Here is a 72,089-nt window from a genome sequence, read left to right as displayed (position 1 = left end):
CGTCTTAACCATGTTTTACTGTTTTTATGACCTCAATCATATGTAAATAATTCATTAATCACTTTCATCCGAGTCTAAAATCGTAATCAATCCATTAATTTACCAATTAACATTAACGATTTGCGATTCGGCTTCACGCCGAGAACTCACCCTTGAACAGACGCAAAGAATCGCCGCGCTCTTCCAGAGGGCGCAGTGATGTCTATTGCGCTGTTCGAGTGGTGAATTCTGTCCCTGAACTCCTTTTCTGCTTTGACCTAGTTTAATTAGCTACGTATTAATCAACTATTATCTGTATTATCACCTTCTGATCTGTCGTGTTTTATTCTTCTATTCTTTTATTCTTTTTTATCAAATCATCCGTTTTAAAGGTATTTTCGACATAAATCGCCTATTCCAATGTAATTATTGTAGTTTATTATTTATTGTATTTTGTATCATTTGTATGTTCTCATATGTAAATGAACCTTAAATCCCAACTTCGACATTAATTGTTTGCTAATTACATGTCAACCGACTTAGTCTAATTCTCACATGTTAGGATTAATCTAATGGATGTTGCATTGCATGCATATAGCCGACGGTATATCGAGTACGAATAACTTCCCTAATCATTAGTAGAGGCCGCTATCGAGGCGGGCGGGATTAGGTGTTCGATCAAAAGAGCTTCCTAATACGTACCCTCACCCCTTACTCCAGATCTCCGTGAGCACCCGTGTTCATTGGCATCCACGAGAGTCATTCTAGACATAGAATGCTAAGGGTAACGATTGCTTAGTGTTCATGTCACTACTTTGTGTCTTGACATGACACGAGGTATTCGAACGGTTCCAATTTCCCATAAAAATTGGTGGCGACTCCATACAAAATGCAAACGCTTGTTTTCGAGCCCCTTCACCAAGCGCCCCGTGGGCGGCCCGCTGTCCACGCTTTGGCGACTCATTGGGGAAATACACTTACGTGTAGCTAAGGGTGAAACTTGAACAAGGTTAGGGAATAAGTTTGTACAAGACAATTGTCGGTTTTCATAACTCGGTCTTCCTAGACCGTTTAATTCGGCCTTCCTAGGCCCAACCCAACCCATTTGACCAATCGTCCCGTCTAAACGGTCCTAATTCTTATTTGGGCCTAAAGATGGATAGCGATTGACGTCATCCATACCATGATGCTTACTCTTGTTTGTATCAAGGGCCTTCACTACTTGAGGAAATGGACTAGGAATCGGCCTTACTCTTGTTTGGCACGAGCCTCTCCACAGACTTCGGGTTTGGTGGTTCGGTATGGCAACCCACCCTTTAAACCAAAACCCTTCTAAACGCACTCAGCATCCCGTTATAATGCTTGTATAAATGTGTAAACCTTACGTGATCACCATTTCAAAACAAATCATGACGAATTTTCAAAAATCAAAACCCAATTTCAATCAAGAATTTGAAATAGGGCCTTTAATTAGCACAAAATCCGGTCAAAACTCGTCCGTTTTGTCGTGTCAAAATTCGGGCCACAAGCCCATTTCAAACCTCACCTCGAGTCCACTCCTACAACTACACTACAGTTGGCTAGGACACACATTTTCAAAGACCTTGTCTTTCTTCAAAACTCACTCAACACAAGTGGCACACACCCACTTCACGAGTCAAGTCTTTTCCTCTTTTAGCAAGTGTGATGGAATGGTCGATCGTGTTTTGATTCGTCGCCGATCTCTTATCCAGTTTCCAAGATGCCTGGGTCAAGTGATGATACAAACCTCCAGCAAATTCAAGAGAGTAATGATCGAATCCTAGCCGCGAAAGCCCAAATGCAAATTACCCAAGAACAAACCTATGACCGCCTTGAGCTTATCGAAGGCCGTATCTTTGATGTAGAGGGAAAGCTACCTCCCCCCAAAGGTGGAGTGCTACAATTTTCCGATGACGAGTCTAAAGATGAGAATCTGTCCTAGGAACAACCGCAATTGAGAAAAGACTCCAATACCTAGAGGAGCAATTGATGTACCTTAAGGGGGATGACATTTACAGGGAGAACAATCGTAAGTATGAAGCCGTCAATTCCAAATTGCCCACTAACTTTAGTATGACGGATATCCCTAAGTTTAAAGGACATGAGAACCCTTTGAACCACATCCGCGCCTTCAAGGACTACATGTCTATCAAAGGCATCAAACCCGAGATGTTCTTAAGGATCTTTCCTTCATCTCTTGACACCATCCCAAAGCAATGGTTCTACACTTTAGATCACAAAAAGGTCGCTACTTGGGAGGACGCCGCCATCGAGTTCTCAAAGCAATATGCGGATAATGCCGAAATCCAAGTCAATATGCGTACTCTAGAGGTTCTTACCCAAAATGACAAGGAAGGATTCACCGACTTCCTAAGTAGGTGGAGGAAGACTAGTACTCAACTAGTTGAACGCCCGGATGAGGCCACTCTTGTGGAGAAGTTCGTGGACAATCTCAAGCCCATATATGCCAACCATTTGAGATATCAAAACATCAAGACTTTTAAAGACTTAACCGTACTAGGGACACGAATTGAAGATGATATCCGCAAAGGACTCTTGTCCAAAACGGTAGGTCGAGGATACCAAGGGTCCACGAGTCGTTCATACGGCTCTACTAGCAAGACCGACGAAGTTAACCTTCTCGAGCCATCCAAGAAAACTAGCCCACCAAGGAAGTTCACAAACCTTGGGGATACATACTCCAACGCTCTAAAAAGGCTAATGAAGCAAGGCAAACTCCAACCCATTGGGCCTACTCCCGAACCCGAAAGGAAGTCCAAATTCTGGGATGAAAATTCCTACTGTGAATACCATAGGGGCAAGGGGCATGACACAGAAAAATGCTACAAGTTGAAACACGTGCTTCAGGATATGATTGAAGATGGTCGACTTCCAATTCCACCAGGAGGTAAGCCCAACAACACTCAGAATCCTCTTGGAGTTCTAGTGATTACAAGTGACGAATCTACCTTAGATTGCTCACAACTCATTTCTCCCACCGAAAATGAAATTCATGCAATTGAGAAAGAAAGACTCTACTCTACCATCTCCCCTACCATCTCCGACTTCATCGCATGGGCAAGGAGTGTAGATAGACAAGTGTGGGAACTAGAAAACATGGTAACGACCTTACGCGATCCCAAGGCAACGCCTAAAGAACGCGTACCATTGACCTTCTCTCAAAATGCCACTATGCAAGAAGTAGTCGCCGTGGTCGACAAGCTAGTCAATCAAAACATACAACTAGAAAGTGACATCATGAGAATGAGGGAACTAGCTGCAATCAATGGAGTTTGGGCCGATGACGATGAAGACGAATATCTCATTGAAAACTCCTTGGTCAAGGAAATAGTCCAAAATGGTGAAGACCAAGATGTGGATCACCTAACTCGTTCGGGTCGCCCATATCAAAGCACCACTCAAAACGGTCCAACCAATGTCATCACACCAAATGACAACGAAGACGACCCCACTGATCATTTGCTCAAGCAATTACGAAAACCAAGGCCGATCTTTCGGTCGGCAACTAGTGGCAAGCTCATTTCCACATCGCCAAGCTTTACTGCAAGCTTTGGCCAAATTGAATGTAGCGCATAACTCTACTCCCGAAGATGTAGTCAACTTGGTCTTCCAAGAATCACCGAAGCTAAGTAATCCTATTACTTTCTCAGACGAAGACTTGCCACCTTTGGGCGCCAGTCACAACCTTGCTCTATACATCACTGTCATCTGTCTAAAGAAAAATGTGCCAATGACCTTGGTAGATGATGGCTCCGCGGTCAACGTCATACCCCTCAAAACGGCATACAAGCTAGGCATGAAAGAGTCGGACTGGACCCCTACAAATCAAGGTGTACGTGCATATGACGGTACACGACGAAAAGTGGTAGGACTTGCTAACTTAACCATAGCAACGGGACCAATCGAACGAAAGGTTAACTTCCAAATAGTGGACATCGAAGCTTCATTCAACATACTTCTGGGAAGGCCTTGGATTCACGCTTCCAAAGCGGTAACATCCACCCTTCACCAAAAGATCAAGATCCCACTAAATGGCAAAGTTGTGACAATCACTTCGTCACCCATCAAGGCCATAATCGAGAAGCAATCAAATAATCAAGTCCTTGCGGATCCCATCTACGAACTTGGGGGCTTCCAAAGTGTAAATGTCATAGAAAGTGAGTTGGCACCCTTGTACTATAATCCCTACTCCAACTTGGTGGTCAACCACATACTCAAAAATCAGGGATACTTCCCTGGAATGCCTTTGAACCCGATTCGGAAGAACACCTTCGCGCCATACAAGAAAGGCAACTCATCGAGAATACCACTTGGACTAGGGTACAAACCCACAACAGAAGAAGTTCTCGAAATGCTTGCCCAAGTCCAAAATCGCAAGTATGTAGGAGTCCAAATGAGGCCATATCTCCCTACCTTGAATGGATACTTCGTTCAAGAAGGAAGTTCAGAACTCTTTCACGGATTTCCCGAACCTTGGCATTACCTTGAGAGGAAGTTAGCCGGAATCGAGATCTTTCACGATTGCTACTTCATTCCTCCAGAAACGGTTCCTACCGTCAAAACCCGTCAAGCACCTTGCTTAGACGAACAAGCTGTGAGCCTCCTGTTTGGAGAGGACCGATTTGTTAAGGCCGCGCAAGATGAGATCATTACTACGATACTTCAAGACGATCGCTTCAACCCCACCGCATTGATCACGAAATCGACACAAAGCAAGCGAAAGGATGGAGAAAATCAATCAAATGGACCAACAATCGGGAAGACTCTTCAAGCTCACCACCGGAGAAGGAGAGATGTTCAAAGAAGAACCGAGAAGACGACGAGTTTAAATCGGAATCGAGTCGGAGTCGGAGTTAGAGTCGAGTCTAGAGAAGTCATTGGAGAGTCTACTCCTGTCGTCATCCCCACTCCCTTCGTTTCTCCTAGCTTATTTTCAAGTAGCCACGAGTAGTTCGGGAAATGCCCCACCATTCGTCCCTTTACCGCCACCGACCATGGATCAGTTGGCTTCTTTGTTTCAACTTTACTCGAATCTTAATATGAATAAATCGGGTTACGCTTACTCTTTGCGTTATCTTGAGTGCAATTCTGTTTATGATGATACGAGGATGACCAAGACCCGGACTTGATGAAATACCTCCCTACGTAGCCAAAGAAATACTACGGGAAGGGGAAGGGGGACCGATGAATGAGGACACCGAACCCATCAATGTAGGAACCGAACTAGAACCCAAAGAACTTAGGATAGGGACTACCTTGAGCTCTACCGAACGGGCCGATTTCATAGACCTCCTAAATGAATTCAAAGACGTTTTCGCTTGGTCCTACAAAGACATGCCAGGGATCGACAGGGATATCGCCGAACATAGGATTCCGATTAAGCCAGGTTTCAAACCTGTGAAACAGAAGCTTCGACGAATGAGAACAGAGTGGGCTCTAAAGATTAAGGAAGAAGTTGACAAACAATTCAAAGCCGGGTTCATCAAGGTTTCCGAGTATTCTGACTGGGTAGCTAACATAGTACCCGTACCCAAAAAGGATGGGAGAATCCGAGTTTGTGTTGACTTTAGGGACTTGAACAAAGCAAGCCCAAAAGATGACTTCCCTCTACCTCACACCGACATATTAGTGGACAATACTGCAGACCACGCATTACTATCCTTCATGGATGGATATGCGGGTTATAACCAAATCAAAATGGCCATGGAAGACATGCATAAGACCGCGTTCGTCACCCAATGGGGAACCTATTGCTATACAGTAATGCCGTTCGGATTGATCAACGCCGGAGCTACATACCAACGCACCGCGACTACACTCCTACATGACATGATGCACAAAGAAGTTGAGGTATATGTAGATGACATGATTGTCAAATCCAAGGAGAGAGAGGGACATATTGCAAACCTTCGCAAGTTCTTCGCAAGGCTACGGAAGTACAACATGAGACTCAATCCTCAGAAATGCACATTTGGGGTAACATCTGGCAAACTCCTAGGATACGTCGTTAGCCAACGAGGCATAGAAATAGATCCCTCCAAAATCAAAGCTCTGATCGAAATGCCACAACCTCAAACAGAAAAGGAAGTCAGGGGATTCCTGGGAAAAGTGCAATACATAAGTCGATTCATATCGAAACTTACGATGATTTGCGAGCCTATCTTCAAGAAACTCAAGAAAACAGACCACACCATGTGGGACGATGATTGTCAAAAGGCGTTCGATCGAATCAAGGAGATATTGGCTAAACCACCGGTGCTCATGCCACCACAACAAGACCAACCTCTTGGTTTATATCTCACGAATCGAAAAACCGCCATGGGTGCCATGTTATCTCAAACCGTAGGAAGTGAAGAAAGAGCTATTTACTACCTAAGTAAGAAATTCTTGGAATACGAGTGCAAATACTCACAACTCGAAAAGACATGCCTCGCTCTTGTGTGGGCAACAAAGAAGCTACGTCACTACATGCTTAGCTACTCCGTCAAGATATTCTCCAAAATGGATCCAGTCAAATACCTCTTCAAGAAACCCGTCCTCAACGGACGCCTGGCAAGATGGACCATGATGCTCTCGGAATTTGACCTCAAATATGTGCCACTGAAAGTAATAAAGGGTCGCGCCGTCGCCGAATTCTTCGCAGAAAATCCCATCAACGACACACAAATCATAGATACTTGGTCATTTCCCGACGAGGATATACTTCAAACAGATGTAGACTCCTGGGACCTATACTTTGATGGAGCATCAAACCTAAGAGGATTTGGGATAGGAGTGTTGCTCATTTCTCCTGAAGGTGAGCATACACCGATTCTTTGTCAAACTCGACTTCGAGGTGACGAACAACGCCGCAGAGTATGAGGCTTGTCTAATTGGACTACAAGCGGCAGTAAGCTTAGGCATCAAAAACCTCCGAGTGCACGGGGATTCGTCACTAATCATCAACCAAGTTACGGGATTCTGGAAAATCCGAAGTGAAAGCCTAGCACCCTATCAGGCTAGGATAGACCAAGTCGCTCAATTCTTTGATCACGTAACCTACTTACACCTACCTCGAGAAGAAAATCAATTTGCAGACGCTCTTGCGAAACTTGCATCTTTGATAAACATGCCAGATTACATGATGGAAATGCCTTTGTGTATCGAACGACGGTCGGAGCCGGCTTATGTCCATCAAATTACCGATGAAGAAGAAATCGCACAGGAACCCTGGTTCCAAGCAATCCTGAACTTCAAGCTTAATGGTACCTATCCACCAGATATGGACAAGAGGGGACAACGAGCTATACGCCTATTGTCTTCACAATACGTTCTCATGCAAGGAGAATTATACAAAAGAACACCTCTTGGTGTAGTCCTACGTTGCCTTGATCATTCACAGGCACGACAAGTAATGGAAGAAGTCCACGACGGAGAATGCGGTCCTCACATGAGTGGACCTATGATGGCAAAGAAAATCACACGTCTAGGGTACTATTGGACCACAATGGAATCTGATTGCATCAAATATGTGAGACATTGCCACAATCACAAATCTTCGGGAACGTACAACATGTCCCTCCTTCGTTGCTCTATACGATGACATCTCCTTGGCCATTCTCCGCATGGGGAATTGACATAATTGGGAAAATAACCCCACCGAACAGAGGTCACTGTTTCATCCTAGTAGCAATTGACTACTTCACCAAGTGGGTAGAAGCGGCTTCCTACACCGCTCTTACGGCAAAAAACGTAGCCAAATTCATACAGAATAACATCATCTGCCGATATGGTTGCCCACATGAAATCATTAGCGATAATGGGTCCCACTTCCAAGCCGAAACCGAACAATTGCTAGCCAAGTACAAGATCAAGCATCATCACTCCTCGCCCAATAGACCACAGACTAACGGCGCGGTAGAAGCGGCTAACAAAAATGTCGTCACAATCCTCAAGAAAATGACTGACAATTATAGAGATTGGCCAAGCAAAATACCCTTCGCTTTGTGGGGGTATCGTACATCAGTTAGGACGCCCACTGGGGCTACTCCTTTCTATTTGACTTACGGCATGGAAGCCGTACAACCAGTCGAGCTAGAAATACCATCCTTGCGTATTCTGCTAGAAAGTCAAATCCCGGAGGCCGATTGGAAAAGGGATAGATATGAAGAACTCATCCTCCTGGATGAACGTAGGCTTCGTGCCTTACATAGTGTCCAAACATATCAAGCACGTATCAAACGAGCTTTCAACAAAAGGGTTAGGCCAAGAAACATCAAAGAAGGAGACTTAGTACTCAAATCGGTTAGAGCTCTTTTACCTGTCGACCCGAGGGGAAAATTCAAACCTAACTGGGCCGGACCATATCTAGTCAAATCAATACTCCCAGGGGGTGCGGTTAGAATCACAGACCTAGACGGGAATGAGTTCTCAAACCCCACAAATCTCGACCAACTGAAACGATACTATGCCTAGAATAGGAACAAAAACGCGCCTCGCGTAAACCTAAGTGTCGCTCTTGTGGCACTAAATAAACGGCCCCTGGCCCATTTGAGTGTCACTATGCTCTTGCATCTTGGCAAACTTGTCATCCTCATATCATCAAACAAACTAAATTCGCACCTCCCGAGTAAGCAAAAGCTCATGCTTATTTTCTATGTTCATTACAAGCTCTTGCTTCGAACAATTATTCTTTTACATTTACTCGAACTACGCGCAAGGGTTTGATTTCGCTTTCTCTAAGTGAATACGTAGGCAATCCTTCACGGGATTCAACCCACCATTATATTTAAAATGTAAATAGAAGGACATTTGCATTGCATATGAAATTCGACAAGAATAATTAAAGAAAATCACAACGGTTTCATAACCATTTAACCTTTTTATTTCATTCAATTTCTAACAATAATAATACGACAAATAATAAAAATAGATCAGGCTAGGATTCTAAAAATCCCTCCTTTCTTATTACAACAATAATAATAATAATTAAATAATAAATAAGACTTGGGCTATTCCTCCATCTTTCCCTTGCCCTTGTCGTTCTTGTCATATTTCTTGTCACGACCTCGAGCCGGGCGCTCTTGCACCACTTCAGACCTAATCACCAACGGTCTTTCTCGAGGCCTGACTCTTCCATTCTTGCCAACCACCATCTCTGCGACAGGAGTAGTCTTCGATTTCTTCGAAGGATGAATGACTTGAAACCCGGCTTCTTCTTCTCCTTCAGTTAGATGCTTCTCCTTCTCTTTCTCTCCCTCGCGCACCTTGTAATCAACGGGCTCGCGCTTCCTCAGTCTTTCGCGCTCTTCCGAAGTTGCAGCCTTTCTCCACCTCAGATAAGAGTCCGACACCCACAAGGCATTGGAGGAGAAGTTCAAGAACCACATGTTTCTTTGGGCCCACTTCATAGCCCACTCTCTTCGGCTCTCTGTAGTAAGCGCCATAGCGATCTGCATGAACGGTGTCAAGCCTAGGGATCATCTGCTTCAACCCAACTTGCCTCATCAATCTCTCAGGAAAGATGCATATCATAAACTCCAATCCAGGAATGCGCACGGACCTAGTAGGATCCAAAGAAGACACTCCGGTGACAGACTTGAGGTGCCACCACGGAACGACCCACCTGATCAGCGGGCCATCATCAGTCTTCAGCTTGTTCTTCCAATAATCGCAGACCCGGGTGAAGTCCACCATGTACAGCCGTGTCCTCATCGAAATCATGCGGGCATGATAGGAAAGTGCATGAACTGGGGGCTCGAGCAGTCGGAGCCGTTCCATAAGCCAAACCTACCAAAAAACAGGCATTAGACATCAAAAAAAAAAAAAAAAAAAAAAAAAAAAAAAAAAACGAAATAAAAAAGAGAAAGAAAGGTGTCTTTTACCTGCAAAATAACGGGACTTCCCAAGAACGGCAGATCACGGTTGGATTTCCTATTATCCAAACCCAAAATGATCTCCCCTAGGCATAGACAAGCTGGGCTCTGCGCGCTCCATTTGCTCAATAAGACCCAATAGACGGGGATCACCTCGCAGTTCTTCATCAACATGTCCCTGGAAGACATATACATGAAGCAAACAGAAGCCAAATGCTCTCCTCCTAGCAACATAAGAAACAGTAGGGTCGGCCCTGTTGATGAATCGGTCTATAAAGTCCAACATTCTCACGCCTTTCGGGGTAACTAAGCGATCCACCTCAAGTCTAGTAAGTCCAAGCAAATCTCTAAACTTACTCTTATACCCTTGAGCAGTAGAAGGGATGGCAGGTAAATGTTCGGGGTCCCACCCGCCAATAGTAGCAATTTCCTCCGGAAAAGGACAAATATCACCTCCTGGGAACGCAAAAACATGATAATTTGGGTCCCAATAATCAAGGCAAGCATCCAAGAACGGTTTTACAACCTTAATGAGTTTCAAACTCAACAAAGACCCAAGGTTATAAGCACCCATATCATGTTTCTCAATGTTCGAAAACTCATTAGTCCATTCCTTCAAGCGAATCTCCAAAGTATTCATGATGATAATTTTCTCTTGAAAATTTATTGGGAGTTTTTATGTGTGAATCGACGAAGAAGAGACGGAAGAATTATATGATTTAAAGCTTCGTCGACGCTTCTATTTATACTAATTGCTGTTTCCAAAAATACGTCGAACCGACTGCTTGGGAACAGGCGCGGCACTGCTGCGCCTCTTCAAAGGGACGCACTCATGCTGCGCCTCTTCCCAGACCTCACTTCTGTGATTTCCGCGTTTGGATCTTTCCTAATTCTATAAACGAATAATTTCCTATTCCTACGGGATTTTATTTTGGAAAATCCGAGAAATTTACCATGCTTCAGGTTTCCTTAATCCGCGGACGCGCATTTTGAGGCGACATCGACATTTTCCGCCATTTTTCTCACACTTTTATATTTAGTTTTCATTTTAATTCTTTTTTATTTCAACATTTACTTAGTCATTTCATTTTCTTAATTTCTATTTTTTTTTTTCCATTTTCTAACTTATAGATTTCTCTTTTTCTTTTTTTTTCGGGGGTAACCCTCCCTACCGTCCGGTCATTTCCGACAAAATTTTTGCATTTTCACGTCCTTTCGAGTCTCATTTTGCACTAATTAAGGCCTTATGTGAATATAAAATGTATGTGTTGCGTGATTTTCTATGTAATTTCCGGCAGCATGACGGCATAAACCGTCGTCTACCAAACCTGTTCAAAAGCTAACCTGCAGGTACAAACAACACCACCCAGCAGCAAAAGGCACTCAGGCCGTCGTATATACAACAAAAAAAGCAAATGTACAAGCAAACTGGGGGCTTCGCCCCAAACAAGTCCAAATCCAAGTAAACTGGGGGCTTTCGCCCCAAACAAGTCCAAAAATGTTCAAAATCAAGTCTACAAAACCACGCAGACTACTGCTGTGCACCCTCCAGCTCGGCAACCCTCGCCATAAGAGCGGCAATCTCGGCGTCCCGAAACTCGAGCTCCCTCGACAAACGAGCCGTCTCCTCCCGAGACTGGGCCAACTCTCGCTCCAGCTCGCGGTCACCCTGTGGACAACAAGAAATTGGCTCATGTCAATCAATTCAAACAAAACTAAAAAAAACCAAAGATCAAAAGAAGTCAAGTGAGGTTCATACCTGACGACCCCGACCACCGACGAGTGCCTCGATGGCCGTAGCTCGTAGCCGGTTGGCCACCCTCCATAGTGCCACAAACCGGGACGGCGCAACCTGCATTTTCAAAAAGTAATTCTCAGCAAAATTGAACAAATTCAATCAAATGTGTTCTTACACGAAAACTATGCAAAATGGGAACTCACCCTCCGAATCGAATCCGCGGTCATCTAGGCCAAGATCCGTCCGTCACAGCCACGTCAAAGTCACGCAGCTCGGAGATCGTCGTCCTCCCAGTAGCGTCAGTGTACTCAAGGGTCTCGGGGTACTCTGGGGGCTCGATGCCCGCCGCCTCAACCTCCTGCAAAGACAAATGGCCCTCGTTAATCGATGATCTTTCGTCGCAATTCTCGAAAATTAAAATCCAACAAGAAAACAAAAGATACTCACCACTACCGGCCAATACGCCAACCTCCCGTAAAGGAACGCCGAGTAATCCTCGTCAGGGAGAAGAAGGTCGTCGCCACTAGCGCCAGCCAAGTCCGCCTCCCTCTCAGCCTCAGAAGGCTCCCTAAACATCGTCCTAGGAGGATCGACGGGAACCGTCAACGCGCCCGAAAGCACCGACGAGCTAACCGCTCGCCCGGATACCACACAGACCCATCGACGTCCACAACAAAGAGCCGACTCGAGCTCCTAGGTCGAAGGACCTCAGCGACAAAAGGAGGCGCTCCAGCGTACTCCGCCCAAGGTCTGGGCACCCACTGCGATAAAATAAAGACAAAGGTCATTCCTATGATCAATTAAAAACAAAGTATGAGAAGAATAAGTGAATACAAATGGGATACTCACGCTGCTCAGCTGAAGAGCGTTCACATCCCGCCGGTAGACATTGTGAGAAGAACGCTTGCTCTTCGTCCGGCACATGACCCAATCCCTCACCACGGGATAGGCCCTCTCCAACGGCTCCGTCCTCTTGGGCGCGAGGCCCGGAAAGTAAGAGTACACCCACGCCTGCAAAACAGAATAGTCAATGACGATCTTTCGATCTTTGATAAAAGAAAGGAATTTACTTTGGTCTAAAGGAAGGTTCATACCTCCAACAGTAGCCCAGGTCCGACAGCGCCAGGAGAAGTCCCCTTCTCCATCAACTCCGGACGAACCATGGCCCTCATAAAGCGGATGAGGACCGCAAAACCAAAGATGACCCAGTCCCAACGCCCTAGGGAACTCAGGTCAGAAAGAAAGGGGAGAAGCTTCGTCGACAGCCTCTCACCCTTGTCTCCGAGGTAAATCGAAGACAAGAACCACCAAAGCCACAGACGAGCCCTCTGCTCAGCTGTACAAGGAGGAGGAGCCGTCTCCCTCCCATCGATCACCACCGATGCCGGGGTCTTCCCCGCAAAGTAATCTCGAACGTAGGTACTGGGTACCAAACCCGGCACCGCAACAGCCTTCGGCGACAAGTTCCAGCCGATCAACCTCCTCGCCTCGGCCGAATCCGCCCTCATGCCAATCTCCGGCCACACCATCTCCTCAGTCCCGCACGGCAGACCAGAAATCATGCCGTAGTCCTCCAAGGTGACTCCCACCTCACCAAAAGGCAGGTGAAACGTGGAAGTCGTATCCCAAAATCGATCCAAGAAAGCGCGGACCAGGCTAAGGTTGGCCCGCAACTTCCTCTTCACGATATCCCTCCAGACCTGAACCAGGGGACCGAACGCTCCACGCTCGATCATGGCTCTCTCCTCCTCCGACAGCCGCTCGTAATGTTCCATCGCCGTCGTATACCCCGAGAACGACCGGATGTTCCCAGCCTCCTATTATGATTTGAAACAAAGCTATCTTTTGTTTTGAATGAATTTAAAAGAAATTTGAACAGAAATAGAAAAGGATAGGTAATGAGTTAGGGAATTCCTATTTACCAAGCTCTTCACCGTCCTGTAGGACAAGTGACCCTCTGCGCCCACCCACACAAGGTGCCTACTCTCCCGGTCTCGGCCCATGCGGGAGCACCTCTCGGTGACGACCTCCTCGTCCGAGGTGGGCCCGTCTCGGAATCTCCTCCTCCTCAGCAGCCTCCTCCTCGGGAACCTCGTCCGCAGCAGCCATCACCGCAGCGGTGAAGGCCTGCTCCAAAGCCTCCTCAACAACAGCGGCGTCTATATCCATGGGATCTCTCCCAGAAGTAGAAGCATCGTCACCTGCAAACGTTAAAGCAAATTCAGGCCGCGTCCCATGACGACAAGCCTTTGTTAAGAAGTTTTCGAGCCTTCAAGGCCCCGGAATTCCCCATTTCTGGCCATCCTTGGCCATATTCCCACCAATTCAATCACTCATGTGATGAATTGAGTCAAGTCAAGTCCGAGTCAAAGCCTAGTCTCGGGTTCGAGTCGAAAATTCGGCAGCATTTCGCTATAAATGGCGGTTATGCCCTAAAAAAGTGTCCTGAAAAAGTTGTCACAAACCAAAATTCCAAGATGGTAGAAAGTTTACCCATCACCCAAGGATCCCAAATATCAAATTTCATCACAAATGGGCAATCCTAAGGCCATTTTCGAAGCAATTTACGATCTAGCTGTGAAACCGTCTCAAAATTCGCTCAAGGACTCAAAACTCGATGAAAATTCAAAGTAAACACATGGTTATGTTCCTAACATTACCTATTATCCATTTCTAGCATCAATTTGGCAAGACAAATCCATTTGGGGGAAAAGCCCCAAATTTTTGATCAAAAGGGTCGAAAACCCTAATGTTCGCGGCTCAAAATTCGACAAATGTGAAAGATTAATGCAAGATTAAAGCACATACCTCAATTAGTCATATTTTAAGCAAGCTTTTGAATCAAACCTCGACGAAAATGGTGAAGATTTGAGAGAGAATGGAGTGATTTATGTTTCGAATAAAATGAACATAAACCTTCTGACTTTCGCGTTTTTACGCAGAATTGCTGAATTGGGGAAAAGACGCGCAGTCTTTGCGCCTCTTCCAAGAGACGCAGCTCTTGCTGCGCCTCTTCCTTTTGTTCCCTCCTGGCGGATTTTCAAAAATCCGTTATGAGTTCGTTATTCGTGGGCCCATCTTTGGTGCGCCTCTTCCTCGATGACATTTTATCATTTTGGTCCGTTTCGACGATTTTCTTTCGTTCCGGCCCATGTTTTGTCCGGCGCGACAATATTTTGCAGTATCGTCCAAATTCATTTTATCCCGCGCAGCAGCAGATTTTGCATATTGTTCGAATTCTTATCCAAATACAGTAGTATTTTGCGATCGCTCACTCAAGACTTTCTTTCTACGACGATCAAGATGTTCCTAGTCGTCATCCCCCAATGTGATAGTATTTTGCGATCTTCGCTCACTCAAGACTTTCTTTCATGACGATCAAGATGTTCCTAGTCGTCGGTATGTTCTCCAACCCAAAGTTCGCTTGAGGCCAACGCAAGCAGATTCAACCTCCAAATTTCGCCAGAGTTCGTTTGAGACCGACGCAAGCGGATCCCCAGCAGTTTCTACCGACGTCCTGCTGGTTTCAATATCTCTTGTTCCCCGCGAAGTCCGATTAAATCTCAGGTATGGTCTCCTCTTATGGCTGGCGAGCCTCCTTACGTAGTCTAATGGACTTTAAACGACCCTCCCCGATAGTCGACAGACTCTAAAATGTTCCCGACGACAGGTCCTTGGCTCAGACCCCTTGAGCCGCCTCGCGTCGCCATAGTCGTCAGGTTGTAATCTTCGATTGACCTGATGGCTATACTTTGACTTTCGCCTTGTCCAAGCCTCGGTCAAAGTGGGGGCTCAGAGACACCTCGTTTCCGCACCCCTCGCAAACCACCCGGTGATGATTGGGCCGCATGTTTGATTCGCGGAACGATTAGTGACAGTTCGTAAGATTATCGTCAAGTGATTGCTCAAATATTAATGTCAACCTCTTAGTTGTCATCTACGTGCCGATACGGTCGTTTTGGCGATAATTAGAGTACATTCGAGTCCGGGTCAAAAACCGTCTCCATTTTCTGATAACTGTTAAATCCCGAGTCAGAATGTTCTGGAATGTTCCGGATATTTCTATTCCATATTTCTCAAATTTTATCTTTTGGCAAATAATATCCCGTAATATTCATAAGATAATCGAATTATTTCCGTCCTACCATAACTCAAACGCGGAAATCTTTCTTAAGCAGGAGGAAACCTCCCGGGAATAGACGCAAAGCAGTGTTGCGCCTCTTCCAAGAGACGCATGTGGCGCTGCGCGCCTCTTCCCAGGCCCTTCTTTGCATGATTTACGTATCTTTTTCATATCTTTCCGAGATTCACTTCCAAAGAGTCTCCGAAACCCTATTCCTTCACGTGATTAGTATAAATAGGAGCTTTCGTTCCTCATATTTCTCACGCAAGTGTCCGCCCTTCTCTTCTCCCTTTGCATTCTAGACTTCGTTCTTACTAATTGGCGCCTACGTGCTTGGACTTCCGACCACGTAAGCTCGGATCTTTCCGGGTACCAGCCTCTCCGTTGCATGACCGACCAATTTGACCACTACACTCAATCAATCTAATTAATCAATCTTGTTAAATCGTTTTCCTCTTACGAGGGCACTCTTTCCTTGCATTCGCGTCGAGCATCACTAATCGATCTTCTTAGTTCATCTCGTTCCGTCAACATGTAAGTCTGAGGGTGTATTAATCTCTCTTTTATTTATTGTATTTTATTATTGTATAACAATTGTAAGGTTTATGTCGAATACACCATTAAAACCGATTTCTAAAACCGTCTTTAAAGCCTTTTTTGCGGATTTCCAGTAGACAGACGTCGAGAAAAGACGCAGCAACCGCTGTGCCTCTTCGAAGGAGCGCAACACCTGCTGCGCCTCTTCGTGAGGCTGCCGCAGTTCTTGCTTCTTTTCTTCTTCCTCCGTCCTCTGTAATTCGTCTCAAATTTATTTCTTTTGTTTTGTTCGTCTGTTAATTCGTTCACATGATAGTTTAATAATTCATATGTATATTATCCATCATCATTAACATGTTTTAATTCATCATAAAACCGACTCAAATCCCTAATAATCAATATTTGCGGGTTTTCGTCATTAAATTCAATTCGAGTTTTAGAAATTCAATTCGTTCATGTTGGGTTTCTGGGATTCATTGTTGATATATTTTCACCTGTTTGTTCATTAATTCGTCATCATTCATCATGTTTAGTCTAATTCGTTTAGTTAGTTAGTTTAATTAATCATTCATTAACATCGACCCTTCACATAATTAATCTGTCTTGTTTCCGTCTTAACCATGTTTTACTGTTTTATGACCTCAATCATATGTAAATAATTCATTAATCACTTTCATCCGAGTCTAAAATCGTAATCAATCCATTAATTTACCAATTAACATTAACGATTTGCAGTTTCGGCTTCACAGCCAGAACTCACCCTTGGAATGACGCGAAAGAATCGCTGCGCCTCTTCCAGGGCGCGATGTCTCTGCGCTGTTCCAGGGTGAATTCTGTCCCTGAACTCCTTTTCTGCTTTGACCTAGTTTAATTAGCTACGTATTAATCAACTATTATCTGTATTATCACCTTCTGATCTGTCGTGTTTTATTCTTCTATTCTTTTTTATCAAATCATCCGTTTTAAAGGTATTTTCGACATAAATCGCCTATTCCAATGTAATTATTGTAGTTTATTATTTATTGTATTTTGTATCATTTGTATGTTCTCATATGTAAATGAACCTTAAATCCCAACTTCGACATTAATTATTTGCTAATTACATGTCAACCGACTTAGTCTAATTCTCACATGTTAGGATTAATCTAATGGATGTTGCATTGCATGCATATAGCCGACGGTATATCGAGTACGAATAACTTCCCTAATCATTAGTAGAGGCCGCAATCGAGGCGGGCGGGATTAGGTGTTCGATCAAAAGAGCTTCCTAATACGTACCCTCACCCCTTACTCCAGATCTCCGTGAGCACCCGTGTTCATTGGCATCCACGAGAGTCATTCTAGACATAGAATGCTAAGGGTAACGATTGCTTAGTGTTCATGTCACTACTTTGTGTCTTGACATGACACGAGGTATTCGAACGGTTCCAATTTCCCATAAAAATTGGTGGCGACTCCATACAAAATGCAAACGCTTGTTTTCGAGCCCCTTCACCAAGCGCCCCCGTGGGCGGCCCGCTGTCCACAGGCGGCTGATACGACGAGAGGGGTTTTATCACTATACCGCCTCTGGTGGTACGTTCCCGAACTCCACCCGGCGCCTGTCGAGTCCTGTCTCCTGGCAGGTTTGTCCGACCGTGACCTATTATTCTCACGGCGTCTTTCATCGGACCGTGACCCGTTGTTGTCACGGCGTCTCTCATCCGGGTTGTCCTCCCGGTGACTCTTCTTTTCTGAGTGCTCGGCCTCGCTGGGGCCTACCCAGGTCTTGTGATAGTCCTCTACCTTGATGGCCTGGTCGGCCATCTTCCTAGCGGCGTCCAAGTTCAGGCCTCCGCACTTGATGAGCTCGTTTTTCAAGTCTCCCCTTGGGAGGCCTTTCATCAGCGCGAAGGCCGCCAATTCGGGATTAATTTTTCGAATCTGCTGGACCTTTCCATCGAACCTCTTCACATAGCTTCGTAGAGACTCGCCCCCCTCCTGTTTGATAGTTAGGAGGTCTGATGTCTCCACGGCCCTTCTCTTGTTGCAAGAGTACTGAGCTAGAAAGGCGTCTCTTAGGTCGGCGTAGTAGTATACCGAGCCGTCGGGAAGCTCTTTGTACCAACTTTGAGCCATCCCATGCAAAGTTGTTGGGAAGACTCGGCACCAGACCTCATCGGGCTGCTCCCATACCGACATGTAAGACTCGAAAGCCTCAGCGTGGTCGGCTGGATCACTATCTCCTTTGTATGATAGGGGTGGCAACTTGAGCTTAGTTGGCGCCTGGACTTCTAGGACGTAGGCGTTGAGGGGCTGTCTGACCACGTGTCGAACGACACGCGGCGATCGGCTCCTCGCATTCCTAATCCGGCTCCTCTCCTCGTAGCGGGAAGGACTTCTTCTTTGACTCGGACTTCTTCTCCAACTCTGCTGAGTCGGACTCCTCTGGTTCCTTTGGGGTAAGCCTCGTTCGTGTTGCGGGGACGCTGTCCTCCCATGAGTGCGGGAAGGACTTAGGTCTACCACGCCCACTTTGGGCTCCCCGCGACTTGGCCGGGTCGGCTTCTCCAGTGCTCCGTTCAAATTTCTCGAGTCACGTTTTGGGCTCTGGTCTCTGGCGTTTTCCGCCGCTCTTGTCGGCGTGACGGTGAGCAAAGGGCGTATTACTAATTAGGTCCAGGACCATTTTCAGTTTTGCTATGTCAACCACGTGTCCCATGATGGTGACCTGGTTGGGCAATGCGCGTGTCCGGCATTATTGGCATCCCGAACTCCGGTTGGATTACTCACGCCGGTGGAGGGCCGCACGACTCGAGAACTTGTTGAAAGTATCATCGTGGTAGAATGCGGTTTCGTCGGTTACGACTGCGTCTTGTTGTTTTGACATCTTAGCTTTTTGGGTGGGTTTTTGTTGTTTTTTTTTTTTTGTTTGGGAATGAATGTGACTAGCTTCTAGTGTCTTTCCCCACAGACGGCGCCAATTGTTCCGGGTGTAATTCCAGAGCAAGTATAGTTACCACCCGTGGCTTGTTGAATGATGTCTTGAGCTGGATTCTTCTCTGGTCTTAATCGTTCCTCTCGGCCTCTCCTGCAACAATGAACGAACTGAGGGCTTGGCTTTGTGCCAAGCGTACTCACTCCGACGCTCAAGTCAGTAAACTTAAAGGATAAGTTGTTACTTGGCTGAATGTATATTGTAGAGAGATAAGGAAGATATTACCAGATGAATAGTGTATTTAGGTTTAGTTGTGTATTTGATGGATCCCTTCCTCAATGAAGGTTGAGGAGTATTTATAGGCTTTCACCTTTTGTCGCGTAGTGGCCAAGTGGCCAAGTGGCCAAGTGGCTAGCAGGTGGAAAGACTGATCTACCCCTCGGCCGAGGGACCTATGGCAGGCCGGCGGGCCCTGTTGCCTCGCCGCCGAGGGGTCTTGGATGTGAGTACGCGGATATGTGCCCCGGGGCAAAGCGGGTTGCCATGCCGAGACCCAGTGACAGGCCGATGGGCTGCATCGGCTAGGCTGTCTAAGTCGTTGACTTGCTGTGGATATCTTTGACCTTGCTCAATATGTTGACTTGGTCAGCGGTGCAGAATATGCCCCATCAATTCCTAATCCCCTCCTCATTCTAATCTTATTCTTATCATCCACTCACTCATCTCTCTTTCATTCATTCCAAAATCAAAACCACATCTCTCATCCTCTCTTCCTCTCATCAACAAACCTAAAAAAAAAAACCAAAAAAAAACCAAACAAATCTGAGAAATAAAAAAAAAAATGCCGCATCTCCAAACCCGTCGACCACCAGCACCACCACCACCACGTCCCTCTTAACACACCCCCACGTCCCTCTTCACAACCACCGACGACCACCTTCCCGACACCACCTTCCCGACACCACCTTCCCGACACCAACTGCCGCATCTCCTTCCCTCCACTATCACCCACCACTGCTACCACCAGCCCACCTCCCGACGCCACCTTCCCGTCACCAACCATTCGAATACCACCACCCAACATCCATTCGAATACCAAGCCCGTCACCAACCATTCGAATACCAAGCCCGTCACCAACCAACATCCTTCTCCTCCCTTCTTTTCAGATCTGAAACCGCCTCCTCTCCTCATTTCAATTTTTTTTTCTCGTTTTGTATCTTTGTTCTCGTTTCTTTGTATCTTTGTTCTCGTTTTTTTCTTTGTATCTTTTTTTTTTTCTTTTGTTTTCTTGTTTTTTCTTTTTTTTTTCTTTTTTCTTTTCCCTTCCTGTCTTTCTCAGTTCTACGTTGTTTTTTTTTTTTTTTTCTTCTTCTTTTTTTTTCTTTACAAACTTGGGTGTTTGTATTTTGGGTGTGTTTGTTTTTCAGATCTAGTTTTTTTTTTTTTTTTTTAATTCGTCTTGTTATATATTTTTCAGATGGGTAATTTTTTTGCTAGATTTCATTGTTATTATTTCGGTTTTTTTCATTGTTATTATTAAAACCGTTTAGATCTTGTTTATTTCATTGTTATTATTAAAACCTCGTCCACCATTGAAATCTTGTTTATTTCGGGTTTTTTCTTTTTGATTTTTTAGTATAAATTCCGTTTTGTGAACGGTTGTATTTAAGATTTTGGTTGGTTTTTTCATTTATTTTCATCTACTTTTTATTTCGTTTTTTTTTATTATTTTAGATCTAGTATTCTTGATTTTCATTTTGGTTTTTTATTATTTTAATGTTGTGGGTGTTATACTATTATTTTCTGTTACAATTACATTTTTTTTTGGTTAAAATTACACTTTTTTTGGTTAAAATTACCCTTATTTTTGTTATAATTACACTTTTTCCCGTTAAAATTACACTTTTTTCTATTACAATTACACTTTTTCTTGTTGGAATTACACTCAATTCTGTTACAATTACACTTTTTCCTGTTAAAATTACACTTTTTCTTGTTGAAATTACACTTTTTCTTGTTACAATTACACTTTTTCCTGTTAAAATTCCAATTTTTCTTGTTGGAATTACACTTTTTCTTGTTACAATTACACTTTTTCCTGTTAAAATTACACTTTTTCTTGTTGGAATTACATTTTTTTCCTTTGAAATTACACCTTTCTACTTTAAAATTACACTTTTTTCGGTTAAAATTACACTTTTTCCTGTTAAAATTTTACTTATCTCTATTAATGACTAAAGTTACACTCTTGGACTAAAGTTGGACTAACTAATTTGGACTATTTGGACAATTTGGACTAACTAATTTGGACAATTTGGACAATATGGAATAACTAATTTGGACATTTTGGACAATATGGACTAACTAATTTGGACTATTTGGACTATTTGGACGAACTAATGGAGTTTACGACTAAATTTGGACTAAAATTATACAATTTTGGACTAAAAATACATTTTTGGATTGAAAATACACTATTTACGAATAATTTTGAACTAATAATACCCTATTTACAACTAAATTTTGAGTAAAATTACACAATTAGAACTAAAGTTACACAATTCATTTATTTTGAGTCATTTAGATTGTGCAATTCCAATCATTGTCCACTAAAGTGTAACTTAGTAAATTGATAGTGTGTGTATCTTTTATCATTTTATGAGTGTAATTTTAGTCCACAAAAGTGTAATTTTAGTCCAAAAAAGTGTAATTTTAGTCTACAAATGTGTAACTTTAATCAACAAATGTATAAATTTATACTACAAAAGTGTAATTTTAGTCCACGGAAGTGTAATTTTAGTCCATAAAAGTGTAATTTTAATCCAAATGTATAACTATAGTCCAAATTTGTGTATCTTTAGTCCAAATTGTGTAATTTTAGTCCAAATTGTGTAATTTTAGTCCAAATTTGTGTAATTTTAGTCCAAATTTCTGTAATTTCAGGTCAAATTGTTCTAACTTTAGTCCAAAAGCGTAACTTTAGTCATTGAGAAGATAACCTTAGTAGAGATAAATGTAACTTTAATGAAGACAAGTGTAATTTTAAAGGAAAAAAGTGTAATTTTAACAGAAAAAACTGTGATTTTAACCCAAAAAAAGTGTAATTTTAACGGAAAAAAGTGTAATTTTAACGGAAAAAAGTGTAATTTTAACGAAAAAAAGTGTAATTTTAACCGATAAAGTAATTTTAATGGATCCTAAATCACACAATACCAAATGAAAATTTTAAATACGAAATTTGGCAAATATATATAACAAGACGGATATTAACAAAGTGATATCAACAAGAAAAAAGTAATTTAATGAGATTTCATAACTAATAGATTTAGTACTATAATTTTAACCGGAAAAAAAGTGTAATTTTAACACACAAAAATGTAAATTTAACGGAAAAAAGTGTATTTTTAACAAGGAAAAAACTGTGATTTTAACCCAAAAAAAGTGTAATTTTAACGAAAAAAAGTGTAATTTTAACGGAAAAAAGTGTAATTTTAACCGATAAAGTAATTTTAATAGATCCTAAATCACACAATACCAAAAGAAAATTTTAAATACGAAATTTGGCAAATATATAACAAGACGAATATTAACAAAGTGATATCAACAAGAAAAAAGTAAAAAATGAGATTTCATAACTAATAGATTTAGTACTAAAATCAAACTATAATTTGTAAGATTGTCAATTACCGGAAAAAAAAAAAGACCAAAACATCAAAATTGAAAAAAAAAAAAAATGGAAATGAAAAAAAAAAACGGGTCATGAAAATTGATCTATTTTAGTAGATCTAAGATTAAAATAAAAAAAACTCACAAATTTGAAACAATATTATATAACAAGACGATATAAGGAGAAAAAAAAAATAAAAAATAAAAAAAACACCCAAACATCAAGTTTTTTTTTTTTAAAAAAAAAAAAAAAAAAAAATTAAAAAATGACGCCGGGGAGGCGGCGGCGACGGCGGTGGTGGTGGCGGCGGCGGTTGGCGACTGTGGTGGTTTCCGGTGGGTGGTGGTAGGTGGATGGTGAATGAGGAAAAGATGAGTAAATGATTTATTTGGATTTTTTGGGTTTTTTATTTGTTTGGTTTTTTGGGTTTTTTTTTCTTGGTTTTTTTGGAGAGAATATGGAGAAGTGAGATATAGAAAGAGAATGAGGAGATGTGATAATGAGTTGGTGAATGAAAGATGAGGAGGATTAATGTAGTTAATGAGAAAATTAGAGGGAGATGGACAAATTAGAGCATTAACCTTAATTTTTGGGTTCTCATCTAAGCCCTCCATTTCCAAGATCCAAAGGCTCACAATGAGACTTATGGACTCAAATGTAAGAGGTGGACTCATTTGATCTTATTACTATATATATATATATATATATATATATATATATATATATATATATATATATAGAGAGAGAGAGAGAGAGAGAGAGAGAGAGAGGAAGGATCAACTAAGGTCCTTACATATATTAAGTCCATAAGTTCTATTGTGAGCCATTGGATGGAGTGAGATGGATGGCCAAGATCAACCTCCAAAAGTGTGTTTATGTACTAATATCACTCATTCTCTCCTCCTTCACTAATCCTTCTAATTAATCACTAATTCACTATAACTTCTTTTCCTCTCATCCACTTCTCTCATATATCACACAACTCATCTTCTCTCTAAAACCCCAAAAAATAAAAACCCAAAAAATCCAAATAAATAAAAAACCCAAAACCCAAATAAATAAATAAAACCCAAAAAATCCAATTAAATCAAAAAACCCAAAAAATCCAATTAAATCAAAAAACCCAAATAAATCATTCATTCTTCTCTTCCTCATTCACCACCACCCACCACTATCCCACCCGACACCAACTCACCGCCCACCACCGCCGCCACCACACCGCCGCCACCGCACCGCCGCCATTTTTTTTTTTTTTTTTTTTTTTTTTTTTTTTTTTACCTCGTTTTTTTTTTTTTTTTTTTTGGTCTTTATTTTCATGTTTTGAGTTGTTTTTTCCATTCATTTTTTGTTGTTGTCTTTTATTTTCTTTTATTTTGTTACTTCTCCTTTTTTATTCATTTTCTCAAATCTCTTCTTGTTATACTTTTTTTAAAGATTTCGGGTTTTAAATCTTGTTATTTGGTTTATTTTAGATTTCGGGTTTGGTTGGGTTGTTGTTTTTTTGGTTTTATTATTGTTATTTGGTTTTTTGTTTTTGTTATTATGAGTTTTTTTGGTTTTTGTTATTATTTTTTTTTTCATATTTTTCATATTTATTGTTTGATTTTTTTACTATTTACGACTAAAGTTATACATTTTATGACCAAAGTTATACAAAAATGCACCAAAGTTATACAAAAAATGGACTAAAGTTATACAAAAATGAACCAGAGTTATACAAAAATGAACCAGAGTTATACAAAAATGAACCAAAGTTATACAAAAATGGACTAAAATTATACAAAAAATTGGACGAAAGTTATACAAGAATGAACCAAAGTTATACAAAAATGAACCAAAGTTATACAAAAATCGACCAGAGTTATACAAAAAATTGCACTAAAGTTATACAAGAATGAACCAAAGTTATACAAAAAATGGACTAAAGTTATACAAAAATCGACCAGAGTTATACAAAAATGCACCAAAGTTATACAAAAAATGGAATAAAGTTATACAAAAATGAACCAAAGTTATACAAAAATGAACCAGAGTTATACAAAAATGAACCAAAGTTATACAAAAATGAACCAAAGTTATACAAAAATGGACGAAAGTTATACAAAAATGGACTAACTTTTGTATAACTCTGGTGCATTTTTGTATAACTCCTGTCCATTTTTGAATAACTCTCCCATTTTTGTATAACTTTAGTTCATTTTTGTATAACTTTGGTTCATTTTTTGTATAACTTTATTCCAATTTTTTGTATAACTCGGTGCATTTTTGTATAACTCTCAATCAATTTTTGTATAACTTTGGTTCATTTTTGTATAACTTTGGTGCATTTTTGTATAACTTTGGTTCATTTTTGTATAACTTTAGTCCAATTTTTGTATAACTTTAGTCCAATTTTTGTATAACTTTGGTCTATTTTTGTATAACTCTGGTCTATTTTTGTATAACTCTGGTCGATTTTTGTATAACTTTGGTTCATTTTTGTATAACTTTAGTCCAATTTTTTGTATAACGTTAGTCCATTTTTGTATAACTTTAGTCCTTATTTGAATAACTTTTGTCCTTATTTGTATAACTTCAATCATTTTTTGTATAATTGTAGTCCAAAATTGTATAACTCTAGTCCTTAATTGTATAACTCTAGTCCTTATTTGTATAACTTTAGTCCTTATTTGTATAACTTAAGTCCAAATTTGTGTAATTTTAGTCCAAAATTGTATAACTTTAGTCCAAATTTGTATAACTTTAGTTCAAAATTGTATAACTTTAGAACTATAAATTCAAATTTGAAACAACATATAAGAAGATGATATTAAAAAAACCAATAAGTCAAAAAAGTACAATAAAAAAACTTCAATAACAATAATAAAAAATTAACCAATAATTAAAAAAAAAACAAATAACAAAAAAAAACCAAAACCAAACCAAACAAAAAAACCAACAAAACAACCTTGAATGGTTGTATAACTTCAATTTATACAATGTATAACTTTAAATGTTAATAGTGTAACTTTAATGTAAAAAGTGTATAACTTTAGTCATAAAATGTATAACTTTAATGTTGTAAGTGTATAACTTTAGTCGTAAATAGTATAACTTTAATGTTTTAAGTGTATAACCAACAAAAAATTAATAACCAACAAAAATTAAAAACCAAATAACAATAACAAAATAAAGTAAATATGACAAAAACACAAAAAAAAACAAAATAACAAAAACCAAAAAACAAAGAACAAAATAAAGTAAATCTGAAAAATTTAAAAAATGGACAATGAAAATAAAACAAAACCTACACAAAAACCCATACAAAATAAAACAAAACCCATATAAAACAAAACCCATATAAAAAAAAAAACAAAAAAACAAAAAATCAAAAAAACAGAAAAAAAGGAACGATGGATTGAAAAAAAAAAGAGAAAGGAAGAGGAAAACGGGAGGAAGGAAGCACGGGAGGAAGGACCCACCGAGACCAACACCAGCCACCACACGACCCACCGAGACCAACACCAACACCCGCATCCACCGACACAAACACCAACCCCTTTAATTTTTTTTAAAAAAATGAATCTGAAAGGAGGACGGTTGGTGGTCGGCGTGAGCGGCGCGGCGGCGGCAATATGGTGATGGTGGTGACGGGTTGTGTGATGGTGGTGACGGGTTGTTGTTGTCGGTTGTGTGATGGTGGTGACGGGTTGTTGTTGTCGGTTGTGTGATGGTGGTGACGGGTTGTATGATGGTGGTGATGATGGTGGTGACGGGTGGGTTTGTCGGGTAGTCGGTTGGTGATGGTGGTGACGGGTTGTTGTCGGTTTGTCGGGTTGTGTGTGTGGTGGGGGTGGGGGCGGCGGACGAGAGAGGGAGGGAGGGAGGGAGGGAGGGAGGGAGCTGTTTGAATTTGGTTTTTTGTTTGTGTTTTGGTATTTTTTAGTTTGGGTTTTATTTGGGTTTTTTTTTTGTTTGGAGAGAATGAGAGGAAAATGAGAGAGAAAGAAGGATGAGAGAAGTGTGAGAGAGTGAATAATGAGTGAGTGAGTTGGGAGAATTAGAATGGGGATGGAGTTATACAAATTAGGATGGAGTTGTACAAGATTAGTGAGGGAGATTAGTGAGGGAGATTTGTGGCCCTCCATCAAATCTAATCTCATCCCTCCATCCCTTCCATCCTAAGGTCCTTATAAGGACTTAGGACTTATTAGATGTAGTGCCCTTAGGAGAACCCTTCTATATATATATATATATATATATATATATATATATATATATATATATATATATATATATATATATATATATATATATATATATATATATATATATATATATATATATATATATATATACACATGCATAGTAACCGCCTTACTTTGTTAATTCCGACTATAAACAACGATGCCAAGCAACGATCTCTTAGGATAATTACTATATTTCGGTAATGTAATAAACGTGTTTCCTCATTCTCTCGTGATCTCCATTGCTACCTAAAAAATAAAATTATAAAATTAAAATTATGTACCCAAGTATTCCAAAGAAGTAAGAATAACGTAACATGTAAAATCATTGATAAATGAAAATAATCTCAAAAGAAATAGCAGCATGATTTGATTTGTATTGCCATAATGTAAACAAACACATTAAATTATATGATTAAATGAAGTAATAAAGAGAAAAGTAGCCTGATTTGGGAAACCATACTCACCACTATTTATACTATGTAATTGAAAGTTGGCAAATGATAGGTCTCTACAAATCATATTGTTATTGTTATAATAATAGCTTTATGAATCTACCCGACTAAGTATTCTACTTCCCTTAGAACTCTAATAGGAGGGAGAGAGGTTACGTAGTTTTTGTTATTCTAATTTTATCTTTTATTTTTATATTAATTTAAGAAGTTTGAAAAGGTCGAGTCTCTATAATCGCTCGAAAAAAGTTTCTTTTAATAATATAGATAGAAGATAGATTGATTATTCTATTTGGATTGACTTTTCTCAAATTTATTTTCTGATATATTATATTTTATTCTATTCTATTTGGACTGAGTTTCTAATTATTGTGGTCTTGTGATGCTATATAAAGTAACCCTTCCATCCATAAATAATATTCAAGCTATCAATTCATATTCATTCTTATTATAGTTTCTACATAAAATTAAGCTAATATTTAGCTATTTGAGATAAGGAAAGTGGAGATCTTATACGTTATATGAATATGGGAGTTATGTATTGTTCCCATTAAAAACAAGCATCAACCCTTTCTACAATTTGTGTCATCTGTATAGTAATTTAAATCTTGAACTTTGATACTAGTGTGTGTTCCCTAATTAGGATCTTACGCAGACAACGCGATTATACCATGCAGGAAGACATAGACATGAAAAATGATGAACGAAACAAAGCATTGAGAATCAACAAAACAAACAACGACTACTCAATTGACAATCTTAGTGATGATGTATTGCTTGAGATCTTATGCAGGTTGCCTCGTTACAGCGATGCGATTAGGTTGAAAGCTGTGTCCAAACGCTGGTGTGCTTTAATTTCCCACCCATCATTTGTTGCTCAAGGCTTTTCAACCCACATTGAAGTCGATGAAGATGAACAGCCTTGGACGTCGCTATTGTTGCATAAAACTCATAAAAGTCGTCTTGTGACGGCCATTATTGTGCAACCAGATTGCGAAAGTGTATTCTGGTCTCCAACTTTGTCCATAGACTTCATCATTCCTAGTCCCTTGAGAGTTCGTTCGACTTTCAAAGACTTGATATTGTGCTCTAATCCCAATTGCTCGCCAAACGAAGGTCAGTTCTACGTGATTAATTTGGTAGCCAGACAATGGATTACTCTGCCTCCCTCTCCAGCCCACAAAACACCCTTTTTTTGGGCCGGTCTAGTTGGTCGAAAGAGAGGTTGTTTTAGAGTTGTCGTGCTTGATACTGTCTCTGATCTTTTTAGTGAAGATCCATTCATAAATTATAAATGGCTTATATACTTATCAGAGACCGGGGAATGGAAACGTATAGAACATACATTCCAAATCGACAATAATTGGGATTATTATTATCCAGCTTTTACAGATTTCTTTGTTTGTAAGAGTATGGTGTGTTTTAGTTGGCGCACTTATTTTGGTGCCTTCAATCCGTTCGAAGCTACTTCTACGTTTACTGGTACGACTTTGACATTAATGAGCTTGCCATTTCCTCCAACTCGAGGAAAAGTATTACTAGAAAGCTGTAGTAAATTGATAGCAATTAATCCTACGCTTCAATTACGGTCGCATGAAGACAACACTTTCACTACCTTGAACCGGTTTGTTATTTGGAAACTTGATCTGAATCCCGAGTTGATTAACGAACAAACTCTTACATGGGAACTAGTATCCAATTTAGATGTATTTGGTTCTATTGTTGTTCAACCATTGATCGGAGAATTTGTCGACCCTGGTCGCGTTCACAGCCTCAAAGTATTGGATATCCACCCAGGTAAGGAGCACTTAGTATACTTGAAAATAGAAGGTCAAGATAAGCTCCTTGTTTGCAACACAAGGGAAAAACACTTAAAAATTTTGACACAACGAGAAGTGCCTGCTTGTGATTTTTTACCTTACAACCTTCTCCAAGCTTGGCCGACGCCTATTTCTATTCCTGGTGTCCTACCAAAATCCAACCAAAGCATTGGTTTTGACAATATTTAAGAACAATGAGGTAATAACAACTTTGGGGTAACATATATTCTTGGCTAGAAAGTCTAAAGAAGAACCGTTTTATTCTAGAATTTGTGATGTACTTAGAGTAATAGTAATAGAAGAACTTTATATTAAGTTCTTATTATGCTATATCATATTTTATTAATTTCAATGTTTAAGAACTTTTGCCCACAATAGATGACATTTGTATAAAATTCTTAAATAAAAAATATAAAATAAGTAATTTGTATGTTTATTGGTTCTTAAATTCTCATGTATAAACAACCAAGTTCTTATTTTGCAACTCAATTCTTAAAATTAAGAACAACCTTTTACTTGCAATAGAATAATTTTTTTATTTTGGGTTTTAGTGATCACCTAAAGACTAAGAACCACTATTGCTATTACTCTTAGTTATTAGGTTGACTTATAATATGGGATTGGAGGTTCTTTTTGTGATAACAATCATCGCGCATTTAATGAATCCATTTTTTAAAGTAGGGTGTTGATTTTCGCAGTACACATTTTACTCATCGCAGTACGCTTTTTACCATATTACCCCTCTAATTTATTCTCTCAATTCCCCATCCCCTCTCTCATCCAATTTGTCTCCCTTCATCATCACACACCATTTCCCTTCACCACCAGAGTCCCGCACCCGCCACCACCATTGGTCATGAGCTCATGACCAATTACCGCTGCCCGTTTTGTACTACAGCAGTAAAAGCAAAGAAAATTCGTACTTAATCTTGAAATTTAACAGTTTAACAAAGAACCAAATCATAGTTTTGTGTACTGCATACAAACAAAAAAACAAAGAAAATTTATAGTAGTACTGTGCAATGAATTGTACTTTGTACACAAGAAACAAAGCATAACCAAATTGAAAGTTTGAAACCAGTGAACCCCACGACGGCACGACTCCAACCACTATCTCCGCCCTGCCCACAGCCATCCACCCACCCAACACCGGCGACCCCGCCACCCGCTGCACCACGCCTCACTTAAATCCGTTCACGACACGTCATGTTAACCACCACCAACGCCTCCTATCGTTCATCACCCACCAACGCCGGCCACTAAACGCTGGCCATTACTGCGTCAATCTCCCCGCTGCTGTTCTCAACCTACGCCGCCGAATCGCCGCAACCAATTTCTAATCTTACAAAACCCAAAACTGTATATATAAAAAAAAATCTAAGAAAGCATAAAATGAACGTTGATTTAATTACTAATTTGCAATTAACGAGTTAAATACTTGTTTTGCATTTAACAAATTATTATTCATAATCGGAGAAGTTTGATTATTCTAAGAGGGAGGAATTGAGAGAATTAAGATTGGAGTTTTTTTTTGTATTAGGGGTATACAAATGGAAAATTATACGCAAAAAGTACCGAGATGAGTAAAATTTGTACTGCGAAAATAAATTACGTTAAAATAATGCTCAAAAATAGAGTATTTGTCGTTTTGGGTTGGTTTTGAAAATATTTGACAAAATAGTGTTCACGTAGGCTCGGGTTTTCAAAACCTGGAACACGGAACAAACACGCCATTACTAATGGCGTGTTTATAGTAAGTAGAAAAAAAAAACTTCTATAAAATGGACTAAAAGAAACACACCGTTGGGCATGACGGGTTTTCGGGAGGAAACACGCCACTCCTAATGGCGTGTCTATGTATAATTTTTTTTTTAAGTTCATGGGAGTCTGTGAGTTGGGAAAAAATTGCAAAGACACGTCACTGCTAATGGCGTGTTTCCTTCATAAAACACACAATTGGTAAGGCGAAATGACCATATTGGTAAAAAAAAGTGGCAAGTATGTGACATATTTTTTTTTGGGTTCTTAAGTATGTGACGTGACATATTAGTAAAAAAACTACACATGCGACAATTTGGTAAAAAAAGTGAAGTGTAAATGCCAGATTGGTAAAAAAAAATGTATCGCGAGTAATTTCGCTTATTGTCGATTTTTTTTACACGCTTCGGTTTTACCAATGTGAAAACGGGTAATTTTAAAACTTATTACGTGTTTAACAAGGAAATCGCAAGTACGATAATTCATAATTACCACTAGGGGAGATAATGAGACGAGCCAAGCAGAGTCGAGTCAGGGCTCAGACTTGCTCGACTTTTACTCATGAAACAAAACTCGGGCTCGAGCCGTTCTTGAGCTTATCCGAGCTTGAAAAACTTGAGCTCGTTATCATACTCGCGAGCTTTTGCCCGAGCTGGAGCTTTCGAGATCATTTTTTTGACAGAAGCCTATATATAATTGTGAATTTATGTTTTTTTATTTGTTCGTTTAAATAACTGGATTCGAAGATTATATATAAAAAAATTTGAGTAAATCAATGAAAACATTTGATATGGTTATACAAAGATATAACCATGATAAATATTTTTGAAAATTAAGATCAAAATGTTATTTTATCACACACGTTCGACTAGAGATGCCAATCGGGTCAGTGATATAGTTATACAAAGATGTAACCATGATAAAGACCTCACTCGATAATGACCTTACCGAACTCGATTGTACGCTCAAGAGTCGGGTGACTCGATATGACCCAAATCTGATAGGACTCGACCCGACTTTACCCGTCCCAAACCCGACTCAACTGACTCGATTTGCGCCTTTTTTGTGATTAGTTAATTCTATGTGATTAGTTTTCTATTTCAACTTTTTTGTTTTATATCAAAATACAATGGAGTGAAATATTAAATATTAATGAGTTGCAAATTTAATAAGTATAAATAATACACTGAAAAAAATAAAAACTCTATATATCGCGAATTGCATGCGCGGATATGTAATAATTTATAAATCAAAATATTAAATATGACATGATACAAAGTTATAAATCGTTGTAATTTTTTTCAATAAATATTTTTATAACTTCATAAAAGTGCTATTTAATAGGAATATTTATAATAGTTGGGCCTCAACCATCACCTTAAGGTTTTAGTTAAGTTGGTTCATCTATCATGGTATCAGAGCCAGCGTGATTCTCATTGATAGTGTATGAAAACCTTAGTATAAATGTCGTCTTTTCACCCAATTTGTTCTTATAACTCGCAAGCAATAAGAACAAATTAGAAAACTCTTGTATTAATTCTCCAATTGATTGATTAAAATTGATTAAGGCTGAGCAAAATTATACGATATGGTTTTATTATACGTATCTGATACGGTATACGAATTTAATTATACGGATTTCAAGATATCCGATACGAATTTTCGGATATCCGATATGGTTCTTTAAAAACTGTATCGGATAAGGATCGGCAAAATATGAAACCGGATACACGGTATCCGATACGGTTGCCTTTTTTCTAGATTAAAATATTAAAATATATACATAAATCACAAAATATCTAATATGTTGATGATTAAACCTTATTAGTATTAAACTTTATAAGTTATTTATTCTTATAACTTTTTAACACACTTTTAGGTTACTAAAAAAAACCAACAATCACACATAGAAAAGAAAACAAAATATATTAAATTACATAAGTGAAGCTGAAAACAGGATACCGGATATACGGAAAAACCGGATATACGGTTTTCGTATATACGGAAAACCTATATCGGATAAGGATACTAAAAAAGGAGATTTAAAAAACCGGATATCCGATACGTTTTCAAAACCGTACCGGATATCCGGTTTTGCTCACCCCTAAAACTTATTACAAAACCTCGTATTTATACTAAAATAGAATGACCTAAGACTGCTAAAAACAATAATAAACTTTCCTAAACTAATTAGGACATAAAAACTACTCTATCTTGAATTAGGAAACTAAGCTTTCCTAAATAAATTAGGAAAGTATTACAATAACTAGACTTAGAAAAATATAAGATAATCCTATTTACAGTCAAAGTCTTAATTATTACCTAAATATAATTAAACTAGGATATGACTCCTCATGGAAGAAGTCTCGACGTCTCTTCCTTGGGCGTCAAGTAAACATGTGAACAATGCTAGAGTGTATTCAACAGTCCCGGTGTATGCTAATTGGCCTGTCTTCGGTTCTGACTAATATCTTCCCAAATTACTACGTTTACTTCTCTTGAATCAATCTTAATCCCTTTAATCATCTTTGAAATATCTCGACTTATCAAAAACTCATTATCTCCTAATGCTCCTACATCATTCTCCCTTTCTTTGAAAAAATTTGCCCTCAAATTTTGAAGATCTTTGATGCCACCCGGATTAAAAACAATCCTTAAGAATTTAGATACGAATGAAATTAATATCAAACTTGAATGTTGAAGAGTTAAGAACGATAAACCCCTAAGAGGGGAGGGGGTGAATAAGGTGTACATTTTAAAAAATTTCTCCATTACATGGTTAGAGACTAAAACAAATAAGAGCTATTAAGTACAAACTTGAGGAATTTAATGGATTGTAAGTTCACAAGAGGTACAACAGGTTTATGCAACAGTATGAGTGACTGTTGCCCAACACTGACAACGAGATTGATGAATAAAAGTAGAACGATAAGAGAACGTAAAATTAAATAAACAAACAAGACGATGAATAAAAATTGGTTCAAATCCTACTCCGGAGCCTACGTCCAACCGTTATTTTATTGCTTGTTTAGAAATTTACTAATCTATTACAATGAAAATAACTCGCTAACCTACTCTGGTTGCAATTTCTTGAAGCTACTCCGCTTCAAGACTTTACCTTGCTCATAGCTACTCCGCTTCAAGACTTAAGTTCTATCTCAACGGTTTACAGAGTCAGAATCTCAGTGGTTCACTTAAGAAGATGTAGATTACAATTAAGACCTAAATACGAGAATCATGGAACAAACTCATTATGTCACAGTGCATGCAGTGAACTGATACATGAAGACATTTTAGCACTTTTGAAAACAATTTAAAACTTTAAGACTTAAAAACGTTTTTGCAAATACTAAAGAAAAACAGAAGTTTTTGACTCAGAAATGCTTTGCAAAGATTACTCAATAAAATGCTCTTCAAAGTCTTGGAAATAAATGAGAAATGAGGGGCTATTTATAGAGTAAGAAGTGTGTAAATGAGGAGTCTTAAAGTACTTCTTTACTCTATAATTAAAAGGTTATAAGATGTATTCTCATTTGACAATGTTTAATAGGACAGTGAATTTGTAAGCTCAAGAAAAGATTTCAGCAACTCTCAAAAGATTTGATAATAAAGTAAAACACAAAGTTCCTTAAGTTAAGGAAGACAGGGTTCCCTTCTTTAAGGAAAAGTATGTGTACTTTCTCTGAGCCCAAAATAGCTTAGATGTTTTCATATGATAAAGTGTGTTTCTCTCACAATTTTGCTTAAAAAATTTCTGAAATGAAAATTGTAAACATTTGTAAGCTTGAAAATTTTCTTTGAAAAATTATCTCCACCGTTGTATTAGAAATAACAGTGCATTGCACTGTTGCATGGTTTCGTAGTCACTTGACAAATTGAGTATGTTACACTGCCTCGTTTACAACATTTGACTTAGGCTAGGGATATTCTTCGTCTTGATCATTCTTGCACCATCTTGATGAGTAATTGTAAGCTTCAAATGCTATTAACAATAACTAAGAAGCAAACCATTAAATGACAATGAAACTTAGCATCATCAACCAAGTGTGGTCTAACAAATTCCCCCTTTGATGACAACAAGTTTTAAAATGTGTGATGTTCCCCCTTAGCCCATGATTAGTCGGTCTTTAAGCATTCAACATAAAATATATAAAACATGATCAAGGAATGAAAGGGTCAAATTACTTAGCCTAAGTAAAACATATAATCATGGTAGCAAAACATATTACGGTGAACGCAAGCCTAAGAGTTAAAGGGTCACACATAAAACATAATTATACTACTTCCCTCTCTTGACATCATCAAGGAAGGACAAACATAGTGACGGACACAATTTGACATTACTTTAACAACAACAACAAGGTTAGGTTCAACAAATAAAATAAGTACAGTTTGCAAAAGAGTTTGAAGAACATTAAGCCAAAAAGGGTTAAGATTATGGATAATGGGTTAGGGTAATGGATAAGTGGGCTAGAAATGGGATTAATCAGGCATCATCAATATCCTCATGACTTTCTCCCTCAAATGTTTGCATATGCTCCAAGAATTGTCCATTGAAAGTTCAAAATTTCCCAAGTTCATTATGAGACTTCATGGTATCACTAGCCAATTGATAAAGCACAAGATGCAACATTCACCTTGATTGTGGTAGAGATCTTTTTTCCTTCAGCACATTTTTTTTTACCTTGAACCTGATTTCTTTGTTTGGAACAAGCTTGATATAAGAATGGGCTTGTCATCTTGATGAGTAATTGTAAGTTTCAAATGCTATTAATTAATAATAACTAAGAAGCAAACCATTAAATGACAATGAAACTTGGCATCATCAACCAAGTGTGTTCTAACAAATGCGTTCTCGAAGTCTTTTTCAACTCGTCCTCTTCAGTATAATTACTAAATTTGCTATCATGACGCACTAAATCTTAACTTCTTTCTTAGTTCTTCCTTCGTGCCTCTGCGAACGACCTTTCAACCTTCCCTTATTATGTCTTCCACCTCACCACCCTCCATGCACTAAGCTTGAAAGTTTGACATTCAGAACAGAAATATTATCTTTGGCATCCACATGAATTAAATTCAACAAGAAACAAGAATTCCCACCACATAGCTTCATGTCAATGTATTTATCAATTGGTGCTTAATACAGTTCCTTAATCTGAAAATCCAAATTAATTTTATTGTTCAAAAACTCCCGATCCAAGATTGGCATAAGATTAAGATCATCTTGATTTGCATCCTCACAACTTGTATTGTCACTTTCTTTCACGTAGGGTTTATCACCAACTTCTTCGGTTTCTTCGTCAAAAATAATTGGTACGTTAGGATCAAATAACGAAGTACCTTCTATATGGGGTTCCTCCTCAAAAGAAAATAAGTCATCTTCAATCACTTCTTCTTCGTGATTACCTTGAACTAATGGTTTAACAATATAGGTGACAATCCCGTTTTCTTCTTCTGGTTTATCATTCGGAATCGAACAACCTTCTGGAATGTGAACAAAATCAGACATCATCTTTCCCACGTTTTCTACATGTTTCTCATCTTCTTTATGATCAAGAACAAAAGCCTCAATCTTTTCCTCTTCTTTCTTTGTTTCACAAGATAGAATAAGTGAACTTTCCAACTTCTCTAAATTGTAGGAAATACGATCAATTCCCCTTTGTAATTCCTTCAATAAGAATTCCTGCTCAAATTCCCCGAACTTCTTCAATGCACGTTTGAAATCCCTTTGAGACATGATTACGAACACCGAAGACAAATTTGTTAAGTAACAAATTACAACTCAACTCTAATAACCAAATTGGTATAAAATAACCACGAGATTTATTGTTTCATTCTTGCAAGAGTGAGATAATTACCATTCTTCCTTGCGAGGTTGAGTGTAAGTCGTGATTTGAGTCGAGTTTCTTGCGAAGGAGGAGAGAAACTCACGTCATATCCTTTTATTTTAGTGCAACTTAAACATAAAAACATAAAATTTTTCGCTGCGATTCTATTAACTAAAACTTTCAGACGTTAAGTAGAACAATTCAACGTACTATTCAATCTTACTGTTCAATCTTAGTCCGAGTAGTTTTATGTCAAGAATCAAATTATTCAATTATAATGATTGTTAGTTTTCATGTTGATCAAGTAATGATTTTAGTCTAATTAATTATACATGAATTCTATCAAATTAGGGATTTAACTAATTAGTGTTAATGAAACTAGGATTTATAAGGGTTAATGAAAATTAGGAACATGAGAAGGGTGGTTGGGGCAGAGTTCGGGCATCGAAAGGTTGTATGTGGTGGCCAGCGTCAAAAGGCGAGGGAGAGGGACAACGTTCAAGAGGCAAGGGTGGGTTAGGGTTGCCGGCGTGTGGTTGCCACGTTCAGGAGCGAGGCTGTAATGTTAGTGCGGTACAGAGGCATAGTTTGAGGTCCTGGGGTCGTTCGGATGGTGCAGCAATTCTGAGGTAAGCCGACATGGCTGTGGTGCGACATTGTTGGGTGGGTGGTAGAGGGTGGTGGTGGCGGCATGTGGTGGTTGGGTGAGTGAGTAATTTGAGAGGTTTAGATTAAAAAGGTATATTTATATAAATGCTAAAGGTATAATGATTTTTTTTGTCCATGATTAAGTAAATCATATTCATGAAAAATATGACCCTTTTACAAAAGGCCGGGTAAGTAACAAATACACTCCAAACGTTTACACCTATGTGTAATTTGACACCAAATGTTTTACAACGTGTAAGTTGGGCCCATAAGTTTGATATAATGTACAATAAAATCCAATTAACTATTTTCCGATCCAATGCTCACTGGAAAAGGAGCGTAGTACTAGTAATACCCATTTACTTATTATATGAATCTTGTATTTTAATGAAATGGGGCAAACACTTTAATTCGGAGGGAAAGAGTAATTTTTTGTAACATGTAAGTAAAGATATGAACAAAACAAAACGTACATTAATATATCTTCATAAAACAAACGTAAAGAATTAAATGGAAATCACAACTCACTAAACAAAAGGAGCGTAGTACTAATAATACCAGTCAGCTGTAAGCTCTAACTTTCAAGTTGTTTCAAGTTTCAACAACTCGAATACACTTCAGTTGAAAAGTAGACTTATCAAACATACTAAAGCTGATTACACAATCTCTCATTCAAACAATCACTCAATTTGATTCTTTCTTTCATCTCATCAATCAGTTGATCAAATCATATCCCTAATTATATAGTTTTGATCAAATTTCAAATCAACAATTGATTTGAAACTTGATCGACAATGTCGTGGGGATTAGGCTGGAAACGCCCCTCCGAAGTCTTCAATTTGACGCTACACTTCGGCGACGATTCACCGGCGTACGGCGGTATAAATGGCGACGCCGGCGGTGAACGAAACGTTTCGATGGAGTGGACTGCCGGAGACGACGAGGATCAGGTGGCGCTACGTCTCCAGTCTAAGTTCATGGTTGCCGTGCCGCCGCCGGAAGACGCCGTCGTCGTCAAGCTTACTTCAGTGTCGAAATTAGACAATAACGGTGGTGAAGATCATAATGTTGGTGGAAATCATGAAAATGGTGAAGAAGAAAAAGAGGTGGGGGTCAAGGTGGAGATGAAGGTGGTGAAGAGGAGGGATCCACTGAGGGTAATTACGATGTCGAAAGCGGGTGGTTCGGGACAGCAGAGTGAGGGAATAGGGGTGTTGACGAGGTTGTTGAGGTCTAAGGTAGGGGGTAGTAATGGTGGTGGAGTTGGGGATGTGGGTTTGTCTTTTAAGCAGCATTGGGATACTGTTACTGTGCTTAGTCTTTGTGGTTGTGCTATTTCTGTGAGTTTATTACTGTAATCCCTATGTGTTATAAATTTGTCAATTGTTTACATTTTTGTTTGAAATTTTTTTGCATTAATTAGTTGATTGGAAGTTGTCACGCAATTTGCGGGAGCCATTAAGGCACTCGGGTTAGTCGGGTAATGTTGCTCTTGTAGTTAGTTGATTGACTTGATTTGATTATTTGTGTGTTGGTTTTGAATAGATTGGATTGTGTCAGTATGCTGCTAGTAATCAAGTCCGGCTTCGAGTTTTGAATAGGAATTTCATGTCTTTGGAATGAAATGAAGTACCGGAAAGTTGATTATTTTGCATTATTGATTATGTCAGTATGTTGCTAGTAATAGAGTCTGGCTGCAAGTTTTGGATAGGAATTTCCAGGTCGTTGGAATGAAATGGAAGTACCAGAAAGTTGTGGGGGTTAGCAGGTTGGAGTGTCAGACACACGAAACAAAGTTTTAGTTAAGTTTAGTTTCCGTGTTGAAGTAACATAGGCTAATATTACTCTATGTATTTTGTCAAATTGAACCTTTTATATGCTTTACTTTCTGGCAATTGGTCCTTGAATATTTTAGTAGACGTTAATGGACATGCTTTGTCTTTAGTTTGAAGTTCGGCTGTGGACTCTTTTTAAGAGTTCTTTCTCGTCATTTGATTACTCTATGAGATAGAGTTGAAGTGGAGTTAATGTAAACTTTCGACCCATATCCTTAATAGTTGAAAGTAACATAAGGTATAAGCTGTGTAATCAGTCAGTGGCTGTATGTCGAATTTCTGCTGCTGATACCCAGCTACTGGAAATCTGGAATGATTGGAACTATGTTTGTGACTTTTGATAGAGTGCTTTGTTGGCAAATGGTGCCCCTTTTTACCTTCGGGCTTCGGTTTTATTGGTAGTATAGTAGTATGTACTCCCGTAAATATTATTCGTAGACACCATAAATATAAATAGAAATTTCGTGCCGGCTTTAGATCATATTTTCTACTGAATGGTGCTATGTGATCTTACTTCTCCTTCCATACAAGAATTCTTTAGATTTTGACATTATTTTATTAATATTTTTGAGCAACTAATAGGTACTGCCGGTGGAAGTTACACAACTTCCGCTACTGCAGAAGCTGTATCTTAACAGCAACAAGCTCTCAGCTTTGCCCCCTGAAGTCGGTCAGCTAAGAAACCTCAAAGTTCTAAGAGTTGACGAAAACATGCTGGCTTCTGTGCCTGGTAAGTGTTTTTTTTTTTCCTTTGTAGTGATGATGTGACATTGATAAGGCTACAGTGAGAGTTAGATAATTTAGAGGTTAACTCTCTATCTTTTGCTCTTGCCTTAATTTATCAACTCTGGGGGCAGTGGAATTGGGGCAGTGTGTTGGACTGGTGGAGCTTTCACTGGAACACAACAAGCTTATCCGCCCTCTACTAGATTTCAGGTCATTTCCCTACTCGTCAGAGCATCAGTGTCTCCTTCCTGTTAAACATTTTCAATAATAAATCAAGAAATTTCTCGTTGTAACTTGTGCCTTTTTTCGGTCTAATGGCAGGGCAATGTCTGAATTACGTGTTCTTAGGTTATTTGGTAATCCACTTGAGTTCCTACCTGAAATTTTGCCTTTACATAAGCTTCGGCATCTGTCTCTTGCCAACATCAGAATCGTAGCTGATGAAAATTTGAGATCGGTGAATGTGCAAATAGAGGTACTAAATGAGCTCGCTATTCCCATATTTCCTTTCTTTCCCTTGAAGCTCTTTCCGAGTATTTACATTTTTTACCCTGATGGTTTCAGACGGAGACAACATCCTATTTTGGTGCATCTAAACACAAGCTTAGTGCCTTTTTCTCACTTATATTCCGGTTCTCTTCTTGTCATCACCCTCTACTGGCTTCTGCACTGGCAAAAATTATGGAAGACCCAGATCACCGTGTCTTTGTTGGTAAAGATGAGAACGCAGTTCGACAACTCATTAGTATGATCAGCAGTGACGACCGCCATGTGGTACGTAGTGTGTTAGGCAGTTGTCCCTTACCACTTGTTTGGGTTGAGAATTTGAGATAATAGGAGAGAAGTGGAAGGGAGGATATAAATTCCTTTATTTGATTAGCAAATAGGGTTGTTCAGAAATCGAGGGTTCCATTTGCCCTCCTTTGAGAAGATGAAAATCCCAACAAAATAAGAAAAGTTTGGAGGAAAGACTTCTTGGCTCCACCCCCCTTTCCTTCCGTCCCTTTTTATTCCTTTCATCGCCCTCCCTCCTCAAATGCTATCCACACACACCCTTAGGTTTTTTTTGGAAACATTGGTCAGAGTGGGATTGGAGGGGAGGAAAGGGAAGAGGAGTGACAATGGGGCAATTGTCATTTCCCTCCCTATGATGGAAGTGTTTTAATTTGACTTGTAGGAGGAATGATGGATCCTTCCATTTTCCTTCAATCCGATATGCTAACTAAACTAGGGAATTTGTCTCTTCTCTCCAAACCCTCCATTTAAACTACCTTTCGCTAACATGTTTTCTGTGGTAGGTAGAACAAGCATGCTCTGCCCTTTCATCTCTTGCTGCAGATGTTTCTGTTGCAATGCAAATGATGAAATGTGACATCATGAAATCAATTGAAACTGTTTTGAGATCAGCTGTCATAGAGGAGTTGATCTCTGTGCTCAAAGTGTTGGGACACCTTGCTTTTGCATCTGATGCTGTAGCCGAGCGATTGTTATCCAAGGATGTACTGCGGTCATTGAAAACACTATGTGCTCATAAGGCTCCAGAGGTAATTTTAATCTTAGTTTAATAGCACACCTCGAGTGAGTGTAAGCTCGGGACAGAGAGGCACTAACCAAAATTCCTTGAGGCACCTTTCTTCATAAACGCAGTAAAGTGACGCAAACTGCTATGCAAATTCCACACAATTTTTTTGCCCTTCTAATTCTTTTATTTGCCCTTGCATTTACGCCGTTATCCCTATGTAATATTTAGGCTTCTTCAAAATCCAAAAGCTTATTGCTGCACTTTAGTACATGACATATTATTGAAAATACAAATTATGTGCAAAAATTGAGATTCCCATGCTGTGTACTGTAGGTTCAAAGATTAGCTTTATTGGCTGTCGGAAATTTGGCTTTCTGTTTGAAGAATCGTCAGAAGCTAGTTACTTCTGAAAGTCTGCGAGAACTTCTTATGCGTTTGATGTCAGCTGTTGAGCCACGAGTCAATAAAGCTGCAGCCCGAGCATTGGCGATTCTTGGTTTGTTCTAAGGCCTATATTCTTCTGCTTTAAAATTCTTCAGTGAAGTGATTGTCTAGTTCCTCTTTTGCTCAGGAGAGAATGAGATCCTTCGGCGTGCAATCAGGGGAAGACCAGTAGCAAGGCAAGGGGTTCGGATTCTCGCTATGGATGGGGGTGGAATGAAGGGCCTGGCAACAGTGAAAATCTTAAATGAATTAGAAAAACGTTCTGGAAGACGGATACATGAGATGTTTGATCTTATATGCGGTACATCAACTGGTGGTATGCTCGCAGTGGCATTAGGGATCAAGTTAATGACAATAGAAAAGTGTGAGGAAATTTACAAGAAACTTGGTGAGTTTGGAACTGCTATGGTGGCTACCATTTCCCAGGACAAAAAACATACATGGCTTAAATCCTGCTTTCCTTTGACTTGCTTGATCAGGTAAGGTAGTGTTTGCTGAACCTGTTACAAAAGACAATGAAGTAGCAACTTGGAGGGAAAAGTTGGATCAAATATACAAAAGTTCCTCTCAGCAATTTAGAGTTGCGGTACATGGAGCTAAAGTATGTCTTTCTTTTTGGTGATCTTTCTTCTATCCTGCCCATTTATTTCCTGGTGCGATTGATTCTGGATCCATTGATGACCAGGAAATGCGATGATTTTGTTGCTTGCAGCACAGTGCTGAACAGTTTGAGAAGCTGTTACAAGAGATGTGTGCTGATGAAGATGGAACTCTTTTAATAGATTCTGCTGTGAAAAGAACACCCAAAGTTTTTGTGATGTCAACTCTCGTGAGCGTGGTTCCTGCACAGCCCTTTGTGTTTCGGAATTATCAGGTCCTTGACAAAGTCAACTTTCATATCTTATGCTTAAGTCTCAGTCCATTCTCACTGCCACTTTTTCTTCAAATGGGAGTAATTTTCTCTATTAGTATGATAATTTTTTCGTTTTTAAAGAACTGTAAAAGTGTTTGGTTTCAGTACCCTGCAGGGACTCCAGAGATGTACCTTTCACCTTCAGAAAGTTCAGCAATCAGCATGTCTGGTGGAACCACCGCCAGTGCACAACTTGGCTATAATCGTAGTGCATTTATAGGAAGTTGTAAACACCAAGTTTGGCAAGCTATACGTGCATCATCTGCCGCTCCTTACTATCTGGATGACTTTTCGGATGGTAGAATAGATTGCTTTTAGTTTTCTGTTTATTCGTTTCTCTCATAGTCTCATACTCTTATGTTTTAGCTCTTTCTCATGTTTTGCATCTCTTTTCAGATGTCAACAGATGGCAAGATGGTGCAATTGTAGCCAATAACCCAACCATTTTCGCCATAAGAGAGGCTCAACTTTTGTGGCCTGACACGAAAGTTGATTGCTTGGTTTCAGTTGGTTGTGGTTCTGTGCCAACAAAGGTTGTTTTTTAAACATGTAATGTAACTACGAAGATTTCAGTGCCATGGTATTAAATATCGGTGCGGGACTTGATCATGGAATTTTGTGTCGCCTGATCTCCATAGTTGTGCTAAAAGTGCAGCCAATACCACCTTAAAATGTGATCAAGATAATCTGACCTTGATTTCTAGGTCATGATGGGTATTCACTATCGATATTAAATACCATGAGTATTACTGCCATTGTAGTTCTATCTTTACGTAAAAGGAGAAGTTAACGGAAAGATCTTAATTGCTACCACTATAGGTCCGCAAGAGTGGCTGGCTTATTTGGGATACTGTGCCAGTATTAATTGATAGCGCATGTTCCGTAGAACGAGTTGAGGAAGCTTTAAGTACCTTGTTGCCAATGCTTCCTGATGTGAACTATTTCCGATTCAATCCTGGTCAGTATTATATAGTTTAAAACTTGATAGTTCAATGCGGATGAATTTTCTCTTTCCTTGTTTTCTAGTTATCATGATAGGATAGACGTGGAAGCTCATTGACACATAGCTCTGCCCTATACGTTTATGACAGTTGATGACCGTTGTGACATGGACCTTGATGAAACTGACCCCGCTGGCTGGTTAAGGCTGGAAACTGCTGCAGAGGAATACATCCAAAAGAACCCTGAGGCCTTCAAAAGTGTGTGTGAGAAGCTAATGCTGCCATTCCAACAAGAAGAAAGATGCTCAGACGGCGTAAAATCACATCTGTCAAGGCCAAAATCAGATAATGGTACATAATGAGTGTTAACGCTAGTTAATTGATTTTTTTTTTCAGGCATAATGCCATCCTGTACATTTAGTCTATGTTTATATAGACCAGCTTTCAAGGAACTATTTTATAATGCTACCATGCTAATGATTAATCATCTTTCACTAACGAGTACGATTAATCATTTTTCTCTATAATCACTAAACTTCTTTTAATCCGTCTTTTTTTATACGATTGGAAAATTTTGTTGGTGATACATGCATCAAAACTGCCTTGAGGTGACTCCAAAATTGTTTATTAATAATATAGCTCAAGGCCTAATATCTGCTTAAATATGTAGTCTTCTCTCTGAATGTTCTTTCTAAAGTCTATGACGTTTTTGCTTTACCAGATGAGGGGAGCCCTTCTTTGGGATGGAGGCGTAATGTACTTCTTGTAGAAGCTTCTAATAGTCCAGATTCTGGAAGAGTTGTGCATCATGCAAGGTCGCTTGAAACATTTTGTTCGCATAGTGGAATAAGATTGGACACTATGACAGGAATTTCAAGTTCTTCAAAGCCTTTCTCTGGTACCTCAACTAGCTCCCCATTCACGTCACCTATGTTCACTGGAAGTTTTCCATCTAGCCCACTTTTGTATAGTCCAGATATTGGTCAACGAGTTGGTCGAATCGAATTAGTCCCCCCTCTAAGCTTGGATGGTCCTCAACCTTCAAAATCATCCACCCCGCCTCAGATGTCTCCTTTAGGACCCAGACAGCTGTCTTTACCTGTGCAATCACTGTTTAATAAGCTGAAGAATTCACCACAAGTGGGTGTCGTCCATCTAGCGCTTCAGAGTGACACCACTGGTGCAATTTTAAGGTTGGCATTTTCATCTCTCTCCATTCTCAGGCCCTTAGTCTTGTCGGGTGCATATGTGGCCTTTTTCTTCCAGTATGTAGATTCTTACTTCAGCCTAACCTTGGTTTTGAAAAGCGTATTTTGGGCGCGCTTGAGCGCAAGGCTTGGTGAAGCACTATCTACAACGTGTTGGGTCTCCCCTACCCTAAGTGTGCCTTTAACATAAGGTGCAAAAAAACGCAACTTTCGAGGATCACTGCAGTTTCCCCATTCAACATCAGTCCTACATCGGACTGGACAGGACCTAAAAGAATTCGGTCCGGGTTCGGTCCAGTTCAAAATGCCCGGTCCGATACATTTTGTATGTGCGGACCTAAACTTGCACAGCCCTAATTATACCTGAACTTGCTCAGCCCTAATAATACCTAGCTTTTGTCATATTTTAACCCCTTGTATTAATCCAAAACTTACAGTTGTAATTTTTTATTGTTTGTTTTATTTAAAAAAAATAAATAAATTTGTTTGCAAAAGCAGTGTGCCTCATGTGCATGAGACAACACCGAACGCTTTGCGCCTCGATGCATCACACATCTTTTTTTTTTCTTTTACTAAGAGCCCAAATGTTTCTACAGTTGGCAGAATGATGTGTTTGTGGTTGCTGAACCTGGGGAGCTTGCAGATAAGTTTTTACAGAGTGTTCGGTTCAGCTTGTTATCAACGACCCGGGGTAGAAAGGAGGTGACGAAACTTAATTCTATTACGAGAATTGCTGATTTGGTGGCATACAGGCCTTATTTCCAAATTGGTTGCATTGTCCATAGGTACATAGGGCGTCAGACTCAGGTATGCCGTTTAGAGTTTTAGTCTTTCTACTTCAGTGACATTTCTTTGGAAACTTTTAGAGTCATTCTGGTAAGTTGTTTTATTCTGAAGGTTATGGAAGATGATTGTGAAATAGGGGCCTATATGTTTAGGAGAACAGTCCCTTCAATGCACCTACAGGCGGAAGATATTCGCTGGATGGTATGTAATTTGGTAAATTATGTTGGAAAATTTCTACTTTGAATTTTTTTTTTTTTTTTTTATATTTTTGTATTAATCTAATTCCATTTTGGTTCCTTGGGATTCACCAATTTATTTAACCAATTCCACTTTGTTTCCCTGAGGTTTCACTAATTTATTTAACTTAGTGGCTGAAGTTTTGTATTGTTTTCCACTTTGGTGACCCAAAATTTCCAAAATATCTTCCAATTTACAAATGTTTTAAGCATCCTAAGTTAATTTGAAATTTTATACTCCCTCCACACACCTATTTTCACCCCATTTCATTAAAATATACCTCACATATAATAGAGAAATGGGGTGAAAACTTATGTGTGGAGGGAGTATGAAATTTCACTATAATATTTCATTTGATGGTGTTTTTTTGGATTTCATTATCCTTAAAAACTTCCAAGAACATTAATGAAATTTGACTATAATATACCCTAGGTCACTAAAATGAAATTTCCAAGCCACAAGGGACTATTAATTTTTGCATGCTTGATTCCTTAAATTTATCGTCCCTCTTAATGTATTATGCCTATCTTTGCATCAAGGTCGGAGCCTGGAGGGACCGAATTGTATTGTGCACTGGAAGATACGGGTTGGTTAAGGCATTTATTAAGGCCTTTCTAGACTCTGGTGCCAAAGCCGTTATATGCCCATCTATTGAACCTCCAGAAATGCAGCCATCAACATTCCATGGATACGGTGATTTTAGTGTCTTAGAGAATGGTAAATTTGAACTTGGAGAGGAAGAAGCCGACGATGAAGAAGCAGAGCCAGCTAGTCCTATTAGTGACTGGGAAGATAGTGACCTGGAGAAAACTTCGGAATCATCAAAGGGTTTCTGGGACCACGAAGAGGACGAATTATCCCGTTTTGTCTGTGATTTTTACGAGTCATTGTTCCATGAAGGAGCAAGTGTGCATTCTGCATTGCAAACTGCTTTGTCCTCGCATAAGAAGCTCAGGTATGCATGCCATCTTCCAAATATGCCTTAATTAGTTGAAATACAACTGTTTAGTGGGACTGATTTGAGTTCTACTGTTGCCCAAAAAAAAAAAAAGAAGATTTGAGCTCTACCCTCTGAAGGGGTAAAAAAAGCAATATAGTGATACTGTGATGTAACTAGCTGGGAACTAGAGTAATTATGTCGATATTAGAACGCCCATTTCTTGTAAGCATACATGTGTATATTTCTGTCATACTGTAACCGAGGAAATGTGTGATGCTGAGTGTAAAATTCTTCACTCTTTGTATCGTTAATGAGATTTTGAGTTATATTATATTTTCTAAAATCTCAGTTTGGGACCTGTCTTAGTATCAGTCGCCGTTTCAGGGATGAACACATTTTAAATACATATTTGAGTCGACGGGTATATCATTGTATGCCTTGTATATCTTAAAATATACACAATGAATTGTAATGCAACACCATTAAATACTGAAAAGAATTGTAGAAGGAAAGATGAAAAAGCAAGGACTGTAACTGGTGAGCATGCATTTTAGAGTTTTCTGGGAGCACAAAACTAATAAAAATAAAAAAAGAAAGAAAAAACTTGGAATGAAATGATTTGAAGCACCATCAATTGTAGATATGATGCTAATTAATAATGTGGTTTCACTTGATGACTTCCATTTTAAACTACCTAACCTTACATTCCCAGTTCCCACTCTTGATATTGGACATTAGGCCTAATAATTTTATAGAGAGAAAGTATGCTCCTACTTTTTAAGGCCCCTCTTATAAGGAATGATCATGCTTCTTTGCTTTTACTATAGTAATCCACATATACATCCTTAATCATTGATTTGACGTTTTACCTTTTAAAGGTTAGACCGGTATAATCACGTTTGTGTTTCTAGCTATCTTCTAATCTTATGCTACCCTAGTCTCACCTGCATGTGTCTGATACGGGTGCGTGTTGAATCGTTGGACACAATTAGGTTTGTGTAGAATAATTATACATTTTGATTGAGATAATTGTCTATGTGTCGTCTCCCGTCGTGTGATAAGAGTAGAGTTGGCAAAAACTGACCCGACCTGACCCGATAGAACCCGAAATTGGGTGAAACGACCCGACCCGAACCGATAACTGTTAACATCGTTATTTTTCCCAACCCAAACCCGACTTGAACCGACCCGCCCCGCGCCCCGCTATGGACTCAACCCGATAATGAATTAGCTTAATAATGATGTAAATAAGACTAAATTGACATTCATCTTGATTGTTTTCAACGCTACAATTAATACATCTACACATTGTTTAAACATAAAATTACTCATCAATAACTAAATATATAAGATAAAACATAAGTAACCTGACCTAACCTGATGATGACCCGTAACCAACCCGAACTGTCATTGACCCGACAAAACCCGAACCCGTTTTGACTCGACCTGCTTTGACCCGACCCGTAACCGACTTGAGTGACCCGATCGCCACCCCTACATAAGTGTGTGTTCTCGTAAAGGACATACTCAAAGTGAAAGTGTTGACTTTATCTTGTGTTGTCTGAAAGAAGCGTGATTGTTGGGGTTGAGTTTACCATGATCACTGTACAGTTTACTCAAATCCCTGTTAGTTAAACATGATGTTATATGCACAGCCTGTAAACTGATTATCCTGTTTGACTTTAATGGCATCTCATCCAAGCTTAATCATTTGGATTTCATTTGGATTTACTTCAGTTTTAGTTGTTAATGACAAAAGAAACTCGCAACCATATAAGTCTAGAAGGGAACACCGAACACTAGTAAAACGAAATATGATGGACGATAAGGGTTTATAAATTTTCACTGTGTATGCCCTCTGGCAGTGGTGGAGGGGGGGGGGAGGATGAAATTTTCGAAATTTTTAGTTTTTCGAAATTTTTTTGAGTGTACCTTATGAAATTAGTCGTTCGCCCCCTCTAAAATTTTTCGCCCCCTAAATTGAAATCCTGGCTCCGCCACTGCCCTCTGGTTAATCTATTTTTCAGTTTTTCAGTTTTAAAGGAGTCAAAGACTTGCTATTGTATGGCTTTGAATTATAAGTTTGCACTTCTTTTATAATTTTCGAATGTCGTCTACATTAAAAAGAAGATATAAATTAAATTAATTGTAAAAATTTGATATATTCCAAAGTCACCATCACATGAAAAAGAAATAGATCACTATGATGGCCTGTTTGTATAAAGCACATATACTGATATATACAAGTCTATAAAGCAAAAGAGATAGATGCCTCAAGCCCAAAGCAAACTTCTTCCCACCACACTACTGTGCTTCATTAACAAGTCTACTCACAAAAACATACCATGTTATATAAGGCAAGTACCTCAACAAACATACTCATCACCAACAAAATGGCCACAACTACTCCACTAGCCATTGGAACAAGAGGTACCATTGGTTCACTTGTGAGGAGAGAAATCGAGTACTTTCGAAGGATCGAGTTAGACCGTCCTGAAACGTCTAAGAAACTCGACTCTAAGAAACCCCAGTCTTCTAAGTGTCTTGGCGGGTCTGGTGCTCGTTCCAAGACGTCTGTTGCTTTCCCGACTTTGGGATCGTTTTTGAGCATGAGTTGGAAGAAGAAGAGGAGAAGCAACAATGGGAATAGTAGTAATAATAATAGTGGTAGGTTTCTTCCAAGCATGTGTTCTGCTGTGGATGTTTGTTCAGAAAGTACGAGGTTTGGTGTGACTCCCGGGTACAGTTATAGAAGTCTTAAGACAGATATAAATACCGATTAAAGTAGCGATTAGGGACCTCAATTCCTCATTGGATTTAGCTTAAAGGGCTATGCATGGTCTTGATCTTTATCTTCTCTGTAATTTCCTTTCTTTTTCTTTCTTTCTTATTTGCCAAAGGTCGAACTTTGGGTAAGATGGTCCTAGAGTATGATAAGATGAGATTTTACGGTCGCACCAAAACAAAGCTGTTGCCAAAGGCCGAAGTTTGGGTAAAGATGGTCCTACAGTCTGATGGGGTGATATGTTAAGGTCTTGGCACCAGAAATTATAGTTTCAAGTCGAAACTCACTCCAAAAGAATGCTCGCTTTGTCCTAGTAGGTAGGTCTTGCTTATAATTTGATGCTTGATATTCTCCGTGCTTGTAAATAGATAAGTACTCCGTATCATTTTAAATGAGCAGGTCTGCATGATGTTGTATTGTGAAGGTTATGTTTTCTGGTTCATTCCTTAGCATGCCTGTGATGAAATAAACAGTTTGATGCTACAGAGTTTTATGATCTGTAACTCTAGTTTCTTGAAAAAATAAAACTGTGAAATCGACGAGTTATTTTTTTCAAAAGGATTGGAGGGAGTACTACTTAGCAGTCCACACCAAATCTTCAAGCCTATAATTTAAGATGTTTAGGAGTCATCAGTTGAAAATTAGGTGGTGAAAAGCAGAGAAAATCACAGGTTTAAACAGGTAATCAGTTACAGTGTATCTTTAAATATACTCATAAGATATAGGCTGCAGCTCAAGTTGCTGAAAGCTCCCTTTGACCTGTATACATCTAAATATATAGATTTCAGCCTCAAAAACTACTGCCGATAGCGATGTAAGGGGGTTAGATCAGCGATTCAACGACAAATCCGGAATGTTTTCTTTTACGGGTTCCTTTCACAAATTTGCATAAAAATGGGAACCAAGGATCACCTGGTGTACCTGACATGATACTGTAAAATTCTTAATAGCCTGATGAGACCATAATACAATTCTCCGGCTATAAACCCAACAATGCTGGATGATTTTCTGGTAATAGAACAAGATAATTTTAGCTACACCTACACATTCTAGCTTTTCATAGATACACATTACACAAGCGTTTCCGACATCTACCCATCTCAAATTACATGAAATAAAGCTGTTTATTTTGATATGGGTCACATCAAGCGTTCTTCCGTTGATTCTAATGTGCTCAAATATCCTTTCTTCTGCTCATGTTTTTGTTTGTTACCATCTTCTTCTTCATCTGTATCTTCATAATCGTGGGGTTCGTTGATTATACCTCGAGGGCTTAGCCCTAAATCTGTAGGCTTAGCTAGAAACTCGAGTGCAGTTACGACATCACTGATTAGAGGCCGGGTGCAAGCTTCTTCTTGTAGACACATAGATGCTACTGCTAGGGCTTGATTAAGGCCTTTTTCAGGGAACTTGCCTTCTAGCATTGGATCAGCCATCTGAGTGTACAAGTTTCTGTCCTTCAAGAGTGGCTGTGCCTGCAAAATTACACATTAAACCAAGTGCCATAATGTTAGACGAAAGACGCAGAAAAATATAGTTGGTCATACGAGGAATGTGAAAACCTGCACTTACCCAAGTGACCAGGTTCTGCTCAGCAGTTGGTTTAGTGGTATCGATGGCTCTTCTTCCAGAAATAAGCTCTAGGAAGACAACGCCAAAGCTATAGACATCTGATTTTGTGGTGAGTTGACCGGTCATAGCGTACTCAGGTGCACAGTACCCATAGGTTCCCATCACTCGAGTTGAGACATGATCCATGTCCCCGGTTGGACCAATCTTAGCAAGGCCGAAATCAGAGAGTTTAGGGTTGAATTCTTCGTCTAATAGGATGTTTGATGCTTTGAAGTCGCGGTATATAACTGGTGGGTTGTTAGTCTCATGCAAATACTCGAGCCCTTTTGCTGCTCCTCCTGCAATCTTCATCCTTGTATGCCAATCCAAGGGCTCCTTGTTTGGTGGTAGATCTAGAAATCAGACAAATTTTATCAGTCGAAATGACCCAATAATCACACTCTTGAACCTGACATGACCCGACTGAATGTAAAGTGTTATAAATAGAGGTGGCAAACGGGTCAATTGTTTTACCTAAGAGGTGATCTTCCAATGATCCATTTGCCATGTACTCATAGACCAAGATTCTTTGATCACCATCCGCGCAATATCCAATCAAATTGACAAGATTTGGATGATCCACAAGACTCAACATGAAAACTTCAGACAGGAATTCTCTGTTTCCTTGCACTCCATTTTTGTCGAGCTGCTTAATCGCCACAAGCTGATTGATAAACACAAAAAAATAAAAGATATGATTAGGATTCGAATTTACGTTCGTGCACCTTAACAATATTATCTAAGAAGAATGAATACCTTGTCTACACCCGAAATGTAGCCTTTGTATACCCTACCAAACCCGCCTTCACCAACAAGATTATCAATGCTGAAGTTATTGGTAGCAGCAGCCATTTGCCGAAAGGTGAAAACCTGAGCGGAAATCTTCTTGCCTGTAAGTGATGTCACTGATTTCTCAACTTCCTCAACTAGTATTTGCTTCTTCTTACCTGTTTTTTTCATGCCATAGGGGTTAATTTATCACAAAAACTGACAAACTGTACATGAAATTAGACCATTTTAGTCCTAGCATCCTAACAGTGCCTACAAAAACTCGAAATTAGCTCAAATTTGCAGTTCAATAATACAAATGATTTAATCAATCAATAATACTAGTACTACCCAAACATTCACGTACAGATACCTACCGTCAGAAAAATCTCTATAGCATAGTCATATATACTAGACACGTTCTTTCCAATCGAGCCTTGACACACACACACACACACACACACAAAAAGCACGGATATTATGTTCATAAATTATGTGACATTTCCTCAAGGGTAATATTAGCCACTTAGTTTTTCCCATACCCGAGTCATGTACCATTTTTCAATCGAGCCTTAATAAAATGGGGCAGTATTAGCCACTTAGTTTTTCTTACAACAAAAGGGCAAAACTGTTCAAATTCGACACAATGTACCTACATTTTAGTTAGAGAAAATCGCCATGGCATTATTAATAAGTAATAACCGAACAAAACATTATTATTAAGGGACATAACGAATAACCTTCCTTTAGAGATTGCCTAAAGGAAACATCAATAAGATTAGACGACCAACCTTTGGCGGCAGACTTCAAAGAAAGGGTCTTAACCACGGTGGTAATGGTAACCTTGTTCTCATTATAATTCCTCATCGTCTTCGTCCTCCTCCTCCTCGCACTTTTCGTCCTAGGTGTTACAGGGCTGATATTATTACGACCTCGTTCTTCGTCTTCGAGGTAATCAGCCCTGCAACAAGAGAGGAATGTCATCTCCTCTTTGGTTACCCTCACACCTCCTCAAAAAGCAACAATACCTCAATACGAACACAAATTATTTGCCTCTTTTAGCAATGATCATAAACCATTCATTTTAAAAATAGCCTCCTTAATTATTAAAACTTTATATTTTTTTCTTCTATTTATAATATTTTCCTAAATAATTTGTGAATTTTCTTTGTTACAATGATGACCTATTTATTGGGTGCACGACCATGACAAAACATTAACAAAATTTTAAAAAATAATTAAAAAATTGGTTGGTTGACTTGTGTACCATGAAAGGCCAGGGTGGAATAAATACCAATAAATTTATACATAATTTTTCTTCAAATTGGTTAGTTAGCAAAAATCTGTCACATTATAATTAGTGCATGCATGGTAATTTATAGGATTAAATGCGTGGGTACGTAGTTTGCACAGCTAAGCTTAATGATTGAAACATGTAATTAAACAGGTCTGGTTTTTTAACAAATCTTTTGGCCGTTTGGAATGCCTATCACAAAATCTCATTTGTGACGGCACGCATCCGTCACTTTGGAGTGACGGATACTATTTTCCCTCACAAATGACCCAAATAGAGGAGAGAGGGAAGCACATAAGGGTGCCCCCACCTTGTCCCCTCTATCCGTTTTGTGAGTGGCATTATCCGTCACTTGCTCCGACCTGTCTTCATCAATACTAATTAAATGCCTATATAGCAAACTTATCGTAAGACTTGCAATGAAATGGTGATAATATTTTCATATAGTAGAGAGCTTAATATGATTATTATCGATGTAACCAAAAAAAAAATGATTAATATCGATTAGGAGAATGTATAACTGAATGACGTGTTTATTATTGATGAAATAGATTACAATATAAATTTCATATAGTCGAGTGTTTTTGAAAAATATTCTAAAAATATTCCCCAACTATTCAAGATAATTTCATAATACTCGCAAAGTCGGAAGATTATCTTTAACATAACCGAAAGTGTTCCTAATATTATTATCTTCTATCTAATATTCTCAAATATTTTCATTTTGGCTTATCCCAAAATAAATATCACCTTCCGTTGTTAACATATGGTAAAGCTGCTTACACCTAACCTCTTTTTGTTACCGGCCATTTATCGAGGTACTTAAAACATTTGGGTAATGCTTTTTTATAGTTGAATGCCACGCGGCTGCTGGCACGGAGTTAGCCATGTTAACAAAATATACGAAGTATAAAACTGGGTTGGAACGCTTTGGATATTCAACCTTAATGACCAAATAGGCTTTGTGTGTTGGTTGCTCACCTCATCCCTTAATCATGAGGTCAGGGGTTCGATCCCTGCCCATGAAAATGGAGTAAACTCTTTGGCCAGCCGTTTATTAATGCTAACAAATTTCCTTAAATATGAGGAGAATAAATATTGTGTAGATATCAACAACATATTAATTACAACATAATTATATCATATAATATATTAATCCTTTAAGTCACTGTTGACATGACATCATACAATTCCACCTAATATGATATGGCATTTCATGATAGCATCTTAAGACCTCTTTCCTAATTTAATACATTAATCATCTAAGAGCAACTTAAAACCTGAAAAAAAAGATATACTACTAAAATTCTTTCCTAATATAATGATATTGATTGTGTATAATAATTACGTTATATGATATCAAACTTTTAATAAATGTAGATGTAGATTTTATTTAGGGAAAACAACGTTATTCTAACAAAAAAAACAAAAAATAATTTGTTCCTAACTAAGATCTCTTTGAAACCAGTATACAAGAAAGTCTATATAAAATAAAATACTTTTTTTTTGAATAAATACATGTAAAAAAATAAATTTTTATTCTTTTAAAGTAACTTTTGTTATTTGGGGAAGAACAATCCTAATTAATATTGTCAAAAAAATGCCATTTATTTTATTGAAATTATGATTCACCAGGCAAATCACGAGTATTATGATCACTTTAAATTAATTTTATGTGCGTCAAATAAATATTTTTCATTAATCTTTTTATATAAGGTTGAGCTCAAATGTCGTATGGGTGTTGGTAGACCTGTCAAACTGGTTGGACGAGTGGGGTTACAAGTTAGGTCATACGGATCGGGTTAGAATACAGGTCGGGCCATATAGGTTACGGGTTGAATTATGGTCAGAATACGGGGGGAAAATAGTGTCCAATGCCTTTTTTTTTACATTATTATTAAATCAAGAAAATATTTTTTTAAAATAATAAACATATTTAATATTAATATTTTAATCATATGAAATGGCTAGGAATATTAATTATATTGACACAATTATAGAAATTATGTTAATTTAATTATTATTTTATTATTAAAGTTTACGAAAATTTATAATATTGATTTTTTTAATTATTTTCGTAACTAAAAGTAAAAGGAATATTTTATTATTATCATTTCAAAGATAATATAAAAATATTAATATTTAAATAAAATTCTTGAATCATCTGTGACCTAACAGGTCAATTCGTTCGGGTTGGGTTTCAGACCTAAATTAATGGGTCATTTCGGGTTTGGGTTAATAAGGTCGCATGTTGAGTTTTTATGGGTCTTGATCTTGGAAAAACTAGATTAGGCGGATAGGTTTTTAGACCGGGTCAGAATTTAACAGCTCTAGGTGTTGTTCCTAATTAAATTAGCAAGTTGTTGTAACTTAGTCTTGGATAGTGGGTCAAGATTTAAAGGTTTATAATCATGAAAAAATGATTTAGGTTCAGACAAATTTGAAATTCTGGTCAATTTGACAGATCTACATAATACTATGTAGACCAATAATGTTTAGTTTTGTTTGTTAATGGGGAAGATCAAACTTTAATTATTTATTTATTTATTTATTGTACAAAGTACAATATTTATCGCAAAACTTTTATTCACGTTATTTAATACTTCCTCTATCTTTTTGCCTTCTCATTTGCTTTTTGAAAGTCAAAGTTTCCGAACTTTAATCGTAAATATGTTAAAAATAAAATATTTACTTATTATCAAAATTTAAGTATCAACAAATTTTAAAACTGACCGTGAATTTCACGAGTTTAAAACTAGTACATATTATTATCTGACAACTTTAAACAAGCATGGTAGTTTAATTATAATTTTAACAAAATAAAATATTTTAAGAATAATTTTTAAAATTAAACCATTTAGCATATCTAAAAAAAATCTTTATTATATATGAGTAGATTTCATCATATTTTAAAATATTAAAAGGAGTTAATGAGTGTCTAATGTTGTTTTTTTATTAAATAAAAAATTATTTTGAGAAATTTTTGAAATATATACCGTTACATTCAATTTTCATTATATTTATTTTGGTATTATAAATTTTTTTTTTTTTCAAGATAGTTTTTTTTCAAGAGTTAAAGATAATCAAGGGTATCTCCAATGTACTAGGCCAATTTTGTATTCTACTAAAGTGAAGTTATAAAAAAATATTTAGCCTGAAAAAACAAATAGATACAAATTTAAAAGAGGTTATACATAACAAGGTTGCGATGGGTTTGCAAATTGTGAGGATTTGAAGATACCATCGTTTATGGTATTCCAGATGAGATGGTGGGGAGGAACAAAAGGGAGACGATAGAGAGTGGAGCGGGGACGAAGTCAGGACATAGCTCAGAAAGTTTGTGATGAATGGTGTAGTCATGAAGAGAGAGAGAGAGAGAGAGAGAGAGAGAGAGAGAGAGAGATAAGGGACGGTTTGGTGGGGCAGAAAATAAGAAACTTGAAGGTTAGGTGGAGGGCAAGGTGTTGGAAATAGTTGGAAAAAACAAGTATAGGCGAAAAAACGGGAGAGGGTCATAACAAGGATAAGCGAACATCACGTAAGGGATAGAGGAGTGGGAGGAGGTGGGATTAGGTATTTAGAAAAAGGTCTCTGTCTTTCATGGATGTGTGTTAATAGGAGGCAGAGCAGGTTGAGTGGACTCAATCCCGCCTTGCATGCATAATGAATCTCTTGCGTCTCAACTGCAGGGGGTTGGGCAATCTGATACGGTAGGCGGACTTCGCAACCTGATCCGAAGATCGAGAGCCCTAACTTTTAATTTTTTTTTGTAAGACCAAACTTAGTAGTTATGAAATAAAAAAGATTAAAAGTCGTATAGATAGGTATGAAGGGCTAAGATTAATTATGTGGGACTGAAGGCCGGGTGAATATATGAGTTAATTATTTTGTAGAGGAGTGAATTTTTTAGTAGATTGCGTTCTGCGATAGTTCTCTATATGGATTATTTACGGGATTTTATGTGTGTGTCCAGTGGTTCAGGATAGGCATTTGTCTTGGCAGCACCTTAGGATTCTCTCATCAGGAATTGCTTCGCCATGGCTATGTCGGGGGGATGGCAACGAGGTTCTATTTTTCTAATTAGATTAAATGTGGATTGAGACTACGACGACAGATGAATAATTTTATGGTTGTTGTAAACGTGTACGATTTGAAAGATTTGCGGTATGAAGGGTATGGATTCACTTATGGGCAAGAGGATGAAACAAATAGGCAATGTAGGTGAGATCGGGCTATGGCGACAAGTAGTTGGTTAGATTTTTACCTAGTCCAAAGCTTCTTCATCTTGATAAGGAGTGGTTTGACCACACCCGTATTAAGGACGTAATGGATAGGAGAACTGAGGTGGTGATCGATGAGTGGGACCAAAAGGTTTCCATTTGATCAGGTTTGGGAGGGGGAGGATGAATGCAAGGAGACTGTAAGACAAATGTAAGAGTGAGGATATGCGGATATTATTAAAACTATTAATCAGTGTGGTGCCAAGGAAGAAGAGGGGGGGGGGGGGTGTTGAGTATCAGAAAAATATTTAAGGGATTTGAATAAGAAGAAAAAACGCCTTAAGAGTCTAAATGAGGGGTGGACTACTGCTGGACAAAACTGGGAACGACGAAGATTGATAAAGGACATTATGAGGTTGCTTTGCCAGGAGGAAACATTTCGGAAACAATGGTCTAACTTCTTTGATGAGTCATAATTATATACGTATTTATGCCTCCTCTTAGTTACTTTTGATATGGTTTTCGTGCTAATTTATATTAATTACATGCCTTTTATGCTAGAATGTCGATACTTTCGTTATTTGATGTTTAATGCAGGAATGATGCATTTATGGATCAAAGGAATGACATGAGCACCGCGGAGTGGGCATGAAGGAATACACAGAGCATGGCACGGGACTCTAGCAGAATAAAGGAAGAGAAGTGAAGAAGACAACACGAAGAAAAGAGCTGAAACGGGAAGAATACTCGATCAAATCTAAGCACACTCGATCGATTAGGAATGTACTGATCGAGTGCACCTAGGCTCGATCGAGTACACATCGAACTGGAAACTATCATTGAACTTATGATAATACTTCGCCACTATCATATTTGAAGTCATCTTGAAAGAATCGAACGCCTCCCGCAGCTTACTGCGAACATGCTCCGTAACGAACTCCTTTCTCATAGCTCTCTTGAACTCGGTCCATGGAATAACAGACTTACCCTGCTTCAGATAAAGCTCTAGGGCACTCTCTCTCACTTTGTCCCACCACTACCCCGCTGCATCTCTCAGGTAGAACGCAACTTGTTCTACCTTAAACTCTTCGGGACAATGAACCACCCCAAGGATGTTCTCCATCTCACGGTGCCAATTGTCGAGTAAAATAGGCGCACCTGTACCCATGTAGTTCATTAGGTTGAAGCGGGATATCGTAGTGCTCATCTTGGCAAAGTCTATCCTGGCATTTTTATCTTTCCCAAACCTCGTAAGAGCTCGGTAAGCGCTTCCCGATGCTCAAGCATCTTCGCAATCTCATCAACACTCATCTCCTGAGTCCTAGCATACATAGCTGACCTTTTGGCGGCATATCTTTGAGCTATAAGAGAAGAGATAAACGTAAGCACATAGCCTACAGCTCAAAGCAAATATGACCCGCACAAAACCTACTCTGTTGAGTTTATGGATTCGAGTACCTAAGAGGGGGAGGGGGTGAATTAGGTACTATTTAAAAATTTTAACTTCAACTTTATTGAATTAAAGTGAGTTATGAGAACAAAAGTGATAAGTGAATACTTCGAATAATATTGCGAGATTACACGAGTACTAAAATGAATGCCTGCTGAAGTATGAAAGTAACAACTGTTCGGACTGTATCTATTTGTCTCAATTTATGGAATACAGACTGCAGACCAAATGTGACAGTATGATGAACTGTTACTTCGAAATGTAAGCAAAGCAAGACAAACAAAAATAAAAGAGCAGCGGAAATAAAGTGACAAAAATAAACACGGGATTTTTGAATTGGTTCGGCAAGAAACTCAAGTTCCTACGTCCAATCTACTTTTTATTGATTTCTTTTAGTGATCTACTCCGACTACTAAAAGACCCGTACAATAAAAACACCAACCTACTCCGGTTGTAAAGCTAGTCAAAGAACTACTCCGTTCTTGTGACAAGCCAACTCGCAACCTACTCCGGTTGCCAAGAGTTAAAGACTACTCCGTCCTAAACTATACTAACACACTTAGAATGTTATAAGGATCAAGTTTCCACTAACATATTCTTAACAAAGAATAGAGATGGACAACTTTTACAAGATCGACAATTCATAAGCAAGAGAGTTTAGTATGTTAAAGTAACAGTAGCCACGACTGTAACAACTTGAAGACTCTTAGAAGTTTTGCAAAGGACACACGGTTTAAAGCTTTGAAAAACAATTTTGCAAACTTGAAATTAATTTCAGAAAGAAGTCTTGGGATTTTATGAGGGAGATGGCTCGCCTTTTATAGAGGAAGTGAGTAAGGGGGTTGCTAGGGTTTTGAAGGGTCAAAGACCACACATGTGAAGAGCTTTAGCAACCACCCAAAACTTGCACCAAAGAAGGCTCTTTTGCAAAGGCAAGAATAGAGAAAGAGTGTTTGAAAGATATCCATAAAAGCTCATGCAAATTCAGAAAACAAAGAGGGAAAAACAAGTCACATGATGACAAGTTTACACAAATATGGCAAAAAGCAATTCTTGTTTTCTAAAAGACCAAAGGGTCAAATTTGCACAAAGGGGAAACATTTTGAAATTAATAATTATTCAAACCACTCTTTTGAAGGCCAACTCCAAATAAAAATCTGAAGTTTATCTTTGAAAAATAAGAGACACGTGAAAGATTTTTGAAAGATAAAAAGGCTTCAAGTGTTACGAATTGTGGCAACAATCCAAGCAGCTGTTTACTAATAAAAGTAACAGTCGTCTTGACTGTTTCTATTACTCTAAGATACTCTACTTTCTCACTAGTACATTAGATGACATTAAGACTCAATACAAAGGGATGATTAACAACTTCAACACTTCTTAATCCATGCTTGATTTAATCATTAATCCTGAAAAGGTAAACTAAGATAGCACAAATCAAATGGGCATTGTTATCATCAATAAGAAACCCAACAAATTCCCCCTTTGATGATGACAAGCCCTAAACGAATGTATAAGCAATGTAAACACCTTAATTCGAGATTTTAAACAAGCAAGATCAAATGAGAGAAGGGACAATATTACCTTACCTAAGGCAAGAGCTAAAATCAAACTAGCCATGACAATTTTACATTGCCCCAAAACAAGATTCAAAACTAAGAAGGTTAGGCCTAGACATTAGTTAATCAAAATGCAAAGAGACTAAGAGCATGAGTTTACCTTTTCCCCCTCTTGACATCATAAAAAAGGATAGGGATGTCAAAGGCATTAGAGTGCAGATAACCACAAGAAAACGCAAAAAGACACATATAACCGTGACAAGGTAACAAAGTCAACATAAACATACGGATTAAACATAAGTTAACCATAGTTCACCACGGCTAAATAGAGTTTAAGATACACCACCAAGCATCAAAATAACAAGTAAAGAAAAATAGTCTTAGGAGGGCACAACAAGGTGGGACAAAATGAAAAGTCAAGGATAAGGTCAAGGGGCCAAAATAGATGAGATAGGCTAAGGAGAGGAAGCTTGTTCACCATCGGAGCCACTACCCAAGGGATCATCATCCAATTGAGCATCATCACCATTTTCCTTTGTTGAGACAAGAGTGGATATAATATCCACTTCTCCACGAATGAGGTCCACGGTGGAGGCAAGAGCCGAGATGGCCAAATCCTTTTGATGAGCATCGTGCTTAATCCAAGCACTCAACTCAGCCACAGCTTGAAGAACTTCCCGCATACTACCCGTATTCACTTGACTAGACGACCCACCCTCCGGATCCGTCTTTATTGTCACGGAAATCAATTCATCATTTTCCACTTTGATAAGCATTTTCCCCATTTGACCATTACTCATAATGTCACACATGTCTATTGACCCCAAGCTATAACTCACTAACACCCCATGTGCCTTGAGCACAACCGACAACCACATTCCATAGGGTAAGTGTAGCATGCTAGAAGAGGGTTTGCGGAGTTTGGTCGAAATAAGATGAAAACGCTTAAACATTAACCCAACTAAGTTCACCTTCTTGTGAGTTGCAATGTGATAAATTAAGTATTGTTGGGCTATGGAGAGTTTTCCCCGGTCACCCGAAGGATAAATGGAACGACACAACATGTTAAAGACAATTCGAAGAGGAGGGGGTATTTGGGTGTTGCTAACTGGACCACAAGAGACAGCTTTGGGACACACGACTTGAGCGACACTAAGGGGTGAGGCGTAAGGTAAAGCAACCCAGGTTTCGGAGGGGAGTTTGTCATAACCTCCGGTTGAGATACCAAGGGCGATAGCAAAATCAGATTGAGTAAGTTTCAGAGGCTTACCATTCACCTTAGCCGTGAGGAATTCACCCGATTTGTCAACTCGGACGGATGCAAAGAATTGAATCACCTCACTCACAAAGACCGGTTCACGCATTTCCAACAATTTTTCCCAACCTTGAGCCAATATCATGTCGCGGACAGTGTGAAAGGCGGGAGGCTCGAACCAAGATTGGTTGTAAATCCGAGGAGAGTGGATGGCTTTGGGATTCATCAACCTCTCACAATTTTTGTAGATCGAGGTAGGAAGATCTAGACTTTCAAGGTGATCCCAAACAAGAGCCAAATCCCATTTAGAGACTAGGGAAACCGAATCAGAGGGAGAAAGGTACACTAATTTCTTCTTTGAAGGTTTCAATTTTTTCAATGGTGGTTCACTGGGTGTTTCAACAGGAGGATTGATAGTGGGGTTTTCAATGTTACTTTGCTCGACACTTTCAGAAATGGGGGTAATTGGGATGAAGAAGCTTTATCTTTCCTTTTGTTGTTTTTCTTTGCCGGAATCGGATCTGATTCGGCAGACTTGGTTGGATTCTCATTCAAATCGATTTCAGTTTCTTCAATATCATCAACATTCACCATAACCGGTTCAGAGGAGGAGCTTGGGACAGTAGTATTCTTCTTCCGACCTCCTCGAGTACGACGCCCGACCATGGTGGAGATGGGGATGTCGTCAGATGGGACCGATGATGGTGGGACAGTGGAGAGCGGAGTTGGACGAGGGTTTGGTGGTTCTGGGTTAGGTGATGGGGTTGGAGTTATGGTTGAAGTTTGTGGAGGAAAGGCATGGGAGATTTTGGGTGAAGGCATGTTTGGAGTTGTTGTTGTTGGTGGGTCAGATGTGACGGGTGGTGAGGTCATTTTTGTGGGTTTGACGGGTATAGTTGTATTGAAGGAAGTCTTTACCATGGTGGGTTAAGGGTAGGTAAGTTTTGAGGGATTTGGGAGATGAAGGGATAAGGGTTATGGGTGTTCGGTTGGTTTGAGGGAGTAAATGGCCCAATAAATGTGGTAAGTGAGGTAGTTGGCCCAACTAATCAAATTTAATCACTCGAGATAAAACGCAAGGTAATATAAAATAAACGTAAATTTAGATATGAGGTTGAGTGATTACCGATTCACGAATACGGTGTCAATTTTTGGTCTAAAAATGATGTCAATGCACTTAGAATACTTAATAACATATATCCAAATTTAATTTAATCAATTAAGAAAATTTGTAAAACTCACACTAAAAATCACAAGCAATTAATTAACCCAATTTCTAGTCTAAATTTCTCAAAATGTTCTCTTGCAAGTGGCTTAGTGAAAATATCGGCAATTTGATTTTCGGTTTTGCAAAAGATAAGTTTAACATGTCCTTTTTCCACATGATCACGAATAAAATGGTGACGAATATCAATATGTTTGGTTTTAGAGTGTTGAATAGGATTTTTGGAAATATTTATTGCACTCGTATTATCACACATTATGGGAACGGAGTCAAAAATAATATCAAAATCCAAGAGTTGTTGTCTTACCCAAAGTAATTGAGAACAACAATGTGCGGCACTAACGTACTCACTTTCGGCCGTTGAAAGAGCTACCGTGTTTTGTTTCTTTGAGCCCCAAGAGATCAAACAAGGACCCAAGAATGTTGCAATTCTGGAGGTACTCTTTCTATCAACCGTGCATCCCGCATAGTCCGCATCCGAAAAGCCTATGAGATCAAAAGGACAATGTAAGGGATACCATAAGTAAAGATTTTGTGTTCCAATCAAATACCGAAGAATTCGTTTAACGACTTTAAAATGTGATTCTTTCGGATTTGCTTGGAACCTAGCACATAAACAAACACTAAAGAGAATGTCGGGACGACTTGCGGTCAAGTAGAGAAGTGACCCTATCATACCTCTATACACCTTATCACTAACATTCTTACCGAGTTCATCTTTGTCCAATTTGGACCCGTCTACCATGGGTGTATCGTGTGACTTACCATTAGTCATCCCAAATTTCTTAAGCATTTCTTTAATATACTTTTGTTGATGGATCATGATTCCATCCTTTGATTGCTTAATTTGGAGCCCAAGGAAAAATCCTAGCTCACCCATCATGCTCATTTCAAACTCCGATTTCATTAGTTCCGAAAAATATAAGTAAAGAAGTTCATTTGTTGCACCAAATATAATGTCATCAACATATACTTGTACAACCAACAGTTAAATCTGATCGTGACTTTAAGAACAATGTTTTGTCAACGGAGCCTCTTTTAAAACCATTTTCAATAAGAAACTTAGACAATCTATCATACCAACATCTAGGTGCTTGTTTTAAACCATAAAGAGCTTTGTCTAGTTTGAAAACATGGTTAGGCAAATCATTGTTCTCAAAACCCGGTGGTTGCTCTACAAAGACATCTTCTTCCAAATATCCATTTAAGAAAGCGGTTTTAACATCCATTTGGAAGAGTTTAATGCCTTTGTGAGCCGCAAAAGCTATAAGTAATCGTATGGCCTCAAGTCTAGCTACCGGTGCATAGGTTTCATCGTAATCAATACCCTCTTGTTGGTTATAACCTTGCACCACTAGCCTAGCCTTGTTCCTTACCATTTCTCCCGAGTCATCAAGCTTATTGCGAAAGACCCACCTAGTACCAATGACGGTACGATTAGGCGGTCTAGGGACTAAGTGCCATACCTCGTTTCTTTTGAATTGATTGAGTTCTTCTTGCATAGCAAGCAACAGCAGTCTGCATCTGCATCATCAAGGCGACTGTTACATTTGAAGGTTCAATTTGAGAAAGGAAGGCATTGTGGGCACAATATTCATTGAGATGAGCGAGATTGTTGAGGGATGATCTTGTTCGAATTCCCGAGTTGAGATCACTTGTGAGATTAGTGAGTGGATGAGAGCTTTGATGTTTCCACTTCTTTGGAACAATGGTTTCTTGTTCCCCCTCAAAGCAAGATCGATCCACGATGGACTGTTTCTTTTGGCCTGGAGTGGTCTTCATCATCACTGTTTTGGTTCGTTTCAGTTCTGGAGGTGGAGGCAACAGTCGTTGGGTCTGTTGCTTCCAGAGAAGAAACAGTAGCAGAGGTGCTACGTGTTCCCCCTGAGCTGCTGATTTCCTTCGAAGGTGACAGTCCCTGTGTCTGTTGCAAGTCAGCGTTGTGAGCTTCTTCATCCACGAACACGAAGTCCTTTCGAACAAGACCAATCTCAAACTCATCATCATCGTCATCATCTTCATCATCCACGTTTTGTACCTGTCCAAGCACACTAGATTCATCAAAAATGACATGGATGCTTTCTTCAATTAACAAGGTTCGTTTATTGTAAACTTTATAGGCCTTGCTATGATCAGAGTAACCAATAAATACTCCTTCATCACTACGTGGATCGAACTTACCCAAGTTGTTTTTACCATTGTTATGAACAAAACATTTGCTTCCAAAACATCTAAAATATGAAATGTTGGGTTTTCTTCCACGTAGCAACTCATAGGGAGTTTTATTCAATATACTCCTTATCATGACACGATTATGAATGTAGCAAGCGGTATTTACCGCTTCGGCCCAAAAGTTCTTAGGCAACTTACTAGTTAATAACATTGTTCTAGCCATTCCTTCAAGGGTTCTATTCATCCTTTCAACCACACCATTTTGTTGTGGTGTTCTAGGAGCCGAGAAGTTATGGTCTACACCATTGTCATCACAATAAGCACCAAATGATGAGTTTTCGAATTCGGTTCCATGATCGGTTCTCATTGAAACAAGTTTTAAATCAAGCTTATTTTGAATCTTTCTTAACCAAATTAGAAACTCATCAAATGTCTCATCCTTAGAGCTTAGGAAGAGTGCCCAAATGAACCTAGAGTAATCATCAACAATGACACACACACATAACGACTACCACCTCTACTTCTAGTTCTCATTGGTCCACACAAGTCGATATGTAAAAGTTGCAAAGGTTGAGATGTACTCACAATTCTTTTGGATTTAAAGGAACTTCTAACATGTTTGCCTCTAGCACATTCATCACAAACTTTATCAAAATCAAACTTCATGTTAGGAATACCTTCAACTAAGTCAAGTCTTTTAAGAGTATTAAGAGTTTTTGTACTAACATGACCAAGCCTTTTATGCCGTAACCAAGGATCATTGTTCATTACACTCATGCAAGACATGGTGTGACCGGATAGAGTGTTCAAATTAGTTAAGTATACGTCTTTGACACGTCTTCCTTCGAGTATTAGTTCATTAGTAGTGGCATCAAATATTCTACACAAATTAGCACTAAATTCTACAAAATTACCCTTATCACAAAGTTGAGAAATACTAAGGAGATTATGCTTCAAACCTTTGACAAGCCGCACGTTGTCGACACAAAGTAATGGTGACTTACCAACCTTTCCAATGCCAATTACTTCACCTTTCTTGTTGTCACCAAACCTTACCGTGCCACCATTGTATGCTTTAAGTGAGAGGAATTGGCTTCTAGCACCCGTCATGTGACGAGAGCATCCACTATCCAAGTACCAATTGCGGCCGCCTCTCACCAAGCCCTACACAAGATTAGACTTTGAGTTTAGGAACCCAAACAAACTTGGGTCCCCTTTTGTGATCAACATATCTTATGGTATCTTTCCTAATCCATATTTGCTTAATTATTTTGATGTTCTTGTTAATGTCATGAAATCTTTTCTCACAAGTGTTGAGGACATGACCATTCTTACCACAATAATTGCAAATAATGTATTCGGGAAGACCCACGTATTTTCTCCTTCTAAAATCGTTTTAGGCTTCGGATGCAACAATCGGTCCGGTTCCATTTGAACCCCAAACCAGCAGTTTTGTTACACCTCTCGGTTTGATTCGTGAGGAAGTTTAATACGGTTTGACTTCCTTCCCATTTTTCAGTGATGTTTTTAGCATTAACAAGTTCATTGGTCAAGTCATTGACACGTGAGAGGAGATGCAAATTCTTTTCTTTTTCTCTCTTGAGTTCATCATTGTTAACACTTTCAATAGACAACCTTTTCTCAACTATGAAGTCATGGGTGTGGTTGTTGAGTTTAGACACGAGATACATGATTCTTTCTTTGGACTCTTCATATTTAGATGTCATCTCGTCAAGTCTTTTGTTTAGATCAACGATTTCATCGGATCTATGATGAGGAGAAGACCTAGAAGTGCTACATTCGGGCATACCTTTTTGAAAGAAAGTAAGCCTATCATGAAGAACTTCTATTTCATTCTTAAGACAAACAACCTCACCTTTTAGACACTTGTTTTCATTTTCCAAACATTCAATCTTTTCTTTAGACTTGTCTAAATCTTTGTCAGAAGCAACAGTCTTAGACACTGTTTCTCTTAGGTCTACAACTTCAACTACAAAGTCATAGATCTCATTCTCAAGAGCATCTTTGTCCTTCAAAAGATCATCACGTTCCTTGGTTAGTGAGGAAACTTGCATCACCAAGGTGGTGTTGACATTTTCAAGGTCAGAGACGTCCGTGGAGGTCAACCTAAGACGTTCTAGTTCTTTAGTCAAATGTTTGTTTAACTTGTTGACTCTTTTAACCTCATCATAAGCCTCAGATGTGACAGTGACGCTGTCAGTTGCTTTTAGTTCATTTTTCAGATTAAAGTTTTCTTGAGCAATTTCCTCAATCTCATTTTGCATTACCTCAAGCTTATCATTTTGAAACCGACACTTATCAAAAAGTTGGTCAAGAAGCTTACATACTTTCTCTTTGGAGTAAGTTCTAGCCTTGGCCTTTAGATGATTTACCTCGTTGTCGGAATCAGAGTCGGAATCGTCGGGATTAGCCATGAGGCATCTTAAGTGTTCAAGTTTTGAGGTTTTTGAGACTTTTTCTTTACCATGATTTGTAAGACACATTTTAGCCTCTAGTTCCTTCTCGATGAGTTCCTCATCTTCCTCGGAGTCGGACATTCCCCAAATGGCACTCATGACTCTATGTTTATAGTCCTTTTTAACCTTTTCTCTTCTTTCCTTTGATTTGATTTCATCCCACTTCGGACATTCTTTAATTTGATGAGTTTTATCACCACATTTAAAGCATCCCACGGTGGAGTTAGGTCGTTTCTTAGGAAAGCATTTCTTCGAGTAATTATTAGTGAACCTTTTGCTTCCATGACCATTAACTACCCCGGCTAGATTTCTTGTGAACATAGCAAACTCGTCTTCTTCCTCATCTTCTCCATCACTTGGAGAGGATGTGAGGGCGAGACTCTTTCCCTTTGAGGACTCACTAGAATGCTTATCAAGATTAAACTCGTGAGCCATTAGTGATCCCATTAGTTCATGAAGAGATAGGGTAGACAAGTCTTTAACTTCCTCTATGGCGGTGACTTTAGGTTGCCACTTAGAGGTTAGACTACGAAGGATTTTTCGAATGATGTCCTCGGACTCGAAATTCCTTCCTAGACTTTTAAGCTCATTAACAATACAAGAAAAACGTGAAGAGAAACTATTTATGGACTCGTCCTTTGACATTCTAAACATCTCATATTGTTGCATGAGAAGGTCAATACGGTGTTTTCTTACTTGGGACGTCCCTTCATAAGCTAGTACAAGGGAATCCCAAATAGATTTTGCCGTAGGACATCCGGAGATTCGACTAACTTCCCCCTCACCAACACAACGTTGAAGAATCAACATTGCTTTGGAATTCTTTTCGGCAAGTTTGAAGTCGTTTTCATTGTAATTTCTTTCCTCTTTTGTCTTGGTGAAACCGTTTAAGATATCAGTTTCCTCAATGGCAAGAGGTCCATTTTGGATGATGTTCCAACATTGATAATAAATACTTTTGATGTAATGTTCCATTTTGAGTTTCCACCATCCAAAATTCGAACCGGTAAAGACCGGGATCTTGGAGTGTTTCTCGGAATCCATTACCCACGAATCAAACTCTAAGGCGATTAGCCTCGATCAAGAGCACGAGGCTCTGATACCAATTGTTGAGTTTATGGATTCGAGTACCTAAGAGGGGGAGGGGGTGAATTAGGTACTATTTAAAAATTTTAACTTCAACTTTATTGAATTAAAGTGAGTTATGAGAACAAAAGTGATAAGTGAATACTTCGAATAATATTGCGAGATTACACGAGTACTAAAATGAATGCCTGCTCAAGTATGAAAGTAACAACTGTTCGGACTGTATCTATTTGTCTCAGTTTATGGAATACAGACTGCAGACCAAATGTGACAAAGATGATGAATCACACTTGAAATGTAAGCAAAGCAAGACAAACAAAAATAAAAGAGCAGCGGAAATAAAGTGAGAAAAATAAACACGGGATTTTTGAATTGGTTCGGCAAGAAACTCAAGTGCCTACGTCCAATCTACTTTTTATTGATTTCTTTTAGTGATCTACTCCGACTACTAAAAGACCCGTACAATAAAAACACCAACCTACTCCGGTTGTAAAGCTAGTCAAAGAACTACTCCGTTCTTGTGACAAGCCAACTCGCAACCTACTCCGGTTGCCAAGAGTTAAAGACTACTCCGTCCTAAACACTACTAACACACTTAGAATGTTATAAGGATCAAGTTTCCACTAACATATTCTTAACAAAGAATAGAGATGGACAACTTTTACAAGATCAACAATTCATAAGCAAGAGAGTTTAGTATGTTAAAGTAACAGTAGCCACGACTGTAACAACTTGAAGACTCTTAGAAGTTTTGCAAAGGACACACGGTTTAAAGCTTTGAAAAACAATTTTGCAAACTTGAAATTAATTTCAGAAAGAAGTCTTGGGATTTTATGAGGGAGATGACTCGCCTTTTATAGAGGAAGTGAGTAAGGGGGTTGCTAGGGTTTTGAAGGGTCAAAGACCACACATGTGAAGAGCTTTAGCAACCACTCAAAACTTGCACCAAAGAAGGCTCTTTTGCAAAGGCAAGAATAGAGAAAGAGTGTTTGAAAGATATCCATAAAAGCTCATGCAAATTCAGAAAACAAAGAGGGAAAAACAAGTCACATGATGACAAGTTTACACAAATATGACAAAAAGCAATTCTTGTTTTCTAAAAGACCAAAGGGTCAAATTTGCACAAAGAGGAAACATTTTGAAATTAATAATTATTCAAACCACTCTTTTGAAGGCCAACTCCAAATAAAAATCTGAAGTTTATGTTTGAAAAATAAGAGACACGTGAAAGATTTTTGAAAGATAAAAAGGCTTCAAGTGTTACGAATTGTGGCAACAATCCAAGCAGTTGTTTACTAATAAAAGTAACAGTCGTCTTGACTGTTTCTATTACTCTAAGATACTCTACTTTCTCACTAGTACATTAGATGACACTAAGACTCAATACAAAGGGATGATTAACAACTTCAACACTTCTTAATCCATGCTTGATTTAATCATTAATCCTGAAAAGGTAAACTAAGATAGCACAAATCAAATGGGCATTGTTATCATCAATAAGGAACCCAACAAATTCCCCCTTTGATGATGACAAGCCCTAAACGAATGTATAAGCAATGTAAACACCTTAATTCAAGATTTTAAACAAGCAAGATCAAATGAGAGAAGGGACAATATTACCTTACCTAAGGCAAGAGCTAAAATCAAACTAGCCATGACAATTTTACATTGCCCCAAAACAAGATTCAAAACTAAGAAGGTTAGGCCTAGACATTAGTTACCCACCTACTCGATCGAATACCCCAACTCCAGAACCTGACCAGAACTGACATATAACACACTCCATTGATAGTGAGGTTTGTCGCACTCCCCCAATCAAACAATTTACTCAACTAATGTAGTAGGGTAGTCGAGGTCGAACCACAAGGAGCAAGGGTGATTACTAATTGTTCTAATTCTTAGGCTTAGCTAAGTCAACAATAAAGGATGAGATTGTTATACTAAAGCTACCTAAGACAAAATGAAATACAAACTAAACAAGAAATAGGTAAATGAGCAAGAAGGAAGGATAAGTTGTAATCAAATGATTAAAAAGCCTAAGACTCGGTTCTCCCTCAACAATTCATAACTTCACACAATTAATTCCCTAGGCTAATCATAAGGGTAGAAAGGTGAGGAGGAGATGGCTCTAATTCGCCTAAGACCCCCCTCTCGGGTTCGAAATAGGACACTAGCACTACCCACCAACCCCCCTCTCGGGTTCGAAGGTCGGAATCCCTAACTCAACACCCAACAACCCCAAAAACGTGAACATTTCCCAAGGAGGTCAAGAAATTGGTCAAGGTCATTAAGCCCTCATCGTATTCCGGGTCATCCCACTCCCTCTCTCGAGGGTCGATTTCAAACGCTAGTCTAGAGGCACCCTCCCTCGGTTCTCCCTTTCGGTCTCAACCTTAGTTGGTGACAAGGGTCGGTTTCCAAATATCCAACTCACAACCAAACCAACTCTCGTTGGCGGACAAGGGTCAAAAGTCGACACTACCCAAAAACCAAACCTTAAACATGCAACTCCTCTAAACTACCCTCACCAATTTCCCCCAACAAATTAGCCTTTATGAGATTCAATTAATGAAGTTACTCATGTCGGGTCATACCGAGTCCTAGAAGGAAACTACTCACAAATCATGGTACCAAGAGCAATAAAAACAACAAAGATGGTTCCTTTATGCATAATCATGATGGAAGTGTAAATTCTATTACTAATCATGCAAAAGCCCAACTCAAATTATAAGGAAAGACAATTTAATTCAAGAGACAATGAAGATTAAACTAAAGGCACAAACTTTAACTCAATAAACACAAAGACTCAATCTTTAACATGAGAAATCAAAGATTGAATCTTGTAAACAACAAAGGTGAGTAGAGAAAAGATGAACAAGAGAGAGAATAACAACAATCTAACAACAAAGATAGGAATTCTAACATAAACAATTAAGATAAAACTTGAAAGAAAAGCAAATGTGAACAAATGAAATTAGGAAGAGAAATTATACCAACTCAATAGCAAAGAAAGGAACTCGGATTGAAATATGGAAGGATTCTTCA

The 72,089-nt window shown here is 38.8% G+C and overlaps 3 protein-coding genes across 3 annotated transcripts; 2 read left to right on the top strand and 1 right to left on the bottom strand.

Moving 5' to 3' along the window:
• Positions 1 to 38,109: 38,109 nt before the first annotated feature.
• On the top strand, positions 38,110 to 47,500 carry LOC141642606 (phospholipase A I-like). The gene is made up of 18 exons (XM_074451450.1): positions 38,110 to 38,930; positions 40,008 to 40,155; positions 40,283 to 40,361; positions 40,473 to 40,626; positions 40,716 to 40,925; positions 41,450 to 41,695; positions 42,007 to 42,169; positions 42,245 to 42,505; positions 42,597 to 42,718; positions 42,830 to 42,991; positions 43,136 to 43,328; positions 43,427 to 43,563; positions 43,850 to 43,988; positions 44,122 to 44,322; positions 44,693 to 45,164; positions 45,776 to 45,986; positions 46,077 to 46,166; positions 46,742 to 47,500. The coding sequence occupies exons 1-18, from the start codon at positions 38,385 to 38,387 to the stop codon at positions 47,186 to 47,188; spliced, it is 3,981 nt and encodes a 1,326-aa protein (XP_074307551.1). The 5' UTR covers positions 38,110 to 38,384; the 3' UTR covers positions 47,189 to 47,500.
• A 1,901-nt stretch (positions 47,501 to 49,401) lies between these two features.
• LOC141642608 (uncharacterized) lies at positions 49,402 to 50,485 on the top strand. Its single transcript, XM_074451452.1, has one exon. It carries the CDS (start codon positions 49,488 to 49,490, stop codon positions 49,923 to 49,925), a length of 438 nt encoding a protein of 145 aa, XP_074307553.1. The 5' UTR covers positions 49,402 to 49,487; the 3' UTR covers positions 49,926 to 50,485.
• Positions 50,486 to 50,783: 298 nt separating this feature from the next.
• On the bottom strand, positions 50,784 to 53,465 carry LOC141642607 (putative serine/threonine-protein kinase PBL23). Its single transcript, XM_074451451.1, has 5 exons — positions 53,098 to 53,465; positions 52,295 to 52,485; positions 52,013 to 52,202; positions 51,500 to 51,891; positions 50,784 to 51,402 (listed from the first exon to the last, which is right to left on the bottom strand). The coding sequence occupies exons 1-5, from the start codon at positions 53,288 to 53,290 to the stop codon at positions 51,067 to 51,069; spliced, it is 1,302 nt and encodes a 433-aa protein (XP_074307552.1). The 5' UTR covers positions 53,291 to 53,465; the 3' UTR covers positions 50,784 to 51,066.
• Positions 53,466 to 72,089: the final 18,624 nt, after the last annotated feature.

The sequence above is a fragment of the Silene latifolia genome, chromosome 2, assembly GCF_048544455.1.
Source record: "Silene latifolia isolate original U9 population chromosome 2, ASM4854445v1, whole genome shotgun sequence".
Lineage (NCBI taxonomy): Eukaryota > Viridiplantae > Streptophyta > Magnoliopsida > Caryophyllales > Caryophyllaceae > Silene > Silene latifolia.
The sequence above is the reverse complement of the archived record's forward strand: the minus strand, read 5'-3'. Positions and strand labels throughout refer to the sequence as shown.

Coding starts and splice junctions, on each gene's coding strand:
- LOC141642606 (XM_074451450.1), top strand. CDS start 38,385: ATGTCGTGGGGATTAGGCTGGAAACGCCCCTCCGAAGTCTTCAATTTG. Junction 40,156..40,282: donor CATGCTGGCTTCTGTGCCTG/GTAAGTGTTTTT, acceptor CTCTGGGGGCAG/TGGAATTGGGGCAGTGTGTT. Junction 45,165..45,775: donor ACCACTGGTGCAATTTTAAG/GTTGGCATTTTC, acceptor ATGTTTCTACAG/TTGGCAGAATGATGTGTTTG.
- LOC141642608 (XM_074451452.1), top strand. CDS start 49,488: ATGTTATATAAGGCAAGTACCTCAACAAACATACTCATCACCAACAAA.
- LOC141642607 (XM_074451451.1), bottom strand. CDS start 53,290: ATGACATTCCTCTCTTGTTGCAGGGCTGATTACCTCGAAGACGAAGAA. Junction 52,486..53,097: donor TTTGAAGTCTGCCGCCAAAG/GTTGGTCGTCTA, acceptor TGAAAAAAACAG/GTAAGAAGAAGCAAATACTA. Junction 51,403..51,499: donor AGCAGAACCTGGTCACTTGG/GTAAGTGCAGGT, acceptor GTAATTTTGCAG/GCACAGCCACTCTTGAAGGA.